General features: G+C 37.1%; 1 protein-coding gene and 2 non-coding genes across 3 annotated transcripts; 2 read left to right on the plus strand and 1 right to left on the minus strand.

Moving 5' to 3' along the window:
* The first annotated feature begins 20,183 nt into the window (after positions 1 to 20,183).
* On the plus strand, positions 20,184 to 20,290 carry LOC112711366 (small nucleolar RNA R71). The gene has a single exon (XR_003157451.1). It is a non-coding gene; the product is annotated as a small nucleolar RNA R71 (small nucleolar RNA).
* Positions 20,291 to 33,600: 13,310 nt separating this feature from the next.
* LOC112713182 (small nucleolar RNA R71) lies at positions 33,601 to 33,708 on the minus strand. Its single transcript, XR_003158161.1, has one exon. It is a non-coding gene; the product is annotated as a small nucleolar RNA R71 (small nucleolar RNA).
* Positions 33,709 to 54,762: 21,054 nt separating this feature from the next.
* On the plus strand, positions 54,763 to 57,195 carry LOC114924760 (uncharacterized). The gene is made up of 2 exons (XM_029290084.1): positions 54,763 to 54,895; positions 56,768 to 57,195. The coding sequence occupies exons 1-2, from the start codon at positions 54,763 to 54,765 to the stop codon at positions 57,193 to 57,195; spliced, it is 561 nt and encodes a 186-aa protein (XP_029145917.1).
* Positions 57,196 to 72,089: the final 14,894 nt, after the last annotated feature.

Raw genomic sequence — 72,089 nt, forward strand, 5'->3', positions numbered from 1 at the left:
TTATTCTTGTTCTAAGATACCACTTGTTCCTTAATTTGATGAATGTGATGATCCGTGACACTCATCATCATTCTCACCTATGAACGTGTGCCTCACAACCACCTCTGTTCTACCTTAGATTGAGTGGATATCTCTTGGATTCCTTAATCAGAAACTTCGTGGTATAAGCTAGAATCCATTGGCGGCATTTCTTGAGAATCCGGAAGGTCTAAACCTTGTCTGTGGTATTCTGAGTAGGATTCAGGGATTGAATGACTGTGATGAGCATCAAACTCGCGATTGTGGGGCGTTAGTGACTGACGCAAAAGAATCACTGGATTCTATTCCGGCATGATCGAGAACCGACAGATGAATAGCCGTGCTGTGACAGAGCGGGTTGAACATTTTCACTGAGAGGACGGGACTGTAGCCATTGACAACGGTGATGCCCAACATACAGCTTGTCATGGAAAGGAGTAAGAAGGATTGGATGAAGACAGTAGGAAAGCAGAGAGACGGAAGGGATAAAGCATCTCCATACGCTTATCTGAAATTCTCACCAATGAATTACATAAGTATCTCTATCTTTATTTTATGTTTTATTTATCTTTTAATCATTAATCCTCCATAACCATTTGAATCCGCCTGACTGAGATTCACAAGATGACCATAGCTTGCTTCATACCAACAATCTCCGTGGGATCGACCCTTACTCGCGTAAGGTTTATTACTTGGACAACCGAGTGCACTTGCTGGTTAGTTATGCGAAGTTGTGATAAAGAGTTGAGATTGCAATTGAGCGTACCATGTTGATGGCGCCATTGATGATCACAATTTCGTGCACCACTGGCCATCTGTCTTAAGCAAACCATATTCAAGTGGAAAATTGAAGATAAAGGTCAAGGATTTTACCCACTTGAAGTTTGTGTTGGGTGGTAGTGGCCTTGGGATCAGTGTTTTCAATGGTTCTACAAGCTCTACTCCCTTGTGGTCTTTTATGAATTCCTCCACTTCTTGGCAATTTTCTTCCAATTCAACCTTGTCTTGATCAAAGTCACTGATATCTTCCTCATCACTTGAGTCATAATTGGGAGGTTGAGAAATGTCGACCTCTGCATCATCCTTGTATTCACTTGGGGAAGATTCTTCTGTCTCCAAGAATTCACTTACGGATGCAAGTTCAATACCAAGAAAACTTGACTTGTGATCATCATCATCAAGGAAACATGTGTCTCGGGTAGTTCCATCTAGTTCTCCATAAGATACCTGCTTTGGGGGTTGTGCACTATCCTCTTTAGCATCAATTGTAGTGTCCTTGACGGAATTCTCCACAACTCTAGATTTAGGTGGCGGTTTGGCATCTCCTAAATCTTCAACCAACTCTTCTTCTTCTACAATGACAGCGTCCTCTACTTGTTCTAGTACGAAGTTATGCTCTATGTTGTCCACTGGAGTTACTAGTGTCTTCTTCATGCTACGTTTTTCATTAGATTCTCCACATGAAGCCATGGGAGTCTGTTGAGTGTCCGAACGTCTGGAAGATAATTGATTTATTGCTTGCTCCAGTTGATGAAGGTTGCATTAAATTGGTCTACTAATTTTTCGATGCGAACCTGTGATTTTTGGCTTGATGGATATGGACATGACGCATAGTGGAGTGGTGGTTCTTGGGAGTAATTGGATTGGCGTTGGGGCGGATAAGGATCATGTGGTAGTGAATGGTGAAAAGAAGCGTGTGAGTGTGGTGGTTCGAAGTTATGTTGAGAGGATGGTCTCTAAGCACAGGGTGGGGCTTGTTGGTAGCTACGAGGTGGTCCACCAAATCCATCAGTTGGGCATGCATTGTAGAATGGTCTTTGTCCATGATATCTAAGAGGATGTTGTTGCCTAAATGGGTGATTAGATCCTCGTGGCTCATCCATCTTTGATTGCTTAGACCTTGATGCATAGTCCTGTTATAGCTTCCATTCCTTGCAACAAAATTAGAACTAAACTCAAAGCGAGAGGGGTGAGAATTCATAGTAGTTATCAGAAATAAGGAGGGAGGAGAAGAAACAAATAATCAAGTAAAAGAAAAATATTTACAATAACCAATAATAAGGCACACGTTTGCAATTCCCCGGCAACGGCGTCATTTTGACGTTAGGATCTTTGCCAGTAAAGAATTTTATAAAAATATAGTAGCATTGTAAGTATAGATTCTAAACCAATAGAAAATCCCTTCGTACAAACATTTGGTTGTCACAAGTAACAAACCCCTGATAAAATTGATAACCGAAGTATTTAAACCTCAGGTCGTCTTCTCAAGGAATTGCAGGGAGGTGTTCTTATTATTAGTTATGCAAAGGTATATTTTGGGATTTTAAAAAGGGTTGAACAAGTAATTTAATTGACAAGAAAAATAAATAAATAACTATAAAATAAACTCTTGGCAAGATATGAGAAATTAGAAGTCCTATCCTAGTTATCCTTATCAAGTGTGATGAGAATTGGGTTTTAATCCCACTTAGTTAGCCTTTACTAAAGCAAAGGAAAGTCAAGTGGACTAACTAGTTTGATCCTCAAGTCCTAGTCAATCCCTGTGGGAGGACAAGCTTTAGAGCGATTTAGATCAATTAGAATATGCCAATTTCAACCACTGCTGAGTTTGACAACTCAAGAGTTACCAATTAATCAACCAAGCCAAAAGGGAATAAAATCTACTTGAATGAAAATAATTTGGATAGATCCCAAGCATCAATAACATAAATTAGAGAAAACAATCATAAGTATGAAATACCTCAGATTATATTAATTAAGAAAATCATAACATGAATGTCATTAAGCCAAATTGGCAACATATATAATTAAAAATAAGAGAAGTCAAAATAAAGGAATATTGAACCTAATATGAAGATGAGATAAATCCTAATCCTAATATAAATCCTAATCTTAATCCTAAGAGAGAGGAGAGAGCCTCTCTCTCTCTAAAAACTACATCTAAACTATGAAAAATGTGAATTACTCGCTATCTGATTGTTATCCTCCGTCTGAATGCATTCCCCCACTTCATAACTTCTAATTTGTGCCTCTTGGATTTGGATCTGGGCCAAAAGGGCCCAAAAATTGCTGGAAACGAGATCTGCAAATTCTGCAAATCGCGCACGTCACGCGTCTGCGTAGGTCACGCGGTCGCGTCATCTGGAGTGTCGCTCTTCCATGCGGTCGCGTCAGTCATGCGCCCGTGTCAGTTGTATTTCGCAAGTCACGTGTTCGCCTCATCCATGCGCTCGCGTCGAATCTCTTTCGTGCGAACCACGCGTTCGCGTCGTCCATGCGGACGCGTCACTGCCGGTTGCTCTAAAACTCCAATTTGTGCTTTCTTTCCATTTTTGTATGTTTCCTTTCCATCCTTTAAATCATTCCTGCCTTATAAAACCTAAAAGTACTCAACACACAAATCACGGCATCGAATGGTATTAAAGGATAATTAAAATAATTACTTTTAATGCATAGAAAACATGTGTTTCATATATATCATATAATAGGGAAGGGAAAGCAAAACTTATGCAATTTCTATGAATAAGTATGTGAAGGGTTGAATAAATCACTTAGATTGAGCACAATATACAGCATAAAATATGGCTTTATCAGAAAGCGAACTAAAGAATCGCAAAGAGGAATCGCAGTATGGCAGAACCTGGTGCGTAAAGAACAATGATATGGAACAGAGATGAGGGCAGAGAAGTGGTGGTGGAGATGCAGCGGCAATGGGGAAATGGCGATGGTGCGGTGGTGGAGCAGGGGCGGTGGCAGGGGTGCAGGAAGGGGTTGAATGGTGGAGGGTTGGGTGTTTATGGTTGAGAAGAGGGGGTGAGGGTTGGGGTGGTGGCTGGCGGAAGTGGGCTGCGGCGGTCTGAGGCTGGCTGCGGTGGTTGCAGTAGCGGAGGGGGGAGAAAAGAAGAAGGGAAGAAGGAGGAGAGGGGCAGCGTCGCGGCAGCCGGAGCAAGGTGGTTGGGTGCATTGAGGTTTGGAGTTGTAGAGAAGAGAGGAAGAGAGAGGTTGGGGTTTGGGGGCGCGATGGGTAGGGTTTCGCGTGACTTGGGGTTAGTGAATATAGATCCACGCGAACGCGTGGGGCGCGCGATCGCGTGACTAGGGTGAAATAGGGTTGACGGAGATGCGTGGTCGACGCAATCGCGTGGGTTGGGGTAAAGATGGGTGACGCAGACGCGTGAAGCACGCGAACGCGTCGCTGGAATTTGTGCTAAATGCACAGTTCCAGCGTCGTTCTCGTGCAACTCTCTGTTTAATATAAGGGGCCATAATGTCTGTGTTACGCGATCGCATCGGTCACGCTTTCGCGTGGGATGGGTGTTGTGCAAGTGACGCATTCGCATCATGGACGCGCACGCGTGGGTTGTTTTGTGCTAAACGCACACCAGCCGCACGAATCTAGCCCAAATTTCTGGGCGTTGGATCTTTACGCCGATATCCATATCATGTGTTCGCATGAGTGACGCGGACGCGTGGGAGGCATTTTTCGCAACTGACGTGAGTGCGTAGGGCACGCGGTCGCGTGGAACAATTTTTGTCAAAGGCACGCCTCCAGCCATGCTTTCGCGTGACTTTCTGTTCACTTTCCTTTTCTTCCTAATGCACTTGTAATGCGGACGCGTCAGCGAGGCTGTCGCGTCGTGTGCTCTCTTTTTTTTATGCAGTATGCAGAATACGAAATGCAATGAATGTCATGCAAAAATTCTAGGTTCAAACAAAATTCAAAAACAGAGTAGAATGGAGAAGGAACGATCATACCATGTTGGGTTGTCTCCCACCTAGCACTTTTAGTTAAAATCCTTAAGTTGGACATTTGATGAGCTTCCTGTTATGGTGGCTTGTGCTTGAATTCGTCCGGAAATCTCCACCAGTGTTTGGAATGCCAGCATCCTCCGGGGTCCCAAACAAGGTACGTAAAACCCTGAGCAGTTTCAAATAGGTTTGCAGGCTCCCGGAGTGTTGAATGTCGGAATATATTCCAGGATCCCAAACTCTACTTTTACACCTATCTTTGTCTTGATCTGCATTTTTCTAGTCGGGTGGTGAGTAATCTGAATTCTCACTGCAGTGACCAAACAGCTTCCGAGATCCCTACAATTGAGCTTGACACTAATTCTTGCACCTCAAATTGAAGTGTGAAACCTCATTGAATCTTGCATACCTGCGTTGAGTGCAAGTCAATCCCTTTTTTCTCTTAAAGCCGCAAAGAGCTCTAAGCTGGCCATCTATTTCAAGCAAACCATATTCAAGTGGAAAAGTGAAGATAAATGTCAAGGATTTTACCCACTTGAAGTTTGTGTTGGGTGGTAATGGCCTTGGGATAGGTGTTTCTAGTGGTTCTGCAAGCGCTACTCCCTTGTGGTCTTCTGTGAGTTCCTCCACTTCTTTGCAAATTTCTTCCATTTCAACCATGTCTTGATCAAAGTCATCGATATATTCCTCATCACTTGAGTCATAATTGGGAGGTTGAGAAAAGTCTACCTCTGCATCATCTTCGTATTCACTTGGAGAAGATTCTTCTATCTCAAAGACTTCACTTGCAGATGCAAGTTCATTAATAAGAGGACTTGACTTATGATTATCATCATCAAGGAGACATGCGTCTTGGGTTACTCCGTCCAATTCCTTAAAGGATACCTTCTTTGGGGGTTGTGCACTATCCTCCTTAGCATCAATTGTAACATCTTTGACGGAATTCTTCACAACTCTGGATTCTGGCGGAGGTTCGGCATCTCCTAAATCTTCAACCAACTCTTCTTTTTCTATAGTGACAGCTTCCCCTACTTGTTCTAGTATAGGGTTATGCTCTATACTGTCCACTGGAGTTTCTAGTATCTCCTTCGTGCTACGTTCTTCATTAGATTCTCCATATGAAGCAATGGGGGTCTGTTGACTGTCCAAACGTCTGGAAGATAAGTGATTTATTGCCTGCTCCAGTTGATGAAGGGTTATATAAAATTGATCTACTGATTCTTCAAAGCGAACCTATGATTCTTGGCTTGATGGATATGGACATGGTGCATAGGAGAGTGGTGGTTCTTGGGAGTAATTGGATTGGCGTTGGGGCGGATAAGGATCATACGGTGGCGAATGGTGAAAAGAAGCTTGTGAGTATGGTGGTTCAAAGCTATGTTGAGAGGATGGTCTCTGAGCATAGGGTGGGGCTTGTTGGTGATTACGAGGGGGTCCACCATATCTATCAGCTTGGTATGCATTGTTGAATGGTCCTTGTCCATGATATCTTAGAAGGTGTTGTTGCCTTAAGGGTTGATCATACGCTCTTGGCTCTATCCATCTTTGATTACTTAGACCGTGATGCATATTCCTGTTATAGCTTCCATTCCTTTCAACAAAATTAGAACCAAACTCAAAGCGAGAGGGGTGAGAACTCATAGTAACTATCAGGAATAAGAAGGGAAAACAAAAACAAATAAACAAGTAAAAGAAAAATATTTACAATAACCAATAATAAGGCAACGGTGCCATTTTGATGAATCAGATTTCCTACCGGTAAAAAAATATAAAAATAAATCGCGTTGTAAGTATAGCTTCTAAACCAACAGAAAATCCTTTCGTACAAACGTTGGTTGTCACAAGTAACAAACCCAATAAAAATAATTAACCGAGGTATTCAAACCTCGGGTCGTCTTCTCGAGGAATTGCAGGGAAGTGTGATTTATTATTGGTAATGGAAAACAATATTTTTGGGTTTTGAAAAATGTTTGAATGAGAAAAATAGATTTCAGGAATTGATAAATCAATAGCAAGAAAAACTCTTAGCAAGGTATGAAAACTAGAAGTCCTATCCTAGTTATCCTTATCAATGGTGATGAGAATTATATTTTTGCTACCACTAAGTCAACCTCTAACTATGAAGGTAAGTTAAGTGGACAAATCAATTTAACACCTAAAGTCCTAGTCAACTCCAGAGGAAAGACTAGAGTTATAGGAATCTAAATCAATTAGCAAAGATATCAATTATCAATCACGATGAGTTTGAAAACTCAAGAGTTACCAATTAATCAACCAAAGCCAATAGTAATTATTTATATAAAGAAAGGGAAGCAATCATAAGTCTGAAATATCTCAATGTGTATTAATTAAGAAAATCAATCCAAACATAAAGAGTTTATAAATTAAATTGAGAAAATAAATAAAAAGAACATTAAACCTGGAAATTGAGAAGAAACAATCCTAAATCCTTTAAGAGGAATCCTAATCCTAATCCTAAGAGAGAGGAGAGAACCTCTCTCTCTAAAAACTACATCTAAATCCTAAAACTATGTATGAATGTATGTTGTATGATGTATCCAGTATATCCTCATGAATGGATGGATTTCTCCATTTATAACTCTTTAATACGTGTTCTCTGGGCTTGGATCTGGGCCAAAAGTTGCTGGGGCCGACTTTTGCAAGTTCTGCAGATCGCGCACGTCACGCGTCTGCGTGGGTCACGCGGTCGCGTCATCTGGAGTTTTACTCTTCCACGCGGTTGGGTCAGTCATGCATCCGCGTTAGTTGCGTTTTGCGGGTCATGCGTTCGCGTCATCCAGGCGCTCGCGTCGATTCTCTTTTGTGCTAAGCACGCGTTCGTGTCATCCATGCGGACGCGTCGCTGCCAGTTTCTCCAAAACTCCAATTTGTGCTTTTCTTCCATTTTTGTATGTTTTCTTTTCATCCTTTAAGTCATTCCTGCCCTATAAAACCTGAAAGTACTCAACACACAAATCACGGCATCGAACGGTAATAAAGGATAATTAAATTTGATTATTTTAAAGCATAAGAAACATGTTTTCTCATATGTCATATCCTAAGGAAGGAATTGTAAAACCATGCAAATTCATATGAATAAATAGGCGAAAAGTTGATAAAATCATTCAATTTAAGCACAAGATTTATCATGAAATAGTGGTTTATCAAGCTAATCAAAGATCCAATCTAATAGCCCACTTAACCATATTAATCTTACCCTTACCCTAGCCCCATTAAAACTCTCAAAAGTCCTCATGATATTTGCATTCATGCATCAAGTATTAGTTGATTGTTGAATGACTTGCAAATCTTTGAGAAATACGATTAAAGGAGGATTGAGTGATTAAGCCCTAAACACTGAGCGACTTGAGTGTAAACACATCCGGTGAGGGGTTCAATCGCTCAATTCTATGTTTCCACCGCTTATCTTGTATCTTCATGCAAGTTATTGAAATAAATTTTGAAAATTTCAAATCAAATCTTTGGACGTTGATCATATTGCTATATTTTCTTTATCATGGCCCTAAGTTTTTACTTTGGATTGATTGAGATTCTTTTGTTTGGTTTTTCCAAACTCAATAGGAACTATATTGTAGATATAGGTAGATAGCATTTAGTATAGTTGCATGCATATAAATAGTTGCATTAAATAAAATGTTTACCCTTTCATTCATCTCCTTTGGTTGTGTTTAGCATGAGGACATACTAGTGTTTAAGTGTGGGAGAATTGATGAGTCCATATTTTATGATATATTTTGGTTTGATATGAGTGGATTTCATCATATAAACCCACACTTATTCATGTAAATAGCATGCTTTTGTGATTTCTTCCTAAATTGTTCTTAAAATTGAAAACATGCTCTTTTGTGCTTAATTTAGTCTATTTTATTCACTTTAATCCCATTTGGTGCCTTGATGTATTTGTTAAGTGATTTCAGGTTTCCAAGGCAAGCATGGGTTAAGGAAGTGAGGGAAAGAGCATGCCAAAGTGGAGAAATCATGAAGAAATGAAGTTTGGGGTTTTTCTGCAATGTGCGCACACACAAGTATACGTGCGTACGCACAAGAAAGATTTGTGAGAGACACATACGCGCGATCCACGCGTACATGTGGAAGGGAATTTCATCAGCGACGCGTGCGTGTCGCCCACGCGTACGCGTCACCCTGCGTGTCGCCCACGCGTACGCGTCACCCTCAGCACGTGAGCTCATTAATGCAAATCGCTGGGGTGGAATTCTGGGCCTCAAGAACCCAGTCCAACTCATTTCTGAAGCTATTTGAGGCCAAAGTGAAGAGGAATGAAGAGCGGGACAATTAGGTTTAGCTTTTACATGCTTTTCTCTTAGTTTTCTAGAGAGAGAAGCTCCCCCTCTCTCTAGAATTAGGTTAGATTTAGTTAATTTCTCTTTAATTTCCATCTTTAATTCTTGTCTTAATATAGTTTCTTTTATGTTTTTATGCTTTCTTGTCTTTATCTTCTTTAGTTCTTCTTCTTAATTTCCCATTTTTGTCATTTTTATGTTCATGAATACTCTTGTTAATTTTAATTTTAATTAATGCAAATTTATGTTCCCGTGTCATTATTGCTCTCTTTAGTTGTTATTGTTATTTTCTTGATTTTGGTAGTTAGATTTTATTTTTAATGCAATTTAACATTATTTTATTTTCATGCACACCAAGTGTTTGATAAAATACTTAACTTAGTTTTTACTTAGTTTTTCTTCACTCTTGGCTTAGCTTTAATAGCTCGGTTGGAAGTGTCCAACCTTTTTCCCCGGAGGCATACCGACTCTGCTTCCCAGTTTTGGTAGTTGGCGTAGAATTTCTGCACCATGGTTTCATTGAATTTAATTGGGTCTTGCTCAAGAAACTCCCAATCAAGTGAGGCGATCCGCTCATGGATGACCATTTTGTACTTTATCGGAACCTTAAGCGTCTGTTCCCAATGGATTGGCCTTTTCAAAAATTTGCCATATTGGAACTCGGCTCTTTGGTTGATCAAGATGTCCAGGTTGTCGCTCGGGCGATCCATAAAATGTGGTCTTGATGCGCGGGTTGTAGGTTGTATGACCGGTAAAGCGACCGGTTTCTTACCCTTCTTTCGCATCCTAAAAAAAAGAAAACAGAAAATATCAAGGTCATAGGACAATAACAAACTTAGAATAATGAGGAACCACTTAATAAAGTCAAGAAAACTGAATCCTTAGTTGGAAGGTTGAAGATAGTGTGATTCAGAAGAATCACGGTGTGTATATTCCAATAGTGCACGCGGTTGGAACACACACACCTGCCGCACACAACGGCAATCACACTCTTAAAGCAATTCAAATTTCAAGGCTTCACAACTAAGTGCCCAAGTTGCAAATATAAAACATAGAAATGCAAGCAACTTCAAGCAAGCACAAAAAAGGAATTGTCAATTGTTCATCCTCAACAAGTGGTAATCACATATACAATGCTTTTAATTGGAAGCCAAAAGATGTGTAATCAAGACATCACCAAAGGTTGAGCATTTGTAAAGTGAATACTCAATTTAAATTCCAAGATGAACAATGAAACTCAGATTCTACCAACACAATTCATTTGCAACTAAAGTTACCCATTAACAAGGTACACAAATCTTTGAAAATATGGCTGGTTGAACTCAAAGAAAACGAGCAAAGAAACGCATTGATAAAACAATTTGATCAACATCAAAATTCACAATTGAAGTTGCACAATTCATACAGTATGCCTAACCAAAGATAAATTGAAAGCATATGATGGCCAAGTCATATGAATCAAATAAGATGTTCATTGAGGCATTTTATCAAACATGTGGTATGCAATGTACAAGTTCATCACAATTAAACTCAAAGTGAGAATTCATAATGGAAAGAGAAAACAAAAATCAAAAGATAATAGAAAACAAAAGAAACAAAATTCTACAACTAGCAAATAAAGCAAAAAGCAAGATATTCACACTATTCACATATGTACAATAACCAATAACATAACACCATTGCAATCCCCAGCAACGGCGCCATTTTGATGATTAAATTTTTGACGGTTTAGAATTTTACAAATGAAATCTCGTTGCAAGTATAGTTTCTAAACCAACATTAATCCTTTCATACAAAAATTTGTTTGTCACAAGTAACAAACCACTAAAATCTATAAACCGAAGTATTAAACCTCGGGTCGTTCTCCCTAGGAATTACAATAAAGTGTCTTTTTATTGGTTATGAGTTATTTTGGGGTTTTTGAGATTTTAGACAAGAAATATAAATGGCAAAGAAAATAAAGGAACAACTAACAAAGCTCTTGGCAAGATATGAGAACTAGAAGTCCTATCCTAGTTATTCTCCTCAATTGTGACAACAAATTGTCCATTGCTCCCACTTAGTTAACCTCTAATCATGGAGGAAAGTCAAGTGGATGAATCAATTTTATTCCTCAAGTCCTAATCAACTCCTAAAGGAAGGACTAGCTTTAGAGGCATTCAAATCAATTAGCAACTTCTAATTATCAATCAACAAAGGAATTAGATAACTCAAGAGACACTAATTACTCTACCTAGGCCAAGAGGGACAAAATCTACACTAAAACCAAAAGAAGCATTTTATCAAATACATAAGAGGCATAGAAGGAAAGCACATGAAATCTACAACAAGAATGAAATCTAACAACAATTATTGAAAGGAATTAACAACAACAATCAAAAGAAACATAATTATTATGAATTACCTTGAATTGAATTGAAGAAAATGGAAGGAACAATAGTAGATCTACAACAAAGTATAGAAGCAACATAAAGGAGATTACAACAAAAGAATAGAACAATGATGAATGTAACAACAAAGAATTGAAAGGTAGAAGTAGATGAGAGCAAAGATTAAAATCTAGATCTAAGAAATTCTAACCTAATCCTAATCCTAATTCTAGAGAGAAGAGAGAGCTTCTCTTTCTAGAAACTAACTAAAACTAATCCTAATAAGTGTGAATGATCAAAAGTCTAGAATCTCCTTTGCTCTTCAATCCTTGGCTTTAAATAGCAGTTTAGGCGCCAAAGTTGGTTGGGATTGGGCCCCATAACTCTTGAGAATTCGTTGGGTGCGAATTCACTTAAAAATCAAGTATCAGAATCGATGCGTACGCGCACAGCACGCGTACGCCTCCATGGGCCATTTCGCAACGTGCGCGTAAGCACCTAGTGCGCGCGCGCGTCCATGGGCGAGTCCAAATCTTTGGCTTTTCCCATGATTTCTCCTCTTTGCATGCTTTCCTCTTCACTCCTTTGATCCATTCCTAGCCTTTTAAATTTGAAATCACTAATAAACACATCAAGGCATCTAGTGGAATCAAAGGGAGATTAAAATCATCAAGTTAAAGGCCTAAAAAGCATGTTTTCACATCTAAGCACAACTAAGGAGACAATCACAAAATCATGCTAATTCATTGAATAAATGTGGGTAAAAGGTGTTAAAATATCCTAAAATCAATACAAGATAAACCCTACAAATGGGGTTTATCAAACTCACCGGTGGTGAATAAAGAAATGGGAAGAGAAAGAAAGAAAGAAAGAAAAGGGAAGAGAAGTAAGAGAAAGAGAGAGTGAGATGGTAGTTGCCGGCGGTGGGTTGACGGTGGCAGTGGCCGACGGCAGGCTGACCAGTGGAGCTGGGTAGAGAAGAGAGGGAGGGGGCAGTTATGAAGAAGAGGAGAAAAGAGAGGGCTGCCTCTCAACAAAGCAGGTTGCCCTGTTACTGTCTAGAACGCAACCTATGCAGACGCACAGGGGGCCGTGCGGACACACAAAGACAAAAATTTAAGAAGAGTGCGAACGCACACATCGTGCAAATGCTGCAACCAGGGAGGTTGCATATAGATGTGCGGGCGCACACAAGAGTGCACGCGCACAAAGGGACCTCTTTTTTTAAAAAAAAAGATGTAGACAAAAGCAGGTGTGCGTGCGCACACAGGTCCGTGCGCATGCATAGAGGATAAGAATGGGGGAGGTTGTTCACACGCACAAGCTGTTCCCTCGCTCCCACCAGAAGGGCTTGCAATTGATGTGCGGACGCACACGTTTGTGCGGCCGCACAGATGAAGCACGAAAGGGAACGCATGCGTACGCACGCAACTATGTGCACGCACAGATCAGAGAAAAGGGGGCAGCACGCACGCACAGGCTGTGCTGGCGCTGTGACCAGAGGGCATGTCAAGGCATGTGCGGAGGCACAGGCTTGTGTGCCCGCACAGATGGCAAAAAACACAGTTTTGTGCGCACGCACAGCTTGGTGCGTACGCACAGATGCCCTATTTCAGAATTTTTTTTTCTTCAAAACTAAGGTTCCTAACCTCAGCATAACAACATACCAGCCCCAAATCATTCAAACAAGCACAAAATCATAGTCCACAAGTAATTTATCATATACAACTCAAAATTATCCAACCAAATCTAAACTAATCATTATATCACAAGAAAACAAATAGTTCAAAAAACTATAAACAAGAGATAGAGTTAGAAAAATTCACCATGGTGGGGTGTCTCCCACCAAGCACTTTGGTTTAGAGTCCTAAGTTGGACTTGCATGGCTTCATTGGTCACTTAGAAACTTCCCCAAGGAGGAAAATCTCCAACTCCTTGGCTTGCTTGGGTTGAGTATGATCCTTTGAAGCAAGCTATGGTCATCTTGTAAATCTCAGTCAGGCAGATAATAATTGATTATGGAATTTCAAAAATCAAATAATAGTAAATAAACAGAAAATAAAGATAAAGTTACTCATGTAATCCAACGGTGGGAATTTCGGATAGGTGTATGGAGGTGCTGTGTTCCTTCTGAATTTCTGCTTTCCTACTTCTTCCTTCTAGTTTTTCATCACTCCTTTCTATGGCAAGCTGTATGTAGGGCATCACCGTTGTCAATGGCTACATCCCCGGCAACGGTGCAAAAACTTGGTAGACGAAATTGTGATCATCAACAATGGCTCCAAAGACTTGGTGCTCTTAAACATGAATTACACTTTGTCACAACTCCGCACAACTAACCAGTAAGTGTATTGGGTCATCCAAGTAATACCTTACGTGAGTAAGGGTCGATCCCACAGAGATTGTTGGTATGAAGCAAGCTATGGTCATCTTGTAAATCTCAGTCAGGCGAATAATAATTGATTATGGAATTTTGAAAATCAAATAATAGTAAATAAACAGAAAATAAAGATAAAGTTACTCATGTAATCCAATGGTGGGAATTTCGGATAGGTGTATGGAGGTGCTGTGTTCCTTCTGAATTTCTGCTTTCCTACTTCTTCCTTCTAGTTTTTCATCACTCCTTTCTATGGCAAGCTGTATGTAGGGCATCACCATTGTCAATGGCTACATCCCATCCTCTCAGTGAAAAAGGTCCAAATGCTCTGTCACAGCACGGCTAATCATCTGTCGGTTCTCAATCAGGTTGGAATAGAATCCAGTGATTCTATTGCATCTATCACTAACGCCCAGCCTTCAGAAGTTTGAAGCTCGTCACAGTCATTCAATCCCGGAATCCTACTCGGAATACCACAGACAAGGTTAGACTTTCCGGATTCCCATGAAGGCCGCCATCAATTCTAGCTTATACCACGAAGATTCTGATCAAGGAATCCAAGAGATATGCGCCCGGTCTAAAGTAGAACGGAAGTGGTTGTCAGTCACGCGCGTTCATAGGTGAGAATGATGATGAGTGTCACGGATCATCACATTCATCAAGTTGAAGTGCAACAAATATCTTAGAACAGGAATAAATCAAATTGGATAGAAAATAGTAGTAATTGCATTAAAACTTGAGGTACAGCAGAGCTCCACACCCTTAATCTATGGTGTGTAGAAACTCCACCGTTGAAAATACATAAGTGAAAGGTCCAGGCATGGCCGAATGGCCAACCCCCAGATCTAAGAACTAAACGTCCCAAGATTTATAATACACTAGTAAAAAGTTCTATTTATACTAAACTAGCTACTAGGGTTTACAGGAGTAAGTAATTGATGTATAAATCCACTTCTGGGGCCCACTTGGTGTATGTTTGGGCTGAGCTTGATCTATTCACGAGCTGAGGCTTCTCTTGGGGTTGAACGCCAAGTTGTAACGTGTTTTGGGCGTTTAACTCTGGTTCGTGACGTGTTTCTGGCGTTTGACTCCAGAATGCAGCATGGAACTGGCGTTGAGCGCCAGTTTACGTCGTCAAATCTCGAATAAAGTATGGACTATTATATATTGCTGGAAAGCTCTAGATGTATACTTTCAAACACCGTTGAGAGCGCGCCATTTAGAGTTCTGTTGCTCCAGAAAATCCATTTCGAGTGCAGGGAGGTCAGATTCCAACAGCATCAGCAGTCCTTTGTCAGCCTCTTATCAGAGTTTTGCTCAGGTCCCTCAATTTCAGCCAGAAAATACCTGAAATCACAGAAAACACACAAACTCATGGTAAAGTCCAGAAATGTGAATTTATCATAAAAACTAATGAAAACATCCCTAAAAGTAACTAGATGATACTAAAAACTACCTAAAAATAATGCAAAAAAACGTATAAATTATCCGCTCATCACAACACCAAACTTAAATTGTTGCTTGTCCCCAAGCAATTGAAGATCAATCAGGATAAAAAGAAGAGAATATACTATAAATTCTAAAATATCAATGAATATTAATTCTAATTAGATGAGCGGGACTTGTAGCTTTTTGCTTCTGAAAAGTTTTGGCATCTCACTTTCTCCTTTGAAGTTTAGAATGATTGGCATCTATAGGAACTTAGAATTTCAGATAGTGTTATTGATTCTCCTAGTTAAGTTTGTTGATTCTTGAACACAGCTACTATTATGAGTCTTGGCCGTGGCCCTAAGCATTTTGTTTTCCAGTATTACCACCGGATACATAAATGCCACAGACACATGACTGGGTGAACCTTTTCAGATTGTGACTCAGCTTTGCTAAAGTCCCCAGTTAGAGGTGTCCAGAGCTCTTAAGCACAATCTTTTTGCTTTGGATCACGACTTTAACCCCTCAGTCTCAAGCTTTTCTCTTGGACCTGCATGCCACAAGCACATGGTTAGGAACAGCTTGATTTAGCCGCTTAGGCCTAGATTTTATTTTCTTGGGCCCTCCTATCCATTGATGCTCAAAGCCTTGGATCTTTTTTACCGTTGCCTTTTAGTTTTAAGGGCTATTGGCTTTTTCTACTTGCTTTTTCTTTTTCTTTCTTTTTTTTTGCCAATATTTTTTTTTCTCAAGCTTTTGTTTTTCACTGCTTTTTCTTGCTTCAAGAATCAATTTCATGATTTTTCAGATCATCAATAACATTTCTCTTTGTTCATCATCCTTTCAAGAGCCAACAACTTTAACATTCATAAACAACAAGATCAAAATTATGCACTGTTTAAGGATTCATAGAGAAAACAAAAAGTATTGTCACCACATCAATATAATTAAGCTAATTTCAAGGACAATTTTCGAAATTCATGTACTTCTTGTTCTTTTGAGTTAAAAACATTTTTCATTTAAGAGAGGTGAAGGATTTATGGAATTTATTCATAGCTTTAAGACATAGTTACTACATACTAATGATCATGAAGTAGAGACACAAAACATAGATAAAAACAAAAAACAGAAAAATTAAGAACAAGGAATGAATCCACCTTAGTGGCGTCTTCTTCTTGAAGGACCAATGATGTCCTTAAGCTCTTCTATGTCCCTTCCTTGCCTTTGTTGCTCCTCCCTCATTGCTCTTTGATCTTCTCTAATTTCATGGAGAATGATGGAGTGCTCTTGATGTTCCACCCTTAATTGATCCACATTGTAACTCAAATCTTCTAAGGAAGTGTTGAGTTGTTCCCAATAGTTGTTGGGAGGAAAGTGCATCCCTTGAGGCATCTCTGAGATTTCTTGGTGATGAGCTTCCTCATGCGTCTCTTGGGTTCCATGAGTGGGCTCTTTTGTTTGCTCCATCCTTTTCTTAGTAATGGGCTTGTCCTCCTCAATGAGGATGTCTCCTTCTATGATAACTCCAGCTGAGTAACATAGATGGCAAATAAGATGAGGAAAAGCTAGCCTTGCCAAAGTATAGGGCTTATCGGCTATTTTGTAGAATTCATGGGAGATGACTTCATGAACTTCTACTTCCTCTCCATTCATGATGCTATGAATCATGATGGCCCGATCCACAGTAACTTCAGATCGGTTGCTAGTGGGGATGAGGGAGCGTTGGATGAACTCCAACCATCCTCTAGCCACAGGCTTGAGGTCCAGCCTTCTTAGTTGAACCGGCTTGCCTTTGGAATCTCTTTTCCATTGAGCTCCTTCCACACATATGTCCATAAGGACTTGGTCCAACCTTTGATTAAAGTTGACCCTTCTAGTGTAGGGGCGTGCATCTCCTTGCATCATGGGCAAGTTGAACGCCAACCTCACATTTTTCGGACTAAAATCTAAGTATTTCCCCCGAACCATTGTAAGATAATTCTTTGGGTTCGGGTTCTTACTTTGATCATGGTTCCTAGTGATCCATGCATTGGCATAGAACTCTTGAACCATTAAGATTCCGACTTGTTGGATGGGGTTGGTTAGAACTTCCCAACCTCTTCTTTGGACCTTATGTCGGATCTCTGGATACTCATTTTTCTTGAGTTTGAAAGGGACCTCGGGAATCACCTTCTTCTTGGCCACAACATTATAGAAGTGGTCTTGATGGGCTTTGGAGATGAATCTTTCCATCTCCCATGACTCGAAGGTGGAAGCTTTTGTCTTCCCTTTCCCTTTTCTAGAGGTTTCTCCAGCCTTAGGTGCCATCAATGGTAATGGAAAAACAAAAAGCTTATGCTTTTACCACACCAAACTCAAAATATTGCTTGCCCTTAAGCAAAAGAAGAAAGAAAAGAAGAAGAAGAAGAGAAAATATAGAGGAGAGTGAGGGGGAGGTGTATTCGGCCAAGGTATAGAAGAGGGGGTTGTGTTGTGTGAAAATGAAGTAGAATGGAGGGGTTTATATAGGGAAGGGAGAGAGGGTAGGTTCAGCCATTTAGGGTGGGTTTGGGTGGGAAAGATTTTTGAATTTTGAAGGTAGGTGGGGTTTATGGGGAAGAGTGGATGGATGTGAGTGGTGAAGGGGGTAATTGGGAAGAGAGATTGAGGTGATTGGTGAAGGGTTTTTGGGAAAGTGTGTTATATGATTATTAGGAGGTAAGGTGGGAATATGTTAGGTGGGGATCCTATGGGGTCCACAGATCCTGAGGTGTCAAGGATTTACACCCCTGCACCAATTAGGCATGTAAAATGCCTTTGCATGCAATTCTGGCGTTTAAACGCCGAAGTGATGCATGTTATGGGCGTTCAACGCCCATGTGCAGCATATTTCTGGTGTTGAACGCCAATTACATGCTTGTTACTGGCGTTCAGCGCCAGCTTTTCTCAGGGCATATTCCTGGCATTCAAACGCCAGGATGTTGCTTGTTTCTGGCGTTTAGTGCCAGATCCATGCTCTGTTTTGGCGTTGAACGCCAGCCAGATGCTCCTTACTAGCGTTTAAACGCCAGTATGTCCTTCATCCAGGATGTGATTTTTCTTCTGCTGTTTTTGATTCTATTTTTAAATTTTAATATTTTTTTCGTGACTCCACATGATCATGAACCTACTAAAACACAAAATAACAATTAAATAAAAATAAAATTAGATAAATAAAAGTTGGGTTGCCTCCCAACAAGCGCTTCTTTAATGTCAATAGCTTGACAGTGGGCTCTCATGGAGCCACACAGGTGATCAGGTCAATGTTGTATAGTCCCAACACCAAACTTAGAGTTTGGTTGTGGCCACCCAACACCAAACTTAGAGTTTGACTGTGGGGGCTCTGTTTGACTCTGTACTGAGAGAACCTCTGCATGCTTACTCTCCCTTGTTACAGAAGGATAGCCGTGTGCCTTAAACACAAGGTAGTCCCCATTCAATTGAAGGACTAATTCTCCTCTGTTAACATCTATCACAGCTTCTGCTGTGGCTAGAAAAGGTCTTCCAAGGATGATGCATTCATCCTCTTCCTTCCTAGTGTCTAAGATTATGAAATCAGCAGGGATGTAAAGGCCTTCAACCTTTACTAACATGTCCTCTACTAATCTATAAGCTTGTCTTACTGACTTGTCTGCCAATTGTAATGAGAATAAGGCAGGCTATACCTCAATGATCCCTAGTTTCTCCATTACAGAGAGTGGCATAAGATTTATGCCTGACCCCAGGTCACACAGAGCCTTGTTAAAGGTCATGGTGCCTATGGTACAGGGTATTAAGAATTTACCAGGATCTTGTCTCTTTTGAGGTAAAGTTTTCTGAACACATGTATCTAGTTCACTAATGAGCAAGGGAGGTTCACCTTCCCAAGTTTCATTACCAAACAACATGGCATTCAGCTTCATGATGGCTCCTAGATATTGAGCAACTTGCTCTCCAGTCACATCTTCATCCTCTTCTGAGGAAGAATAGTCTTCAGAGCTCATGAATGGCAGAAGGAGATTTAGTGGAATCTCTATGGTCTCTATATGAGCCTCAGATTCCTTTAGGTCCTCAATAGGGAACTCCTTCTTGTTTGAGAGACATCCCAGGAGGTCTTCCTCACTAGGATTTTCATTCTTCTCCTCCCTTGTGCATTCGGCCATATTGATTACATCAATGGCCTTGCACTCTCCTTTTGGATTTTCTTCTGTATTTCTTGGGAGAATACTGGGAGGAGTTTCAGTGACTTTCTTACTCAGCTGGCCCACTTGTGCCTCCAAATTTCTGATGGAGGACCTTGTTTCACTCATAAAACTTAAAGTGTCCTTAGACAGATCAGAGACTAAATTTGCTAAATTAGAGGCACTCTGCTCAGAATTCTCTGTCTGTTACTGAGAAGATGATGGAAAAGGCTTGTTATTGCTTAGCCTGTTTCTTCCACCATTATTAAAGCCTTGTTGAGGCTTTTGTTGATCCTTCCATGAGAAATTTGGATGATTTCTCCATGATGAATTATAGGTGTTTCCATAAGGTTCACCCATGTAATTTACCTCTGCTATTGCAGGGTTCTCAGGATCATAAGCTTCTTCAGAAGCTGCCTCTTTAGTACTGTTGGATGCATTTTGCCATCCATTCAGACTTTGAGAAATCATGTTGACTTGCTGAGTCAACACTTTGTACTGAGCCAATATCGTATTCAGAGCATCAATTTCAAGAACTCCCTTCCTCTGAGGCGTCCCATTATTCACAGAATTCCTCTCAAAAGTGTACATGAATTGGTTATTTGCAACCATGTCAATAAGTTCTTGAGCTTCTGCAGGCGTTTTCTGTAAGTGAATGGATCCACCTGCAGAATGGTCCAATGACATTTTGGAAAACTCAGATAGACCATAATAGAATATATCTAATATGGTCCATTCTGAAAATATATCAGAAGGACACTTTTTGGTCATCTGCTTGTATCTTTCCCAAGCTTCATAGAGGGATTCACCATCTTTTTGCTTGAAGGTCTGAACATCCACTCTAAGCTTACTCAACTTTTAAGGAGGAAAAAATTTATCCAAGAAGGCCGTGACCAGCTTATCCCAGGAGTCCAGGCTATCTTTAGGTTGTGAGTCCAACAATGTTCTAGCTCTGTCTCTTACAGTAAAAGGGAAAAGCATGAGCCTGTAGCTTCAGGATCTACTCCATTTGTCTTGACAGTCTCACAAATATACAAGAACTCAGTTAAAAACTGATAAGGATCTTCAGATGGAAGTCCATGAAACTTGCAGTTCTATTGCATCAAAGCAACTAATTAAGGTTTCAACTCAAAATTGTTTGCTCCAATGGCAGGAATTGAGATGCTTCTTCCATCAAACATGGATGTTGGTTTAGTAAAATCACCAAGCATCCTCCTTGCATTATTGTTGTTGGGTTCGGCTGCCATATCCTTCTCTTGTTTGAAAATTTAAGAAAGGTTGCCTCTGGATTGTTGTAATTTAGCTTCTCTTAGTTTTCTCTTCAGAGTCCTTTCAGGTTCTGGATCAGCTTCAACAAAGATGCCTTTTTCCTTATTCCTGCTCATATGAAAGAGAAGAGAAAAAGAAAAAGGAAGAGGAATCCTCTATATCTAATCTGAGCAACAAAATAAACCGTTAGTTGTCCATACTCGAACAATCCCCGGCAACGGCGCCAAAAACTTGGTGGACGAAATTGTGATCATCAACAATGGCTCCAAAGACTTGGTGCTCTTAAACATGAATTACACTTTGTCACAACTCCGCACAACTAACCAGCAAGTCTACTGGGTCGTCCAAGTAATACCTTACGTGAGTAAGGGTCGATCCCACAAAGATTGTTGGTATGAAGCAAGCTATGGTCATCGTGTAAATCTCAGTCAGGCGGATAATAATTGATTATGGAATTTCAAAAGTCAAATAATAGTAAATAAACAGAAAATAAAGATAAAGTTACTCATGTAATCCAATGGTGGGAATTTCGGATAGGTGTATGGAGGTGCTGTGTTCCCTCTGAATTTCTGCTTTCCTACTTCTTCCTTCTAGTTTTTCATCACTCCTTTCTATGGCAAGCTGTATGTAGGGCATCACTGTTGTCAATGGCTACATCCATCCTCTCAGTGAAAAAGGTCCAAATGCTCTGTCACAGCACGGCTAATCATCTGTCGGTTCTCAATCAGGTTGGAATAGAATCCAGTGATTCTTTTGCGTCTGTCACTAACGCCCAGCCTTCAGGAGTTTGAAGTGCAACAAATATCTTAGAACAGGAATAAATCGAATTGGATAGAAAATAGTAGTAATTGCATTAAAACTTGAGGTACAGCAGAGCTCCACACCCTTAATCTATGGTGTGTAGAAACTCCACCGTTGAAAATACATAAGTGAAAGGTCCAGGCATGGCCGAATGGCCAGCCCCCAGATCTAAGAACTAAACGTCCCAAGATTTATAATACACTAGTAAAAAGTTCTATTTATACTAAACTAGCTACTAGGGTGTACAGGAGTAAGTAATTGATGTATAAATCCACTTTCGGGGCCCACTTGGTGTATGTTTGGGCTGAGCATGATCTATTCACGAGATGAGGCTTCTCTTGGGGTTGAACGCCAAGTTGTAACATGTTTTGGGCGTTTAACTCTGGTTCGTGACGTGTTTCTGGCGTTTGACTCCAGTATGTAGCATGGAACTGGCGTTGAGCGCCAGTTTACGTCCTCAAATCTCGAATAAAGTATGGACTATTATATATTTCCGGAAAGCTCTGGATGTCTACTTTCCAACACCATTGAGAGCGCGCCATTTGGAGTTCTGTAGCTCCAGAAAATCTATTTCGAGTGCAGGGAGGTCAGATTCCAACAACATCAGCAGTCCTTTGTCAGCCTCTTATCAGAGTTTTGCTCAGGTCCCTCAATTTCAGCCAGAAAATACCTGAAATCATAGAAAAACACACAAACTCATAGTAAAGTCCAGAAATGTGAATTTAGCATAAAAACTAATGAAAACATCCCTAAAAGCAACTAGATCATACTAAAAACTACATAAAAACATTGCCAAAAAGCGTATAAATTATCCGCTCATCAACGCGCGACGCGCTTGCAATGATCCATGCGCCCTGCTTGGGCTTCTGTGCATACGCACAAGAGGCTATGCGCACGCACACGTCTCTGAACTCATCTCCTTTGATTTTTCATGTTTCCTCCACTTTGAATGCTCTTCTTCCATTTTCTCTAACCCATTCCTACCTTATACACCTGGAATCACTCACAAACACATCAAGGCATCGAATGGAAGGAAATGGAATAAAATAGATCAAACTAAGCACAAAAGAGCATATTTTTATGATCAAGCACATTTTGGGAGGAAAGTTCAAAAGCATGTTATTCAAGGGAATAAGTGCAAGTTTATGTGATGAAATCCATTCAATTCTAACCAGAAATCATCATCAAATATGGATTCATCGTACCTATGCGTACATGAACTCTCGTATGCATATGCAAAATGGGAAAAATTCTATATATGTGTACGCATACATGGTGCATGCGTACGCATAGGCCTTGCAAAATTTTAAGTATGCGTATGCATACATGGTGCATGCGTATGCATACACCCTGTTTTTGCTGAAAAATGAATTTTCTTCATTTTTCAAGGGTTATCTAGCTTTCCAAACTTCTTTGTCTACTGTTTAAGATTGCTAACTAGTAATTAGACCTTAAAACTAATAGAGATGGGTTAGTGAGCTAAATTGGTAATTTTCTGTATGAGTTTAGAAGACGGAGACTTAGGTTTCTGAAGTTGTGAGTGAACTAGCGAAGTGTTTCATTGGCAATGGCTTGAGAACTTGTGAGTGGAAGGTACCTTGTGGAATTAAGAACTGATGATGCTTATGATGACCTTGATGGATATGGCAAGATAGTGTGCCAGGCACTATATCCTTGGAACAACAATGTGCCGGGCACTATATCCCTGGAATATTGAGACTTGCGAGTTAAGAATGGATTGAGAGGAGAAAATGGTGGTGAGTGGCGATGATTTGAGATTGATGGACTGATGACAAGTCGTCTTATGCTAGCATTTCAAGCATTTTTCACTTGTTCTATTAGGTTTTATGCACTTTCTTGCATTATAAGTAAGTGATTTGGAGTGGATTTGCATGGTTTTGTTGAATCAACCAATCATGCTTTATTTGACATTAAATCATAAGGTTTAAGCTATAATTAATTGATTTTGATTGATTATTAAACCTTTTTAATTTGGTGATACTTTGATTAGTTGTTTTAATTACTTGTAGGTGAAGAAAAGAAAAAACAAAGAAAAACGTGGCCAAAGGAAACAAAAGCGTAGCCTAAGGAAACAAAAGTGTTGCATTCAAGCATGACAAGGAGTATAGTGCTCTCTTATTGAGTGCAGTGCTCTCTATTTAAGCGCTAGAGACTAAGAAATCAAAGCCAAGTGCACAAAGACAAGAAAGCTACGTTGAAACAAGTAACTGAGCGCCCAAGGAAACCAGGAAAATCAATAGCGCTCAGTTAACTAAGTTAACTTTATCGGGGCTTGGCAAAAGAAAATGCAAGGATAAATATTTTCTAGTGAAGCCACCAAGTTTCGAACTAGAGACATAAGGAAAACAAGGAGTGCTACAAGGCTTGGCAAGGAAAATGGCCAAAATGGCTTCAACAAGATTCGAAGGGGGAGACATAAGGAAAGCAAGTAGTGCTACGTTCAAAGCACTCACTGAGCGATATTGTTGAGTGAAAATTGGCCCAAAATGAATTAAGCAAGGTTCGAAGAGGGGTCCAAGGGAATCAGAGTGACGCTACGTTAAATTCCATTCACTGAGCGCTATTACTTGGCCCAAGGAAATTGGCCACAATTGAAGCTAGTGAGGATCGAAATTGGAGCCTCACTCTAAAACAAAGGGATGATGTGCTCCTTTACTTAACTGAGCGCTACCCTTTTGTTTTGCCAAGGAAATGAGCACCAATTTGGCAAGGCCAAGGCTCGAAGGGAAGCCTCATTCCTTCACAATGGAGCGCTGTGCTCTCTCTTTCAACCGAGCGCTATGAGGGCTGCCCAAGGGAAGGTTTGCCACACTACAAAGGAAGCCTGGGCCAAGGAAACAAGCATGGAGCGCTCGGTTGCCTTAGTTAACCGAGCACTCTACTGGGAGTAGGACCCATGGACCAAAATTTAATTAAAAACCATTTTGGATCCAATTCTTCACCAATTTGACAAGCCCACTTCAAATTCTAAAAATCAAAAATAGGAAGTGTATAAATAGGAGTTAGTTTGATTTAGAGAGGACCTTCTTTTCACTTTTTAGTTTACTCTTAGCTCATTTTTCATTAATTTTAGTTTCATTGAGAGCTCTGAGACTTGAGATTGGATCTGAGTCTTGCTCTCTAGTTTTCATTTCACTATCTTCTACAACCTCTACTTTTTTGCTTTGAAATTTTGGATTGAGATTAAAGGAATTCTGTTTCAATACTTGATCTGAAATTCATTTTGTTCTTCTTCTGTATAATTGAGAATTGCATTTACATTCCACTTGCTGTTTGATTTACTTCTCTTCTGCAATTTGTTTTCTATTTTGACCAAGGAAGGAATTGGGATCTAGACTTGTTTTCTAGTTTCTTTGATCCCCTGAGATCTTTAAACTAAGCTGAGTTTTATTTCTGAATTGCTTCTTCAAGCAATTTTTCTTTTCTGTTTAAGATCTGCTGCATCCCATTCCATATTTTAGTTCTCTATTTGATTGCCATTTACATTTTGTTGTTAAATTTGGAATCCCAGCTCCCCAAATCCCTTTAATCTTTCAGCAATTTAAGTTTTACAGCAATTTAGATTCAATAGTTTACATTTCTTGCACTTTAATTTTTAGCCATTTACATTTCTTGCAATCTAAGTTTCAGTCATTTACATTACTTGTTCTTTAAGATTCAGCTCTTTTACTTCTTCTACTCTTTAATTTACTATTAATCTTCCCTCTCCCTTTTAGTTTCATGAAATTTAGCTTCTATTGATCACAATTCTTTCAAATCAACACTTGTTTGCCTGACTAAATCACCCACCTAACTAAAGTTGCTTGATCCATCAATCCCTGTGGGGTCGACCTCACTCTTGTGAGTAATTACTACTTCATGTGACCCGGTATACTTGCCGGTGAGTTTTGCGTTGGATCATTTTCCACACATCATGGACTTGTTGGATCTTGAAGGTGTACCAGATACTATATCAATGGAATGATAGTGTGCCAAGCACTATATCCTTGGAATGATAGTGTGCCGAGCACTCTATCCCTGGAATGATTTATGATGAAACAGATGTTGTTGTTGTTTTCCTTCTCTGTCGCAAGAGTGTGCCAGGCACTATATCCTTGGAGCCTGCAAGTGTTCTAGGCATTATATCCCCAGAATGTTACAAAAGCGTGCCAGGGGCTATATCCTCGGATGTGGCAGAAAGGCGACATCCGAACGGATGTGTCGGGTTGGCATTCATGGAACGACAAGTGATATCGCGAGCCAATAGGACAAGCATTCATCATATGCATCTCTTATGTGCTTGTTTGCTTTGATTACTTGCAGTTTGTCTAAATGTATAATATGCCTTTTGGCATTGTTTTTAGGTAGTTTTTAGTAGGATCTAGCTACTTTTAGGGATGTTTTCATTAGTTTTTATGCTAAATTCACATTTCTAGAATTTACTATGAGTTTGTGTGTTTTTCTATGATTTCAGATATTTTCTGGCTGAAATTGCGGGACCTGAGCAAAACTCTGATAGAAGGCTGACAAAGGACTGCTGATGCTGTTGGATTCTGACCTTCCTACACTCGAAATGGATTTTCTGGAGCTACAGAACTCCAAATGGCGTGATCTCAATGGTGTTGGAAATTCGACATCTAGAGCTTTCCAGCAATATATAATAGTTTATACTTTATTCAAGATTAGACGACGCAAACTGGCGCTCAACGCCAGTTCCATGCTGCATTCTGGAGTCAAACGCCAGAAACACGTCACAACCCAGAGTTAAACACCAAAAACACGTTACAACTTGGCGTTTAACTCCAAAAGAAGCCTCTGCACGTGTAAAGATCAAAAGAACAAGAAGTACATGAGTTTCGAAATTATCCTTGAAATTAGTTTAATTATATTGATATGGTGACAATACTTTTTGTTTTCTGAATGAATACTTGAACAGTGCATATTTTTTATCTTGCTGTTTATGAATGTTAAAATTGTTGGCTCGTGAAAGAATGATGAACAAGAAAATGTTATTGATAATCTGAAAAAATCATGAAATTGATTCTTGAAGCAAGAAAAAGCAGTGAAAAAGCAAAAGCTTGCGAAAAAAATTTAGAAAGAAAAAAAAAAGAAAAAGCAAGTAGAAAAATCCAATAGCCCTTAAAACCAAAAGGCAAGGGTAAAAAGGATCCAAGGCTTTGAGAATCAATGGATAGGAGGGCCCAAGGAAATAAAATCCAGGCCTAAGCGGCTAAATCAAGCTGTCCCTAACCATGTGCTTGTGGCATGCAGGTCTAAGTGAAAAGCTTGACACTGAGTGGTTAAAGTCGTGATTCCTAGTAAAAAGAGTGTGCTTAAGAGATCTGGACACCTCTAACTGGGGACTTTACCAAAGCTGAGTCACAATCTGAAAAGGTTCACCCAGTTATGTGTCTGTGGCATTTATGTATCCGGTAGTAATACTGGAAAATAAAGTGCTTAGGGCCACGGCCAAGACTCATAAAAATAGCTGTGTTCAAGAATCAACATTAACTAAGAGAATCAATAATACTATCTGAAATTCTAAGTTCTTATAAATGCCAATCATTCTAAACTACAAAGGAAAAAGTGAGACGCCAAAACTGTTCAGAAGCAAAAAGCTACAAGTCCCGCTCATCTAATTAAAACTAATATTCATTGATGTTTTGGGATTTATAGTATATTCTCTTCTTTTATCCTATTTGATTTTCAGTTGCTTGGGGACAAGCAACAATTTAAGTTTGGTGTTGTGATGAGCGGATAATTTATACGCTTTTTGGCATTGTTTTTAGGTAGTTTTTAGTAGGATCTAGCTACTTTTAGGGATGTTTTCATTAATTTTTATGCTAAATTCACATTTCTGGACATTACTATGAGTTTGTTGTTTTTCTGTGATTTCAGGTATTTTCTGGCTGAAATTGAGGGACCTAAGCAAATATCTGATAGAAGGCTCACAAAGGACTGCTGATGTTGTTGGATTCTGATCTTCCTGCACTCGAAATGAATTTTCTGGAGCTAACGAACTCCAAATGGCACGCTCTCAATGTCGTTAAAAGGTAGACATCCAGAGCTTTCCAGCAATATATAATAGTTTATACTTTATTCAAGATTAGACGACGCAAACTGGCGCTCAACGCTAGTTCCATGCTGCATTCTGGAGTCAAACGCCAGAAACACGTCACAACCCAGAGTTAAACACCAAAAACACGTTACAACTTGGCGTTTAACTCCAAAAGAAGCATCTGCACGTGTAAAGATCAAGCTCAACCCAAGCACACACCAAGTGGGCCCTGGAAGTGGATTTCTGCATCAATTACTTATTTCTGTAAACCCTAGTAGCTAGTCTAGTATAAATAGGACATTTTACTATTGTTTTAGACATCTTTGGTCTCAGTTTTATTCCATTGTTCATCTTAGGAGACAATTGATCATGTTTTGGAGGCTGGCCATTCGGCCATGCCTGGACCATCACTTATGTATTTTCAGCGGTGGAGTTTCTACACACCATAGATTAAGGGTGTGGAGCTATGTTGTACCTCGAGTTTTAATGCAATTACTACTATCATCTATTCAATTCAGCTTATTCTTGTTCAAAGATATCCGTTGCACTTCAACCTGATGGATGTGATGATCCATGACACTCATCATCATCCATCCTTATGAACACGTGATTGACAACCACTTCCGTTCTACCCTAGAACGAGCGCATATCTCTTGGATTCCTTGATCAGAATCTTCATGGTATAAGCTAGAATTATTGGCGGCCATTCCTGAGAATCCAGAAAGTCTAAACCTTATCTATGGTATTTCAAATAGGATTCAGGGATTGAATGACTGTGACGAGCTTCAAACTCACGATTTTTGAGCGTGATGGCAAACGCAAAAGAATCAATGGATTCTATTCTGACATGATCGAGAACCGACAGATGATTAGCCGTGCTGTGACAAGAGCATTTGGACCTTTTTCACTAAGAGGATGGGAAGTAGCCATTGACAATGGTGATGCCCTACATACAGCTTGCCATGGAAAGGAGTATGAAGGATTGAAAGTGAGAAAGCAGTACGTTGTAGAGAGTCAACAGGGATAAAGCATCTCCATACACTTATCTGAAATTCCTGCCAATGATTTACATAAGTATCTCTATCTTATTTTATGCTTTATTTATTACTAATTTTTGAAAACCTTTATAACCATTTGAATCCGCCTGACTGAGATTTACAAGATGACCATAGCTTGCTTCATACCAACAATCTCCGTGGGATCGACCCTTACTCACGTAAGGTTTATTACTTGGACGACCCAGTGCACTTGCTGGTTAGTTGTGCGAAGTTGTGACAAAGTGTGATTCACATTTGAGACCACTACCAAGTCTTTGGCACCATTGTTGATGATCACAATCTCGTGCACCAAGTTTTTGGCGCCGTTACCGGAGATTGTTCGAGTTTAGACAACTGACGGTTCATCTTGTTGCTCAGATTAGGTAATTTTCTTTTTGTTTTATTTTCAAAAATATTTCAAAAATCTTTCAAAAAAAATTTTACTTCTGTTTTCAAAAAATTATTCTAAATTTTTAAGAATGAATTCTAGTATTTCATGAAGCATGTTGAAGCTTGGCTGGCTGTAAAGCCTTGTCCAAATTCTTTTGGATTGAGGCTTCCACTTGTCAGCATAAAAGGCATGTATATGGAGTTGGATGATGTATCAACTGTTGCATGCCTAATTTATATCCTAAAGTTGGCTGGCTATTAAGCCATGTCCAACTCCTGGATCGGAGCTTTAGGCTAACATTGAAAGATTCCTGGAATTCTTATTAAAAATTTTGAATTTCTTATTTTAATTTTCCTATATGTTTTCGAAAAAGAAAAAAATTAAAATAAAATACAAAAAAATTTCATAAAATCATAAAAATAAAAAATATTTTGTGTTTCTTGTTTGAGTCTTGAATCAAGTTTTAAGTTTGGTGTCAATTGCATGTTTCCCTTTTTCTTGCAATTTTCGAAAATTCATGCATGTTTTCTTCATGATCTTCAAGTTGTTCTTGGTAAGTCTTCTTGTTTGATCTTGATATTTTCATGTTTTGTGCTTTTGTTGTTTCTCATATGCATTTTTTAATCCATAGTATCTAAACATTAAAAATTTCTAAGTTTGGTGTCTTGCATGTTTTCTTTTCATGAAAATCTTTCAAAAATAAGTCTTGATGTTCATCTTGACATTCAAAGTGTTCTTGGTGTTCATCTTGACATTCATAGTATTCTTGCATGCATTAAGTGTTTTGAACTAAAATTTTTATGCTTTGGATCACATTTGTGTTTTTCTCTCTCCTCATTAAAAAAAATTCAAAAATAAAAAAATATCTTTTCCTTTTTTCTCTCATAAATTTCGAAAATTTGAGTTGACTTAGTCAAAAATTTTTAAAACTTAGCTATTTCTTATAAGTCAAGTCAAATTTTTAATTTTAAAAATCTTATTGATGAGCGGATAATTTATACGCTTTTTGGCATTGTTTTTAGTATGTTTTAGTTAGTTTTTATTATATTTTTATTAGTTTTTAGTTAAAATTAACTTTTCTGGACTTTACTATGAATTTGTGTATTTTTCTGTGATTTCAGGTATTTTCTGGCTGAAATTGAGGGACCTGAGCAAAAATCTGATTCAGAGGCTAAAAAGGACAGTAGATGCTGTTGGATTCTGACCTCCCTGCACTCAAAGTAGATTTTCTGGAGCTACAGAAGCCTAATTAGCACACTCTCAACTGCATTGGAAAGTAGACATCCTAGGCTTTCCAGCAATGTATAATAGTCCATACTTTGACCGAGATTTGATGGCCCAAATAGGCGTTCCAAGTCAGCTCAAGAATTCTGGCGTAAAACGCCGGAACTGGCACAAGAATGGGAGTTAAACGCCCAAACTGGCACAAAAGCTGGCGTTTAACTCCAAGAAGAGTCTCTACACAAAAATGCTTCAATGCTCAGCCCAAGCACACACCAAGTGGGAACGGAAGTGGATTTTTATGTCATTTACTCATCTTTGTAAACCCTAAGCTACTAGTTCTCTGCAAATAGGACCTTTTGCTATTGTATTAGACATCTTGGTAGCTATCTTTGAGTAGTCTTATGCTATCTTAGATCATGGGGGCTGGCCTCTCGGCCATGCCTAGACCTTGTTCTTATGTATTTTCAACGGTGGAGTTTCTACACACCATAGATTAAGGTGTGGAGCTCTGCTGTACCTCGGGTATTAATGCAATTACTATTGTTCTTCTATTCAATTCAGCTTATTCTTGTTCTAAGATATCACTTGTTCCTCAACTTGATGAATGTGATGATCCGTGACACTCATCATTATTCTCACCTATGAACGTGTGCCTGACAACCACCTCTATTCTACCTTAGATTAAGTGGATATCTCTTGGGTTCCTTAATCAGAATCTTCGTGGTATAAGCTAGAATTGATGGCGGCATTCAAGAGAATCCGGAAGGTCTAAACCTTGTCTGTGGTATTCTGAGCAGGATTCAAGGATTGAATGACTGTGACGAGCATCAAACTCGTGAATGTGGGGCGTTAGTGACAGATGCAAAAGAATCACTGGATTCTATTCTGACATGATCGAGAACCGACAGATGAATAGCCGTGCTGTGACAGAGCGCGTTGAACATTTTCACTGAGAGGACGGGACTGTTGCCATTGACAACGGTGATGCCCAACATACAGCTTGCCATGGAAAGGAGTAAGAAGGATTGTATGTAGACAATAGGAAAGCAGAGAGACAGAAGGGACAAAGCATCTCCATACGCTTATCTGAAATTCTCACCAATGAATTACATAAGTATCTCTATCTTTATTTTATGCTTAATTCATAAATCATCCATAACCATTTGAATCTGCCTGACTGAGATTTACAAGATGACCATAGCTTGCTTCATACCAACAATCTCCGTGGGATCAACCCTTACTCGCGTAAGGTTTATTACTTGGACGACCCAGTGCACTTGCTGGTTAGTTGTGCGAAGTTGTGATAAAGAGTTGAGATTGCAATTGAGCGTACCATGTTGATGGCGCTATTGATGATCACAATTTCGTGCACCAAGTTTTTGGCGCCGTTGCCAGGGATTGTTTGAGTTTGGACAACTGACGGTTCATCTTGTTGCTTAGATTAGGTATTTTTCAGAATTTTTAAGAATGAATTCTAGTGTTTCAAGGTGATGTTCTTATCATCACCAAAGCTGATTGATCTTCATCAATTTAGCTCTTGAATGTAATGTCCTGCTGAAGCTTGGCTAGCCATGTCTAATTCCTTTAGACTAAAGCTTTAGACTAACATTGCATGATTCTTGGAATTCTTATTAAAAATTTTGAATTTCTTTATTTTCTTCTCCATATAATTTTCGAAAAAAACCAAAAAAATTACAAAATCATAAAAACCAAAAATATTTCTTGTTTGAGTCTAGTGTCTCATTTTAAGTTTGGTGTCAATTGCATGTTTCTGTTCTTCTTTGATCTTCAAGTTGTTCTTGATGATTTACTTGCTCTGATATTTAAATTCTCTTGTCCTGAGTGTTTTGTTGTTTCTCATATGCATTCTCAGTTTGTTAGTGTCAGTAGTATACAAACTTCTAAGTTTGGTGTCTTGCATGCATTGTTTATTTGATTTTAGTTACATTTTGATTATTCCTCATCATTAAAAATTCAAAAAAATTTTATTTTGTGTCTTTTCAAGTCAATAATATAGAGAATTGAAGATTCAGAACATACAGCAGAGGAATTACACAGAAAAAGCTGGGCGTTCAAAACGCCCAGTAGGGAAGGAAAACTGGCGTTTAAACGCCAGCCAGGGTGCCTGGCTGGGCGTTTAACGCTCAAAAGGGTAGCATTTTGGGCGTTAAACGCCCAGAATGGTGCAAATTTTTTTCAAGTTTTCATAATTTTTCAAAATCAAATCTTTTTCAAATCATATCTTTTCAATCATATATTTTCAAAATCAATTTCTTTCCAATTTCAAAAATACTTGCTAACAATTAATGATTTGATTCAACATTTCAAGTATGGTGCCTTTTCTGTTGAGAAAGGTTTAATGTTTGAATCATATCTTTTCTTGTTAGCCAAGTCATTGATTTTAAAAATCAAATCTTTTTAAATTGTTTTTCCAAATCATATCTTCTCAATCATATCTTTTTAAAACTATATCTTTTCAATCATATCTTTTTAATCACATCTTTTTCAAAATAAGTTTTCAATCATATCTTTTTTATTTCTAATTTCAAAATCTTTTTCAAAAATCACTTAATTTCTTTCCCACTCCTAGTTTTCGAAAATCATCAATCAATTTTTCAAAATGTTTTTAAAATCTTTTTAAATTTATTTTCGAAAATTTCTTCCCCTCTTCTCACATCCTTCTATTTATGGACTAACATGTACAATTTGAACTCTATCTTTCTAAGTTCGAATTCTTCTACCTCTTCCTTCTATTTTTCTTTTCCTCTGACACCTTAAGGAATCTCTATACTGTGACATAGAGGATTCCATATTTTCTTATTCTCTTATCTTTCATATGAGCAGGAGCAAAGACAAAAGAATTCTTGTTGAGGCTGACCCTGAACCTGAAAGGACCTTGAAGCGAAAGCTAAGAGAAGCTAAAACACAACTCTCTGTAGAGGACCTAACAGAAATCTTCAAACAAGAAGAAGACATGGCAGCCGAAAACAATAACAATGCCAACAATGTAAGGAAGGTGCTGGGTGACTTTACTGCACCTACTCCCAACTTCTATGGGAGAAAAATCTCTATCCCTGCCATTGTAGCAAACAACTTTGAGCTTAAGCCTCAATTAGTTTCTCTAATGCAACAGAATTGCAAGTTCCATGGACTTCCATTGGAAGATCCTCATCAGTTTTTAGCTGAATTCTTGCAAATCTGTGACACTGTCAAGACCAATGGGGTTGACCCTGAGGTCTATAGACTTATGCTATTCCCTTTTGTTGTAAGAGACAGAGCTAGGATATGGTTGGACTCACAACCTAAAGAAAGCCTAAACTCTTGGGAAAAGCTAGTCAATGCCTTCTGGGCAAAGTTCTTTCCTCCTCAAAAATTGAGTAAGCTTAGAGTGGAAGTCCAAACCTTCAGACAGAAGAAAGGTGAATCCCTCTATGAAGCTTGGGAAAGATACAAACAATTGATCAGAAAGTGTCCTTCTGACATGCTTTCTGAATGGAGCATCATAGGTATCTTCTATGATGGTCTGTCTGAACTGTCCAAGATGTCATTAGACAGCTCTGCTAGAGGATCTCTTTATCTGAAGAAGACGCCTGCAGAAGCTCAAGAACTCATTGAAATGGTTGCAAATAACCAATTCATGTACACTTCTGAAAGGAATCCTGTGAACAATGGGACGAATCAGAAGAAATGAGTTCTTGAGATTGATACTCTGAATGCTATATTGGCTTAGAACAAAATATTGACTCAGCAAGTCAATATGATTTCTCAAAGTCTGTTTGGAATGCAAGCTGCACCAAGCAGTACTAAGGACGCTTCATTTGAAGAAGAAGCCTATGATCCTGAGAACCCATCAATGGAAGAGGTGAATTACATGGGAGAACCCTATGGAAACACCTATAATCCTTCATGGAGAAATCATCCAAATCTCTCATGGAAGGATCAACAGAGACCTCAACAAAGTTTCAACAATAATAATGGTGGAAGAAACAGGTTTAGCAATGGCAAGCCTTTTCCATCATCTTCTCAGCAACAGATAGAGAATTCTAAGTAGAGCAACTCTGACTTAGCAACCATGGTCTCTGATCTAATCAAAACCACTCAAAGTTTCATGACTGAAACAAGGTCCTCCATTAGAAACTTGGAGGCACAAGTGGGTCAGCTGAGTAAGAAAGTTACTGAACTCCCTCCTAGTACTCTTCCAAGTAATATAGAAGAGAATCCAAAAGGAGAGTGTAAGGCCATCAACATGCCCGAATTTGGAGAGGAGAAAGAGGCAGTGAGCGCCACCGAGGAAGACCTCAATGGACATCCACTGGCCTCCAATGAGTTCCCTAATGAAGAACCATGGGAATCTGAGGCTCACACTGAGACCATAGAGATTCCACTGGATTTACTTCTGCTATTCATGAGCTCTGATGAGTATTCTTCCTCCGAAGAGGACGAAGATGTCACTGAAGAGCAAGTTGCTAAGTACCTTGGAGCAATCATGAAGCTAAATGACAAGTTCTTTGGTAATGAGACTTGGGAGGATGAACCCCCTTTGCTCACCAAAGAACTGGATGACTTGACTAGGCAGAGATTACCTCAAAAGAGACAGGACCCTGGGAAGTTCTCAATACCTTGTACAGTAGGCACCATGACCTTCAAGAAGGCTCTGTGTGACCTAGGGTCAAGCATAAACCTCATGCCTGTCTCTGTAATGGAGAAGCAAGGGATCTTTGAGGTACAAGCTGCAAGAATCTCACTAGAGATGGCAGACAATTCAAGAAAACAAGCTTATGGACTTGTAGAGGATGTTCTGGTAAAGATTGAAGACCATTACATCCCTGCTAATTTTATAGTCCTAGAGACTGGGAAGTGCATGGATGAATCCATCATCCTTGGCAGATCCTTCCTAGCCACAGCAAGGCTGTGATTGATGTTGACAGAGGAGAATTGATCATTCAGGTGAATGAAAAATCCTTTATGTTTAAAGCTCAAGGATATCCCTCTGTAACCATGGAGAGGAAGCATGAAGAGCTTCTCTCAAAACAGAGTCAAACAGAGCCCCCACAGTCAAACTCTAAGTTTGGTGTTGGGAGGCCACAACCAAATTCTAAGTTTGGTGTTGAACCCCCACATTCAAACTCTAAGTTTGGTGTTGGGAGGTTCTAACATTGCTCTGAACATCTGTGAGGCTCCATGAGAGCCCACTGTCAAGCTACTGACATTAAAGAAGCGCTTGTTGGGAGGCAACCCAATGTTAAATTTACCTATTTTCCATTGTTATTTTATGTTTTCTATAGGTTGATGATCATGGAAAGTCACAAAATCAATTGAAAAAGCAAAAACAGAATGAAAAATAGAAAGAAAAATAGCACACCCTGGAGAAAAATTTGCTGGCGTTTAAACGTCAGTGAAGATATCAAAATGGGCGTTTAACGCCCAGTCTAGCACCATTCTGGGCGTTTAACGCCAGAAAGGGGCACCAGACTGGCGTTTAACGCCAAGAATGGGCAAGAAGCTGGCGTTAAACGCCAGAAATGGGCACCAGCCCGGCATTTAACGCCAGGATTGGCATGGTGCAGGGATGAATTATCCTTGACACCTCAGGATCTGTGGACCCCACAGGATCCCCACCTACCCCACCACTCTCTCTCTTCTTCACCCATTCACCAATCACCTCAACACCTCTTCCCCAAAAACCCCTCACCTATCAAATCTCACTATTCTCTTCACCACTCACATCCATCCTTCATAAAACCCCACCTACCTCACCATTCAAATTCAAACCACTTTCCCTCCCAAACCCACCCATAATGGCCGAACCATACACCCCCTCTCCACTCCTATATAAACCCATCTTCACTCCTTCATTTTCACACAACCTAAACACTACTTCTCCTCCTTGGCCGAACCACAAAGCCACCTCCATCTCCTCTATTTCTTCTTCTTCTACTCTCTTCTTTCTTCTTTTGCTCGAGGACGAGCAAACCTTTTACGTTTGGTGTGGTAAAAGCATTGCTTTTTGTTTTTCCATAACCATTTATGGCATCTAAGGCCGGAGAAACCTCTAGAAAGAGGAAAGGGAAGGCAAAAGCTTCCACCTCCGAGTCATGGGAGATGGAGAGATTCATCTCAAGGGTGCATCAAGACCACTTCTATGAAGTTGTGGCCATGAAGAAGGTGATCCCCGAGGTCCCTTTCAAACTCAAAAAGAGTGAATATCCGGAGATCCGACATGAGATCCGAAGAAGAGGTTGGGAAGTTCTTACCAACCCCATTCAACAAGTCAGAATCTTAATGGTTCAAGAGTTCTATGCCAATGCATGGATCACCAAGAACCATGATCAAAGTGTGAACCCGGACCCAAAGAATTGGCTTACAATGGTTCGGGGAAAATGCTTAGATTTTAGTCCGGAAAATGTAAGGTTGGCATTCAACTTGCCCATGATGCAAGGAGATGAACACCCTTACACTAGAAGGGTCAACTTTGATCAAAGGTTGGACTAAGTCCTCATAGACATTTGTGAAGAGGGCGCTCAATGGAAGAGAGATTCAAGAGGGACGCCGGTTCAACTGAGAAGGCATGACCTCAAGCCCGTGGCTAGGGGATGGTTGGAGTTTATCCAATGCTCAATCATTCCCACTAGCAACCGGTCCGAAGTTACTATAGACCGGGCCATCACGATTCATAGCATCATGATTGGAGAGGAAATAGAAGTTCATGAGGTTATATCCCAAGAACTTTATAAGGTGGCTGACAAGTCCTCTACCTAGGAAAGGTTAGCCTTTCCTCATCTCATTTGTCACCTCTGTTATTCAGTCAGAATTGACATAGAGGGAGACACCCTCATGGATGAGGACAAGCCCATCACTAAGAAAAGGATGGAGCAAACAAGAGATCCCACTCATCATGAAATCCCTGAGATGCCTCAAGGGATGCACTTTCCTCCACAAAACTATTGGGAGCAAATCAACACCTCCCTAGGAGAATTGAGTTCCAACATGGGACAACTAAGGGTGGAGCACCAAGAACATTTAATCCTCCTCCATGAAATTAGAGAAGATCAAAGAGTCATGAGAGAGGAGCAACAAAGGCAAGGAAGAGACATTGAGGAGCTCAAGCACTCCATAAGATCTTCAAGAGGAAGAACAAGCCGCCATCACTAAGGTGGACCCGTTCTTTAACTTCCTTGTTCTTTATTTTTCTGTTTTTCAAATTTTTATGCTTATGTTTATCTATGTTTGTGTCTTATGATCAATAGTGTCTTAGTGTCTATGCCTTAAAGTTATGAATGTCCTATGAATCCATCACCTTTCTTAAATAAAAAATGTTCTTAATTGAAAAAGAGAAGAATTGCATGAATCTTGAATTTTATAACAGATTAATTATTTTGATGTGGTGGCAATACTTTGACTTCTGAATGTATGCTTGAACAATGCATATGTCTTTTGAATTTGTTGTTCATGAATGTTGGCTCTTGAAGGAATGATGAAAAAGGAGACATGTTACTGAGGATCTGAAAAATCATAAAAATGATTCTTGAAGCAAGAAAAAGCAGTGAATTAAAAAAAAAAAAAAAAAAGGGGAAAAGAAAAAGAAAAAAATAAAGTTGTGATCCAAGGCAAAAAGAGTGTGCTTAAGAACCCTGGACACCTCTAATTGGGGACTCTAGCAAAGCTGAGTCACAATCTGAAAAGGTTCACCCAGTTATGTGTCTGTGGCATGTATGTATCTGGTGGTAATACTGGAAGACAGAGTGCTTTGGGACACGGCCAAGACTCATAAAGTAGCTATGTTCAAGAATCATCATACCTAACTAGGAGAATCAATAACACTATCTGGATTTCTGAGTTCCTATAGAAGCCCATCATTCTGAATTTCAAAGGATGAAGTGAGATGCCAAAACTGTTCAGAGGCAAAAAGCTAAAAGCCCCGCTCATCTAATTAATACTGCTCTTCATAGATGTTTTTGGAATTCATTGCATATTCTCTTCTTTTTATCTTATTTGATCTTCAGTTGCTTGGGGACAAGCAACAGTTTAAGTTTGGTGTTGTGATGAGCGGATAATTTATACGCTTTTTGGCATTGTTTTTAGTATGTTTTTAGTATGTTTTAGTTAGTTTTTATTATATTTTTATTAGTTTTTAGTTAAAATTCACTTTTCTGGACTTTACTATGAGTTTGTGTGTTTTTCTGTGATTTCAGGTATTTTCTGGCTGAAATTGAGGGACCTGAGCAAAAATCTGATTCAGAGGCTGAAAAGGACTGCAAATACTGTTGGATTCTGATCTCCCTGCACTCGAAGTGGACTTTCTGGAGCTGCAGAAGCCCAACTGGCGCACTCTCAACTGCGTTGGAAAGTAAACATCCTGGGCTTTTCAGCAATGTATAATAGTCCAAACTTTGCCCGAGATTTGATGGCCCAAATAGGCGTTCCAATTCAGCTCAAGAATTCTGGCGTAAAACGCTGGAACTGGCACAAGAATGGGAGTTAAACGCCCAAACTGGCACAAAAGCTGGCGTTTAACTCCAAGAAGAGTCTCTACACGAAAATGCTTCAATGCTCAGCCCAAGCACACACCAAGTGGGCCCGGAAGTGGATTTTTATGTCATTTACTCATCTTTGTAAATCCTAAGCTACTAGTTCTCTACAAATAGGACCATTTGCAATTGTATTAGACATCTTGGTAGCTATCTTTGAGTAGTCTTATGCTATCTTAGATCATGGGGGCTGGCCTCTCGGCCATGCCTAGACCTTGTTCTTATGTATTTTCAACGGTGGAGTTTCTACACACCATAGATTAAGGTGTGGAGCTCTATTGTACCTCGAGTATTAATGCAATTACTATTGTTCTTCTATTCAATTCAGCTTATTCTTGTTCTAAGATATCACTTGTTCCTCAACTTGATGAATGTGATGATCCGTGACACTCATCATCATTCTCACCTATGAACGTGTGCCTGACAACCACCTCCGTTCTACCTTAGATTGAGTGGATATCTCTTGGGTTCCTTAATCAGAATCTTCGTGGTATAAGCTAGAATTGATGGCGGCATTCAAGAGACTCCTGAAGGTCTAAACCTTGTCTGTGGTATTCTGAGTAGGATTCAAGGATTGAATGACTGTGACGAGCTTCAAACTCGCGATTCTGGGGCGTTAGTGACAGACGCAAAAGAATCACTAGATTCTATTCCGACATGATCGAGAACCGACAGCTGAATAGCCGTGCTGTGACAGAGCGCGTTGAACATTTTCACTGAGAGGACGGGACTGTAGCCATTGACAACGGTGATGCCCAACATACAGCTTGCCATGGAAAGGAGTAAGAAGGATTGGATGAAGACAATAGGAAAGCAGAGAGACGGAAGGGACAAAGCATCTCCATACGCTTATCTGAAATTCTCACCAATGAATTACATAAGTATCTCTATCTTTATTTTATGCTTAATTCATAAATCATCCATAACCATTTGAATCTGCCTGACTGAGATTTACAAGATGACCATAGCTTGCTTCATACCAACAATCTCCGTGGGATCGACCCTTACTCGCGTAAGGTTTATTACTTGGACGACCCAGTGCACTTGCTGGTTAGTTGTGCGAAGTTGTGATAAAGAGTTGAGATTGCAATTGAGCGTACCATGTTGATGGCGCCATTGATGATCACAATTTCGTGCACCACTTATCTTTTCAAAATCTTTTTCAAAAATCAAATCCTTTTCATTTTTTTATTTTCGAAAATTTTTAAAATTTATTTTCAAAATCTTTTTCTTATCCTTTTTTCAAAATTTCAAAAACTTTACTAACAATTAATGTGATTGATTCAAAAATTCGAAGTTTGTTACTTTCTTGTTAAGAAAGGTTCAATCTTTAAATTCTAGAGTCATATCTTTTAGTTTCTTGTTAATCAAGTAATCAATTTTAATTTTAAAAATCAAATCTTTTTCAAAATATATTTTCAATCATATCTTTTCAATCATATCTTTTTCAAATCATATCTTTTTCAAAATTGATTTCAAAAATCTTTTCTAATTTCTTATCTCTTCAAAATTGATTTTCAAATCTTTTTCAACTAACTAATTGACTTTTTGTTTGTTTCTTAACTTTTTCAAAACCACCTAACTACTTTTCTCTCTCTAATTTTCGAAAATTACCTCCCATCTTTTTCAAAATTCTTTTAATTAACTAATTGTTTCAAATTTTAAATTTTAATTTTATTTCTTATCTTAATTTTCAAAAATCACTAACCCTTTTTCAAAATTTATTTTGAAATTTCTCCCTCTCTCATCTCCTTCTATTTATTTATCTACTAACACTCTCTTCCACTCAAGAATTCGAACCCACTCTCTTCCCCCTTGTGTTTCGATTCTTACCTTTTCACTTCTTCTATTCTTTTCTTCTTCTACTAATATAAAGGAATATTTTTACTGTGGTAAAGAGGATTCCTATTATTATTTTCTGTTTCCTTCTTTTTCATATGAGCAAGAGCAAGGACAAGAATACTCTTGTTAAAGCAGATCCTGAACCTGAAAGGACTCTGAAGAGGAAACTAAGAGAAGCTAAATTACAACAATCCAGAGACAACCTTACAGAAAATTTCGAAAAGGAATAGGAGATGGCAGCCAAAAATAATAATGCAAGGAGGATGCTTGGTGACTATACTACACCTACTTCCAAATTTGATGGAAGAAGCATCTCAATCCCTGCCATTGGAGCAAACAATTTTGAGCTGAAACCTCAACTAGTTGCTCTAATGCAACAGAACTGCAAGTTCCATGGACTTCCATCAGAAGATCCCTATCAGTTTTTAACTGAATTCTTGTAGATCTGTGAGACTGTTAAGACTAATGGAGTAGATCCTGAAGTCTACAGGCTCATGCTATTCCCTTTTACTGTAAGAGACAGAGCTAGAACATGGTTAGACTCACAACCTAAAGATAGCCTGGACTCCTGGGATAAGCTGGTCATGGCCTTCTTGGCTAAGTTCTTTCCTCTTCAAAAGCTGAGCAAGCTTAGAGTGGATGTTCAGACCTTCAAACAAAAAGATGGTGAATCCCTCTATGAAGTTTGGGAAAGATACAAACAGATGACCAAAAGATGTCCTTCTGACATGCTTTCAGAGTGGACCATTTTAGATATATTCTATTATGGTCTATCTGAGTTCTCTAAGATTTCACTGGACGATTCTACAGGTGGATCCATTCACCTAAAGAAAACGTCTGCAGAAGCTCAAGAACTCATTGACATAGTTGCAAATAACCAGTTCATGTACACTTCTGAGACAAATTCTGTGAGTAATGGGACGCCTCAGAGGAAGGGAGTTCTTGAAATAGATGCTATGAATGCCATATTGGCTCAGAACAAAATGTTGACTCAGCAAGTCAACATGATTTCTCAAAGTCTGAATGGATGGCAAAATGCATCCAACAGTACTAAGAAGGCACCTTCTGAAGAAAAGCCTATGATCCTGAGAACCCTGCAATGGCAGAGGTAAATTACATGGGTGAACCTTATGGAAACACCTATAATTCCTCATGGAGAAATCATCCGAATTTCTCATGGAAGGATCAACAAAAGCCTCAACAAGGCTTTAATAATGGTGGAAGAAATAGGCTCAGCAATAGCAAGCCTTTTCCATCATCTTCTCAGCAACAGACAGAGAATTATGAGCAGAGCACCTCTAACTTAGCAAACATAGTCTCTGATCTGTCTAAGGCAACTTTAAGTTTCATGAGTGAAACAAGGTCCTCTATCAGAAATTTGGAGGTACAAGTAGGCCAGCTGAGTAAGAAAATCACTGAAACTCTTCCTAGTACTCTTCCAAGCAATACTGAAGAGAATCCAAAAAGAGAGTGTAAGGCCATTGACATAATCAACATGGCCGAACCTAGAGAGGAAGGGGAGGATGTGAATCCTAATGAGGAAGACCTTATGGGACGTCTCCCAGACAAGAAAGAGTTCCCTATTGAGGACCTAAAGGAATCTGAGGCTCATATAGAGACCATAGAGATTCCTTTAAACCTCCTTCTGCCATTCATGAGCTCTGAAAACTATTCTTTCTCTGAAGAAGATGAAGATGTAACTGGAGAGCAAGTTGCTCAATATCTAGGAGCCATCATGAAGTTGAATGCCAAGTTGTTTGGTAATGAAACTTGGGAAGGTGAACCCCCCTTGCTCATTAGTGAACTAGATACATGGGCTCAGCAAACTTTACCTCAAAAGAGACAAGATCCTAGTAAATTCTTAATACCCTGTACCATAGGCACCATGACCTTTGAGAAGGCTCTGTGTGACCTAGGGTCAGGCATAAATATTATGCCACTCTCTGTAATGGAGAAGCTGGGGATCATTGAGGTACAACTTGCCACATTCTCATTACAGATGGCAGACAAGTTAGTAAGACAAGCTTATGGATTGGTAGAGGACGTGTTAGTGAAGGTTGAAGGCCTTTACATCCCTGCTGATTTCATAATCTTAGACACTAGGAAGGAGGGGGATGAATGCATCATCCTTGGAAGACCCTTCCTAGCCACAGCAGGAGCTGTTTTAGATGTTAATAGAGGAGAATTAATCCTTCAATTGAATGGGGACTACCTTGTGTTTAAGACCCAAGGGTGTTCTTCTGTATACATGGAGAGGAAGCATGAAAAGCTTCTCTCAATACAGCGTCAAACAAAGCCCCCATAATCAAACTCTAAGTTTGGTGTTGGGAGGCCACAGCCAAACTCTAAGTTTGGTGTTAAACCACCACATTCAAACTCTAAGTTTGGTGTTGGGAGTCCACAACATTGACCTGATCACCTGTGAGGCTCCATGAGAGCCCACTATCAAGCTAGTGACATTAAAGAAGTACTTATTGGGAGGCAACCCAATTTTTATTTATCTAATTCTATTTTTATTTTTATTGTTCTTTTATGTTTTATTAGGTTCATGATCATGTGGAGTTACAAAACAAATACTAAAATTAAAAACAGAATCAAAAATATAGCAGAAGAAACAGCACACCCTAGAGGAAGGGCTTACTGGCGTTTAAATGCCAATAAGGAGCATCTGGCTGGCGTTCAACGCCAGAGCAGAGCATGAATCTGGCATTGAACGCTAGAAACAAGCAACATTCTGGTGTTTGAACGACAAGATTACACCCTGAGAAGAGCTGGCGTTAAACGCCAGAAACATGCTGCAGACTGGCGTTGAACGCCCAAAACAAGCATAGATTTGGCGTTTAATGCCAGAAACAAGCATCAATCTGGCGTTAAACGCCAGGATTGCATGCAGAGGGCATTTTACACGCCTAATTGGTGCAGGGATGATAAATCATTGACACCTCAAGATCTGTGGACCCCACAGAATCACCTCAGGATCTGTGGACCCCACAGGATCCCCACCTACCTCAACTCACCTTCTCTCTTCTTCACCAATCACCTCAATCTCTCTTCCCCATCACCTCTTCACCACTCACATCCATCCATCCTTCCCACCCAAACCCACCCTAAATGGCCAAAACACAAACATCTCTCCCTCTCCTCCATATCTTCTTCTTCTTCTTCTATTCTTTCTTCTTTTGCTCGAGGGCGAGCAACATTCTAAGTTTGGTGTGGTAAAAGCATAGCTTTTTGTTTTTTCATAACCATTTATGGCACCTAAGGCCAGAGAAACCTCTAGAAAGAGGAAAGGGAAGACAAACGCTTCCACCTCCGAGTCATGGGAGATGGAGAGATTCATCTCAAGGGTCCATAGCTCAGTAGTAGAGCATTTGACTACACATCAAGAGAGCCCACTCATGGACCTCAACAAGAGCATGAGGAATTCCCTCATCAAGAAATCCCTGAAATACCTCAGGGGATACATTTTCCTCCACACAATTATTGGGAGCAACTAAGGATAGGAGCACCAAAATAACTAGGGATCAAGCAACAGAGGCAAGGAAGAGACAAAGAGGAGCTCAAGGACATCATTGGTCCTTCAAAAAGAAGATGCCACCATCACTAAGGTGGACTCATTCCTTAATTTCCTTGTTCCTATTTCTCTGTTTTTCAATTTTTATGCTCTATGTTTGTCTATGTTTTGAGTCTTTACTACATGATCATTAGTGTCTAGTGTCTATGTCTTAAGGCTATGAATAATTCCATGAATCCTTCACCTCTCTTAAATGAAAAAAGTTTCTAATACAAAAGAACAAGAAGTACATGAGTTTCGAAATTATCCTTGAAATTAGTTTAATTATATTGATATGGTGACAATACTTTTTGTTTTCTGAATGAATACTTGAACAGTGCATATTTTTTATCTTGCTGTTTATGAATGTTAAAATTGTTGGCTCGTGAAAGAATGATGAACAAGAAAATGTTATTGATAATCTGAAAAAATCATGAAATTGATTCTTGAAGCAAGAAAAAGCAGTGAAAAAGCAAAAGCTTGCGAAAAAAATTTAGAAAGAAAAAAAAAGAAAAAGCAAGTAGAAAAATCCAATAGCCCTTAAAACCAAAAGGCAAGGGTAAAAAGGATCCAAGGCTTTGAGAATCAATGGATAGGAGGGCCCAAGGAAATAAAATCCAGGCCTAAGCGGCTAAATCAAGCTGTCCCTAACCATGTGCTTGTGGCATGCAGGTCTAAGTGAAAAGCTTGACACTGAGTGGTTAAAGTCGTGATTCCTAGTAAAAAGAGTGTGCTTAAGAGATCTGGACACCTCTAACTGGGGACTTTACCAAAGCTGAGTCACAATCTGAAAAGGTTCACCCAATTATGTGTCTGTGGCATTTATGTATCCGGTAGTAATACTGGAAAATAAAGTGCTTAGGGCCACGGCCAAGACTCATAAAAATAGCTGTGTTCAAGAATCAACATTAACTAAGAGAATCAATAATACTATCTGAAATTCTAAGTTCTTATAAATGCCAATCATTCTAAACTACAAAGGAAAAAGTGAGACGCCAAAACTGTTCAGAAGCAAAAAGCTACAAGTCCCGCTCATCTAATTAGAACTAATATTCATTGATGTTTTGGGATTTATAGTATATTCTCTTCTTTTATCCTATTTGATTTTCAGTTGCTTGGGGACAAGCAACAATTTAAGTTTGGTGTTGTGATGAGCGGATAATTTATACGCTTTTTGGCATTGTTTTTAGGTAGTTTTTAGTAGGATCTAGCTACTTTTAGGGATGTTTTCATTAATTTTTATGCTAAATTCACATTTCTGGACATTACTATGAGTTTGTTGTTTTTCTGTGATTTCAGGTATTTTCTGGCTGAAATTGAGGGACCTAAGCAAATATCTGATAGAAGGCTCACAAAGGACTGCTGATGTTGTTGGATTCTGATCTTCCTGCACTCGAAATGAATTTTCTGGAGCTAACGAACTCCAAATGGCACGCTCTCAACGCCGTTAAAAGGTAGACATCCAGAGCTTTCCAGCAATATATAATAGTTTATACTTTATTCAAGATTAGACGACGCAAACTGGCGCTCAACGCTAGTTCCATGCTGCATTCTGGAGTCAAACGCCAGAAACACGTCACAACCCAGAGTTAAACACCAAAAACACGTTACAACTTGGCGTTTAACTCCAAAAGAAGCATCTGCACGTGTAAAGATCAAGCTCAACCCAAGAACACACCAAGTGGGCCCTGGAAGTGGATTTCTGCATCAATTACTTATTTCTGTAAACCCTAGTAGCTAGTCTAGTATAAATAGGACATTTTACTATTGTATTAGACATCTTTGGTCTCAATTTTTTCCATTGTTCATCTTAGGAGACTATTGATCACGTTTTAGAGGCGGGCCATTCGGCCATGCCTGGACTATCACTTATGTATTTTCAACGGAGGAGTTTCTACACACCATAAATTAAGGGTGTGGAGTTATGCTGTACCTCGAGTTTTAATGCAATTACTACTATCTTCTATTCAATTCAGCTTATTCTTGTTCTAAGATATCCGTTGCACTTCAACTTGATGGATGTGATGATCCGTGACACTCATCATCATCCATCCTTATGAACACGTGATTGACAACCAATTCCGTTCTACCCTAGAATGAGCGCATATCTCTTGGATTCCTTGATCAGAATCTTCGTGGTATAAGCTAGAATTATTGGCGGCCATTCCTGAGAATCCGGAAAGTCTAAACCTTGTCTGTGATATTCCGAGTAGGATTCAGGGATTGAATGACTGTGATGAGTTTCAAACTCGCGATTGTTGGGCGTGATGACAAACACAAAAGAATCAATGGATTTTATTCCGACATGATCGAGAACCGACAGATGATTAGCTATGCTGTGACAAGAGCATTTGGACCTTTTTCACTGAGAGGATGGAAAGTAGCCATTGATAATAGTGATGCCCTACATACAGCCTACCATGGAAAGGAGTATGAGGATTGAAAGTGAGAAAGAAGTATGTTGCAGAGATTCAACAGGAATAAAGCATCTCCATACACTTATCTGAAATTCCTGCTAATGATTTACATAAGTATCTCTATCTTATTTTATGCTTTATTTATTATTAATTTTTGAAAACCTTTATAACCATTTGAATCCGCCTGACTGAGATTTACAAGATGACCATAGCTTGCTTCATACCAATAATCTCCGTTGGATCGACCCTTACTCACGTAAGGTTTATTACTTGGACGACCCAGTGCACTTGCTGGTTAGTTGTGCGAAGTTGTCACAAAGTGTGATTCACGCTTGAGAGCGCTACCAAGTCTTTGGCGCCATTGTTGATGATCACAATCTCGTGCACCACCTACTTGCTTCTTGAATTACTTGCTATACATGAATATTACCTGTATATTACTTGTTTGTATATACTTGTGATTGTCTAGTGCTGAGGAGGTTAGATAGGCGGTGGCGATGGGATTGCGTGGAGGGTAGGCTGGCGAAGCCTGTGGGATACAGCGGTGTGATTAGCATTAGTCAGAAATTCCCTAAGTTTAGATAACCTTGTTTACTGTTTATGGTTTAAGTTATACATTTTATTAAGCTTGAATATCGGTATCGATGTGAAGTTCTAGGATTGTCTTTGGCATCCATGAACCTTACATCTTATATAGTTCTCATACCATATGTTGTTATTATTTTTTAGATGTAGGTCGTAACCCAACACGGTGAGTTTGTGGATATGGTGACAGAGCAGAGTATGATCTTCCTTATGTTTTATTTCACTTTACTTTTGTTGTAGTTATTCTCTCACCTTTTGTTTATTTAACTTTGTTTCCTTAAAGGCTTTATTTCTGAAAATCTTTGAGAGATAGGTTGTTGCTGTTTTAGAACTTCAAAATTCTGTTGTATTCAATTTTACTAGCTGGCCTAAACTCCGCAGGCCGTGACTAGTCCTCTCTATGGGATATCATACTTATATATACATCTTATTTATTTTAATTATTACTGTGTGTATCCTGGAACTATCTACAAGGTTTTACATATATTATGTCTCGTTCTGTTCGTACCTATGCGTTTAGTTATCATGTGTGAACGCTTCGTGTTTCATAATTCTGCTTTATACAAAGTAAGCTTTTATTCCTTCATTGGGCTTCTATTATTATTATTTCTATATATATATATATATATATATATATATATATATATATATATATATATATATATATATATATATATATATTATATGAGCCTTAGAACTATCGTGACACTTTGTTATCCTTCGCTTTACGGTGCGAGGTAAGGCTTAGTGTAACGGGGTGTTACACTTAGCCATGGAGGAAGACACCGACGCAGTTAGACAAAAGGGAATCATTGCAGCGAGAATGAGGGCTCAATAATGACGGCAAGGGGCTAAGTTGCAACAGCGACCAGAGATGTGATGGTGACCAGAGTTGGGCTAAAGAAGACTTTGGTTCTCTGGGAGACTGGGTATGGACTGAGGGCTGAGGCTGTGAATTTGTAATGAAGACATAAATGACAAATGTTAATCCTTAAAATCTTATATATATATATATATATATATATATATATATATATATATATATATATATATATATATATACTCTAGGGAGGGTAAGGGCGGGTACACCCTAAACACGACCCCACCCTGTCCCACTAGAACACCTTCCCCGAATGTAACCTGCTCCACTCCGGGTCGATTTATTACCTGTCCAGTCCTGGGTAGGGGCGAGGCGGGTACTCGCAGGTTCGGATACTCCTACCAACCTTACTTTAAATCTGGAGTTGTTTTCAGTGTGGACTGCCTTTCCTTTGGCTTTGCTTGTTTCCCATGTGTACTTTCTATTTTCTTCCTTTTGTCCTCTTTGGCTTTTGGACCAGCATCCATTCTCCGTAATTACCTTTTCCTTTTATGATCACTTCTTTACCTTTATCCTTTTTATCATAATTTTCCTTATTGTTGGTTCCTGTTCGTGTTATCTCTTTAGCTTTTTCTTTATTGATATCAGCCATGCTTGTTGGATTTTTTCTTCCCTCTTGGTTTATTGTTTTTTGTTGTATTTTGTTTGTCGGGCAATTTTTCTAATCATGATTAATTCTACCACAACTAAAACATATCTGATGTATACCCTTGTATTTTACCTTAAATTATTTGCCATTGATGAGATATCTACCCATTAGAGGTTTACAAATATCCACTTCAACACACAACCGTGCAAATTTGCCTCTATATAGTCCAGCCATTTTCTTGTCCACTTTTATGGTCCTCCCAATCAAGTTTCCTATTTTCCTTAAAATTGTTCTATTGTATAGCTCTATTGAGAGTCCTAGCAGTCTGATCCATGCGCTGACCTTATCTATAGTTACTGAAATGGGATTGAAATTTGGATCTTATATCTTCACGCGCTGACCTTATCTATAGTTACTGAAATGGGATTGAAATTTGGATCTTATATCCTCACTGTAAGATGGTGATTATATAACTTCCAAGGACCTTCCATAAGGATAAAATCAAAATCCTCTTTAGAGTATAAGTTCACTAAATAGAAATCATGTCCCAAATCTATTACATCAATGCTCCCTTTCTTGTTCCACATTGATTCAAATCTTCTTTTCATAGTCACATAACCCACCTTTCTTACGAGTAGTTTAACTATAAGAGTGTTCAACCAAGGTTTTCACCGCCTCTTTTTCGTGTCTTCATTTATCACTGTGTTGAACACGCCTTCTTCCATTTTCTCCACCCTTATTTCTCGTTCCACGTCGTTCATAAAGCCTTCGTCCTTTTTTGCCTCTCCTAATGCAGAGTTGTCTTTCTCTATATCTTGGTCTTCTAGTTGACTTCCTCTATATCTTGGTCTTCTTCTGTTAAGTACAATATTGGTTTATTTTTAATTATTTGGACAAAGAATATACTCTTCCTTTGTTGACCCTGAGCACTGAGTCCTCCTTCATCCATTCTTCTTTTCTTGGTCTTAAACTTTGTCTTCGTGAGAATCCTTTGTCTTCTTTTCTAACTTTTTTCTTGCTCCTTTGCAACAGGCCTATCTCCTCCATAGTTGGATGATCCTCCCAATGTATTCCTCCTTGGTCTCCATTGCTAGCCATGGCTATAGAGCTTGTTGTTGCAAAAAATTATACGGAGAGAAAACTTCAAAGGGTTCGAACGGCTATATTTTTATCTAATATTTTATAGTTAATATTATAGTTGATGATTCCTCGACTAAATCTCCAAAGTGGTCCCTTAGATTCATAGCTTTTACCATTTCAGTCTCTCCAATTCAAAATTACCTATACTGATCCTCGAGATTCAGTTTTAGGCCCCATATTGGTCCTTGGACTCTTTCTAGTACCGAATCAGCGAATTAAGTGCTGAATTGGCTCTGACTTGCCACGCTGGACATATGGCTAAACAACATTGTTTCGTTTTGGCACTTAAACAAGGTAAAGACGATAAAAAAAAGAGTTTATATAATGTACAAATCATTATATCTCCCTTTATTCTCCAAAACGACCTTTCTTTTTGCCTTATATAAGAGCTAAAACGAAAAGATATTATTTAGTCATGTGTCTAGCGTGGCAAGTCAGAGCTAGCCCAGCATTTCGTTCATTGATTCAACATTAGAAAGTGTCCAAAGATCAATATAGTGCTTAAAATTGGATCTCAATAACCAGTATAGTAAATTTTAAATGTGAGGAACTAAAATAATGAATGTCATGAATCTAAAGAACTACTATTAAAATTTAGTTATGATTCTTCTAAAGCAGCCAATTTTAAGGAATTTGGGACCCTTCGTAAGTGGCCCAATAAAATAATAGTTGTGTTGAATCATTGTTTTTTTTTTTTTTTTGGTCTTCTGTTGAATCATTGTTTAACTCATACTATCTTCCATGTAAAAAAAAAAAAAAAAATTCACTATCTTCCAAGACAAAAAAACTATCATTCCGTCCAAAAAAAAAAAACTCATTATTCATATGTGAATTACTATTTAATATATTTCTTTAGGATCTCAAAATGTTTATAATGAAATGGAATAATGAACTGATTCGAATTTTATTTTAATTGAATGCCCTCCCATCAATGTAATCAATCCCAAGCATATCTAAAACATAATAAAAATACGAATATACATTTAAATAAGTCTTTAAAAATTTTGTGTCAGGTATTTTTGTTCTTAAAAAAATTTTAATACATTAAAATTTTTAATTTTTATAAAAATAAGACATATAAATTTTTATTTTAATTAGATTCATTAATTTTTATTGGGATAAATAAATTATAAAAAATGTGACGAAATGACTTATATATTTATTTTTATAAAGTTCAAAAATTTTAACATAATAAAATTTTTTTAGAAATGAAAACATCTAATTTAAAATTTTTTAAACACTTATTTGAATATATACTCAAAATAAAAACACGCTACCCTTTGTAAAGAACCATATGTTCTTATTCAGTTATTATGCTATCGTCGAATATATCATGAACATCATTAAATAAGCTAATAGATATTCCCAGATGCTCTGTTCACAGCCTTCTTTATTGGAACTTTTCTGATTATTTCGTTCATTTTAAAATAATTATCGCTTTAATTTTTTTACATCAAAATGTCTAATGTATTTTTAAACCTATTTTAATTTGTATCTAATTACATTGGTTTTTAAAAGTTAAAGCGACAATTATTTTAAAAAGGGAAGGAATACTAATTAACAACTTTAGGTTTATCTTACGTTAAATGCAGTGACTAATTTCTTTGTTGTAGGAAAACTAAATATAAAATTTATGAACTTTAACACATAATCAGAATCTTTTTCTTTTTCTAAAACAAAAAAAAAATTAAATTAAATTAAAAACCGCAAGTGGTATGCATAACTCATAAATGCATTATGGTGATTGGCGAGGTCCCGTTTGCAAATTGCAATGGTTGAAGTCTTTGTTTGGTATTATTCAATATTGATGGCATTCAAAACTTTCACATTTGGAGTATAGAAGAGAGGAAGAGTTGTTTTCATATGAAGGAAGACCACAGGACAAAGCTCAAGAGATTACAAAATATCATCATCATAATTATTATTACGTTGATTTGGTAATTTGTATACTATTCGAAGGTATGATGCATGATTTGTTTTCAATGTCGTAGTTGCTAATTTCTATGAAGATTGAAGAAGAATAGGTGAGAATAAGATCTGTCATAAACTGAAGCAAAAACCATAAGACAAGGCGAAAAAGAAGACCAAACACTGGGGAAGTTAATAATCATTAATCTATTATCATAGAAGATGAGAACGTTGGGTAAATTAAAATAAGACGATAAAATTTTATACTTGTTGTGGTTTAAAAGTATGATTAGATTATTTTTTTAGAAAGATATTTGTTTTCACACTTAATTGCTATAAATTTGATAATAATACTTTTTTAGGACAATATAATGAAACTAATAAATTTTTTAATTAACAATAATAAAAAATTTTAAATTTTTTTGAAAAAAAATTTTAATACTCTCAATAATTAAATTACAAAAGTATTATTTGTACATTAAAATCAGTCACTAATATATTTATGTATAAATACATGTGTGATTTAATTTTTAATATATATTTATATTTTAACATATATTTTATATTGGTGGCTGATTTTAATAGTTAATTTTAATATATAGTATTACTCATTAAATAAATTGTACATTAGTACTTATTATTGTGTTTATAAAATAGTGGACAATTACTTCTATATATACATAGCTCGAAGCAATAAAATTAGAAGCACCAAGCAGCCAATGTAACATTAAAAGTCACGTATATTATTTGATGGTTGTGACTTTTCGGCTGCATTATTTCAATATGGAATGGAACGTGGTGTTTTGGTTAGAAATGGAGAAAGATTGTATATTATCTCTAGGTGGATGTGTCAGGTGTAAGGTCAATACGCAGGGATGTGTTGTCTACTACACATGGGGACGTGAAGCTACGTGGCAGCATGTGGTTGGATGGAAGAAGAATCACGTGGGGGGAGTGATGACTCAGCACACCAGGAGTGTGATGACATGGCAGAAGGCGATTGGCTGGCGTGTGTAGCACATAGGAGGCATGCTAAGTCATCACGCGGGGGGCGTGATGACGTGGCAGAACATGGTTGGCTTGCGTGGGTATCACATGGGGGGCGTGCTGAGTCAGCATGCGCCCGCGTGCTGACACGTGGCAAGGCGTGATTGGCTGAGGCAATCAGCACGTGAGGGCGTGGTTGATGCTCCCCTCTATATAAGGCAGTGTTCGGGTCCATTTTCAATATGAGTAAGAGTGTTTGAGTGTTCTTTGAGTATGTTTGTAGTGTAATGGAGGATACCGCAAACTTGGTGGTGTATCGCGACGGTGAGATAATACATAATACTCATGACGGAGTGAGGTTTGTGTGCCAGAATCCGTTTTCGTTTGTGGTTCCATGCACCATGATGTTAATGAAGCTTCAGAACGGTCTCTGTCAAAGCATGAAGAACGGTACGTTAATGAGAGTGAGCAGAATTCTGTACCGGAATTCGGTTGTAGATTTTGGTGGTCTAATACAGTTTGATACCCTGCCAATCACTAACGAAGTAACTATGCAGAATATGTTTAAATTCACCAGCAGACTCAGATGTGACAGCCACAGATTGAGCTGTATGCTGAGTTTGAAACCGTAGAGGCGGAAGGAATTCAAAATGATTTAAAGGTAGAGGATGATAGAGCTGCAGTGTACGAAGGAATGAATAGTGACATCGAAGAGGACTTCGAAGCCACTTATGAAGCTGGCGACGAAGACGAGGATGGTGCTGTGGGAGTTGAGACAGCAGCGGAGAATATAATGGTTCATCCCTCGATCTGTCAACCGTTGAACGTGGCACCTTTTATGCGTGAGTTGGATCTTGAAGCCATGCATGTACTGGAGTTTCCGGAATATTCAAACATAGGTACGTGATAGGTGAATAATACGTTTTTGTTAATTTATACTTTAGATTGATTAATAAATGATGATTTTTACTTTCTGTAGGCGCTGCTGATCCTGAGGGCGGAGAGTTCCGGATTGGAATGGAATACAGTTCTAGAAAGTCGGTCGTGACAGCAATTAAAAGTTACACTATCGCCAGAGGAATTGATTACGATGTGTATGAGTCTGAGCCACAGACGTTCTATGCAAAATGCAAGATGTGTGAGCGTAGGTGCGACTGGCTTATCCGAGCCAGCTTGATACGGAAAAAAGGTTGTTGGGAGATACGCAGATACAATGGTAGGCACACGTGCACAATGGGAGTGATTTCACAGGATCATTCCAAGTTGGACTCGGATACAGTTGCTGAGGCTATAAGGCCATTGGTCAAGACTGACCCGTCCATAAAGGTAAAATCTATAATAGCAGAAGTCCAGTTAAGGTTCAACTATACCATCAGTTACCAAAAGGCTTAGTTGGCAAAGCAGAAGTCCATAGCCAAAGTTTTCGGTGGTTGGGAGGAGAGTTTCCAAGCCTTGCCTTGGTGGCTCTCGGTTATGGTTCAGAAGATGCCTGGGTCAGTTGTCCAAATAGAAACACGCCCACTGTACAACGGGAATGAGGAAGCGCAAGGGGTAAAAATACTTCATCGTGTATTTTGGAGTTTCAATCCATGCATTAGGGCATTTAGGCATTGCAAGCCCCTAGCTCAGGTTGACGGCACACACCTATATGAAAAGTACAAAGGTATACTTCTGGTGGCTGTTGCACAAGATGGGAACCAAAACATTGTGCCTATCGCCTTTGCCTTGGTGGAAGGGGAGACAGCTGATGCGTGGCACTTCTTTCTCAGGAATCTACGAATGCATATTGTTAGAAAAGACGGTGTGGGTATGATCTCAGACCGGCATGAGTCAATTCGGGCAGCAGTAAATCGTTTTGGAGCTGACTGGAAACCTCCAAGAGCATCGTGGATGTTTTGTATAAGGCACATCGGCAGCAACTTTCTACGAGCATTCAAAGTCCTTCACTTGCAAAAGCTTGTGGTCAATATTGGGTATTCAAGAACGGTGAAGGAGTATAACATCAACTATAAGAGGTTAGAAGAGCGAGGTGAGGCATATGCCAGGTAGTGTGACGCCATTGGACTTAGACATTGGATATTGGCATTCGACGAGGGACATCGATGGGGTCATATGACGACGAACCTTATCGAGTGCATTAACTCAGTGTTGAAGGGTGCCCGTAATCTACCTGTGTTGGCACTAGTCCGAGCAACATATTATCAGTTAAATAAACTTTCTACGCAGAAGAGTGTCCAGGCTCATGGTGCACGAAATTGTGATCACACGTTTCACAACTCCGGTACAACTAACCAGCAAGTGCACTGGGTCGTCCAACTAATAAAACCTTATGCGAGTAAGGGTCGATCCCACAGAGATTGTCGGCTTGAAGCAAGCTATGGTCATCCTGTAAATCTTAGTCAGGCGGATTCAATTGGTTATGAGTTTTGATAATTGATTAAATTAAAATAAAGATACTTATGTAATTCATTGGTGGGAATTTCAGATAAGCATTTGGAGATGCTTTGTTGCTTTTGAACCTCTGCTTTCCTATTGTCTTCATCCAATCATGCGTGCTCCCTTCCATGGCAAGCTGTATGTTGGTGGATCACTGTTGTCAATGGCTACCATCCATCCTCTCAGTGAAAATGGTCCAGCTACAATTTCTGTACGGCTAATCAACTATCGGATCTCTCGTCTCGGATGAAAAATACAAGGCACAGCTACCGCACGGCTAATCATCTGTCGGTTTTCACTTTTGTCGGAAAAGGATCTCCCTATCCTTTTGCACACTGTCACTGTGCCCAACATTCTTAAGTTTAAAGGTCATCACAGTCATCCCATCCCAGATCCTACTCGGAATACCACAGACAACGTTTAGACTTTCTGGATCTCAAGAATGCTGCCAATTGGTTCTAGCCTATACCACGAAGGTTCTAATCTCACGGATTCGAAAGCTCTGTTGTCAAGAAAGGCAAGTCAAATCTGTGGATCAGAGATCCAAGAGACTATACTCTGGCTGTCGTCCAATGACTACGTTGAACATCATGTAGACCGCTTGTGGTTGTCAGGCACGCGGATCTTGGCTAAGCGAGTAACGAAGATAGTTAGTGATTGTCACGGGTCACCCCTTCATTTTGACTTAACTAAATTAAGTACGAGAGTATATCTTGGAGAAGAAGTAAGCGTGAATTGAAAGACAAACAATAATACTTGCATTAATTCATGAAGAACAGCAGAGCTCCGCACCTTAATCTATGAGGTGTAGAAACTCCACCGTTGAAAAATACATAAGAGAAAAAGGTCTAGGCATGGCCGAATGGCCAACCTCCCCAAATATGAAAAATGGCATAAAAGTGATCAAAAGATCAATGATGATCCCAAGATGAAATACAATAGTAAAAAGTGCTATTTATACTAAACTAGTTACTAGGGATTACATAAAATAAGTAACTAAGTGCAGATAGTGCAGAAATCTACTTCCAGGGCCCACTTGGTGTGTTCTTGGGCTGAGCTTTGAGCTTTATACATGCATAGGCCTTTGCTGGAGTTAAACGCCAGCTTGGATGCCAGTTTGGGCATTTAACTCCAGTTCTAGTGCCAGTTCCGGTGTTTTACACCAGAAAAGGGTCTCTGGTGGGCATTTTAACGTCGGTTTGGGCCATCAAATTTTGGGAAAAGTATGGACTATTATCCATTTCTGGAAAGCCCAAGTTGTTAGCTTTCCAGCCCAATTGAGAGTGCGCCAATTGGACTTTTGTAGCTCCAGAAAAACTCGTTTGAGTGCAGGGAGGTCAGAATCCAACAGCATCTGCAGTCCTTTCTCAGCCTCTGAATCAGATTTTTGCTCAGATCTCTCAATTTCAGCCAGAAAATACCTGAAATTACAGAAAAACACACAAACTCATAGTAAAGTCCAAAAATGTGATTTTTTTCATAAAAACTAATAAAAATATAATAAAAAGTAACTAAAACATAATAAAAACTATGTAAAAACAATGCCAAAAAGCGTATAAATTATCCGCTCATCAGCTCACGAACGCAAGTGTACTGGATTTACTTATTCCGTATTTGCATAACAGTGGATAGAGACAAATATGCAATAGGCTGGGAATATAGTTGTGAACCATTTTGACAGACGGAACGAGGTTGATTAGCGAAAAGGTGTCAGTCATTGATCTTGCGCGACGGATATGTGACTGTGGGCACTTTCAGGTGGAACGACTACCATGTCGCCATGTTATTGCTTGTTGTGCTAACCAGTGTCTCGATTGGCAGCTGTATGTGCATGACGTGTACAAGATGACAGAGGTTCGTAAGGTATATAGATTTGAGTTCACACCGATAGGTGATCCCAAGACATGGCCTGCATATGAGGGACCCACATTGGTCGGTAATCCCACTTTGAGGCGAATGTCAAAAGGTCACGCGAAGTTGACCAGATACTTGAATGAAATGGACTCACGCGACATGCGTGGTCCTCGACTATGCCGTCTCAGTGGTGCTCAGGGTCATAGTCGTAGTCGATGTCCTCAGCGTGCTAGACCGAGTGGTGCGGGGGAATGACTTTTATTTTCATTGTGTTTGTATTTTTCATGGTGCATTTTATCAGTTGATGTTTTTTTTATGTTAGTCGTGTTTGTATTTTTAAATTTGAGTTTATCCATTGATGTTTAATGTTAGGTCAATATTAACATTTAATGCCTTCGTGAAGCAAATATACAAAAAATTAACTACGAATTACATCGGTCAACATATAGAACATTAAATACAAATTACATTAAACCTTAGGAGTAAATCTAAAAACCCTAAGCCGATGCTCACTTCCTTGGAGCCAACCAGTTCAGTCCCTTACCCATCATGCCCTGACCTGGCCACGACGGAGTGTATCTATCAGGCGGATTTCACTCCGTGCGTAGGTCATATGGGTGACCTGGAACTGAGTCATCCACACCTGGAGTGGCCGACCCACTTCCCTCAGCCGGAGCGGCAGACCCACCTGCCTCTGCTGGAGCGGATACACCCGGGTTGTACTCGTCAACAACTGTGTATATCTGCTGAGGGAATCCACTATCACACGACGCATCCTCTGACGTGTGGCCGGATACAGGACCCCGGAAACCATGGCCCATACCGACTGATGCCCCATGTGGATCAACCGACCCTGACGGTGAATGCATAGCACTAAAATCTGACCAACCACCCAAACTAGTGTTGGCCCAATTCTGTTGTTGCTGATCTCCGTGACCACCACGGAGAAGTCAAACCAATCATGACCAGCTGGAATCGTCAATATGGGCTGATGCAACTGGCTGGACTGATCCAGGTGGTTCTGTTGAGGGTGCTAGTTGTGCTGAGAGTACTGAGAGTGGTGGCTGTGCTGAGAATGCTGAGAGTGGTGGTTGAACACACTGTGGTAACTGTCATGGCTACCATGACTGTGGTCCAGTGGCTGTGGTACATAATAAGAAAACGGCTCAAACACTGCATATTGAGGTGGGCACTGAGGTGTAGGTTGCTGTGCTGCAGGTGGCTGAGGTGCAGGTGACTTAGGTGCAGCTAGGCCCTAAGGAACATACTCGGACAATCTCAGCATATGTCCGAACGAACCCACGTACAAATCCCGATACTCCATGGTCGGTATAAAGCCCCAGGTCGGAAGGGGGTACAGATCCCGTAGCCGAGTGTTTCACCAGGTTCCCCACTCCACTATCCATGGCCCATGCAAAACTGTCCAGTCATGAAGCTGCACTCTGCGAAGAGCGAGGCAATGCTGGTCCAGTGGAATGTCCCTTGCTCCTTGCGGGGGAGGCTGTGCGAACCCAAACTGACGCATCACTCGGTCCGCAGGGTGCCATTCAATACATGAGAACGATAACAACGGAGCAACGGTATCACACACATCAAGATGTCCATGTAACTCACCGGGTATGATCATTCCTTCGTACGGCCGCCACTCAAACTATCACATATAATTCGTATGTCATATTCCTAACATTAATATTTGGAACTAGGAATCACAAGAACCATAAATATTTACCTCCTGCATGTAGTCTATATCATGCCGAAATCTCGCTACGGTCTTCGATAACCACGTTGTGGTCTGTTCCGTATGACTTTACCTAAAACATGATACGTTGCAAAAAATTTACATAAGTAACCGTAAATGAAACATGCAAAGTGAATATAATCTCCGACAAGAACCATAAATATTTACCTCATGGCAACTGGTATCTCTGCAGGTGGAAGGGTATGCCTCGGTACAGGCGCAATACACGGCATTCGCTCCCATGCCCAAACAAACAACAGATTAAGAGGGTCAGCCATCTCCTTCGTATCATATCGTGATGCACGACATAGTATTCTGTAAAGATGTGCGAGACATGCTGACCCCCAACTATAAGTATCGATCCCCTAGAAATCGTGAAGCAACAATAGATACTTCGCGTGGGCGTATGCAGTCAACTTATCTGCGAAAAGGGTCGACCCTAACATACAGAAAATCTGACATCTGACGTATCTCCTTATGGACTCTTCAGTGTCCAACGGCTCCGCGTCCCTGATACGTCGAACCCAACCAAGCTTTATATAGGATTTCGAATTACCACTGAGCACTGATTCACGTCCGAATACTGCCATGCTCTGGTTCTGAACGAAGTCGCTACTACTATCAGTCCATCCACTCACAAGCTCTCCGTCAATGAGTAGGCCAAATATATGAGCGACATCTTCCAATGTCACTGTAACCTCACCCACCGGCAACACAAAAGTGTGAGTCCCCGACCTCTACCTTTCAACCAGAGCAGCTAATAACGGGTGAAATCCTCTTATCATCCCAATCCTAGATACGTGGTAGAATTCCGTGGCGTATAAGTAGTTTTCGACCATCGAATTCCACGTCTGTAGCGGATCTAGTTTACGCTCCAACAAATTCCTATTAGACTGCATCAACAAAAATATATTTGTTAACTTAGTTATAAATATTCATTTATTAATAAACAAATATTAGCATATTTATTTATAAAATATATGTAAACCGTTAATAATATTTACATATTATTTATTTTAATATTTTATTTGTTAAAATAATTAACGTGCATTACCATATTTATTATTTAAAAAGTATACCTAAATATTTATTAGTATACAAACCGTTTTTTCATTAAAATATTTTATTCTAAGAAAAATAATAAAAAAATTATATATTCTTCAAATATTATTATTATTATACACACTTATTTTTAAATAGATATAAATGAATGACCGAGCCGATTTTTTTTCGTGCGTCAAAAATATATATTCTTCTAATATTTAATAACAATGCATATTTTCTAATATTTATTTATTTATTATTTAACACTTATATACTAAAATTTTGAATATGTGCAACATACATATTTATTTATTTACGGAATATATATTTATTTTACTATAGTATTTTTATATTTTATTGCAGAAAAATATATTTTATTATAGAATTTTTATTATATTATATAATATACATTTTATTATAGTATTTTTATAACATAAAATTAATCTAAAATTAACAAAAGAATTATATTCTAATATGTTAAATAACAAAAAATAACAGAAAGTTAAATACACCATAAAAATATAACTTATCAACTTAGATAAATTGGATAATCTAAATAATTTATAATATGTTCCTATAGAGCTCAATAATTACGAACTATTTTTTAAACTAAATATAAAGTAATATTTTTTTTCTCCTATTTCCCAATCTTCCTCTTTGTTTCCTGCAACTCTCCTTTTCCTCTTTGTTGATCAGCAATCTCCTTTATGGTAACACACTACTTTTGCAACTCTTCTATTCTCCCTAATACGGTAACACACTACTTCTACATATCTGAATGAGGGTTGGGAGGCTCTTTATTAGAGCTACTACTCTTCCTAACGCTTGCTGTTTATCGGAGTGGAAGACTGTCTCCTGTATGGAGGCAGCAATCAACACACCCTCCCCTCTTCTGTGGTGCAGGCCACATTGAAATTTTGCGACGCCAACTCCACCATGCCCTCTGCGTGGTGCCAGATTCCTGCATGCGTGTCGCGTGTTGATTGCTACCTCCACTGCTTAGTAAACCACTCCACTCCTCAATAACCTGCCAAAACACCAACCACTTTTTCATAATAAAAATAATTTTTGTGACTTTTCAATAGTTGTGATTTTTCATAATAATATAACCAAAGGATATGATGTTCTGATTGTTATTCAAACCCAAGAGAAGTCATGACTCATGATCATTCATTATTGAATAATGTACAAATCGTTTTGTTCATAATAACTGTATTGAAAAAAATTAATAATATTATTAATATATCAAATTTATAAAAGAAATCTAAAGAATCGACTACAATCTAAGTCAATTCAAAACAATTTTTTTGTATTTTTAGTTTAGAGTAATGAAAAATTAGAGTAGTGAAAAGTTATTTTTTTTTTTTATAAAAGACTTCCTATTTTTTAACTAGTTGTCTCTAGTTAGTTGGCTATTCTCCTAGTTGATTCTCTAGTGGAACCGAATTTGTAAATATCCTTTAATTCTCGCTATTTATAAAATTTTAATATGATATAAGTATATGTGTAAAAAATATTTCACTAAGATTAAATATTCTTTTAATGTAAATTTTAAGGTTCTAACAAAGTAATAGATGTCTAACCGATTAAACTTATGTTCCATATGTTAGTACTAAAAATCACACACATTACTTATATCCTTCAAGTTCAAGAGTATATAATTTTAAGCATTTATATAATCTTATGCTCATCCTGATTTCATAAATATTTATGAGAATAAAATCTCTAAAAATTTTTTATTGGAGTAGCACCATTCTTATATTCATATATGTCGAATCCTTTGATAAATAATATTATCACTCTATTAAGAGTTTTAACTTACCCTCCTTATTTATTATAAATAGCACTAAATCTTATACCTAAATGGTCCAATTGTTATATAACTTGTTATTACCCATTAAACCTTGAAACTAATGGTCTACTAGAAGTTAGGTACTCTTTCATTACACGAATTCCTTCTAAATTTGTTCCAATAATTAATATATCATCAACATATAGACAAATAATTACTCCATAATATTTAGTAAATTTTGAGTAAATACATTTATCCGCACTATTATATGAGAAGCTATTTGATAACACCATTAAATCAAACTTCTGATGCCATTATTTAGACGCTTGTTTAGGTCATACAAAGACTTAATTAATTTACAATCTTTTTTTATTTTCGGATAGTACATAGCCTTTCGATTCCTCTATATAAATTTCTTCATTAAGATCTCCATTTAGAAAAGCTATTTTAACATCAATTTGATGTATATGAAACTTATGAATGGATGTTAATACTATAAGAGTCCTATAGAAATCATTCTTAGCACAGCTGCGTAGGTATCAATATAGTGTATACCTTCTTATTGTCTAAACGCTTTGGTTGCTAACCTTACTTTAAAGGTTTATAATGAACCGTCAATGTGATATTTTCTTCTAAATACCCACTTACATCAGGCTTTGATCCTGGAGGCAAATCAATTAAGACCTAAGTATTGTTTGATAATACTGAATCCATTTCATTATTTATTATTTCTTTTCAAAAGCAAAATTTCTTGAAGTCATAGCCTCTTTGAACGTTTGGGGAGCACCTTCTATGTTCATCATAATAGGAACTTTGTTTGTCACAGAATCTGTAATTCCTTCTACCAAAAAAGTGATAGCTTGAGAAGAAATAAAATTTGGACTCAAATTTTTTTCTTTTCTCATTCTCAAGCTCTTCCTTAGTTCAATCAATTCTTTGTCACTTAGATATTTATTATTTTGATTATTTATTTCTTGTGAAATATTAGTATCATTTTGTGGATATTCTAAATTAGAAGTTGAATCATTGATAAATTTATTTTCAATAAATTCTACCTCTTTTGATTCAACAACTATATTAGACACTAAATCTAATATTCTATATGCTTTAGAATTTTGAGCATATCTTATGAAAGTGTCTTTTATGGTTTTTGACTCTAATTTGGTTCTCTTTTGATTAGAAACTTGATAAAAGGTTAAATACCCCCAAACTTTCAGATAATTCAAATTAGATTTTTTTTTCATTCCAAATTTCATAAGGAAAAATCTTTCTATGTCTTGATGGTATCCTATTATAGATATGACATGATGTCAATAATTTTTTATCCCACAAATTGTAAAGTAATTTTACATTTAGTAACATTGAATTAACCATATCCACTAAGGTACAATTTTTTCTTTCTGTCAAACCATTTTGTTGCGGATATATGGAGTGGAAGATTCATACACAATACCATGTAATTCACTAAGTTATCAAATTCATTAGAAAAATATTCTCTATCTCAATTACTACAAAGAACTTTTATTTTCTTATCATTCATATTTTCTACTTTCATTTTATATTTCTTAAACATTTCAAAAGCTTTATCTTTATTTTGAAGCAAATACATATAAGTAAATCTAGAACAATCATCAATAAAAGTTGTAAAATATTTTTTTCTCCTCTAGTAATATTGTCATTTAATTCACAAATATCACTATGAATCAATTCTAATAAATATCTATTTCTTTCAACTTTAGAAAAAAGTTTCTTAATAATTTTGGATTGTATGCAAATATCATATTTCTTATTAAAATTCTTGTTACTTAGATCAATATAGTTATTTTTATGCATATATTCAATTAATTTGTAATTTAAGTGTGCTAATCTACTATGCCATAAATTACAAGAATCAACAATATACAAAGAAATATTCACTTTATTAATACTAAGTTTAAACATGTCTTTAGTACAATATCCGTTTCCTATGAATACATCGTTCTTAAGTAAGATCACTTTATCAGATTCTATTACAACTTTAAATTCTTTCTTACATGAGAAACTAACAGAAACTAAATTTTTTCTCAAATCCAAAACATGAAGTACATTTATTAAACTTAATTTCTTTTCAGATGTAAAATTCAATTCCACAGTTTCTTTACCACAAACTTTGGTTGTGTTGTCATTACCCATCAAAACTTCTCTATTGTTCACTTCTTCATATGTTTTGAATTGGTTGTGATCATTGCAAACGTAAACAGTAGTCCCAGAATCTAACTATCATTCAAGTGATTTTTCTTGTGTTGCCATGTTGAGATCTGTTACCATGCCAATATGTATATTTTATACTTTTTCTATAACCATAGCAATTAGATCCTTTTCTTCTACTAAGTTAGTCTTTGGTACTTTCTTTTTCAAAAGCCTATATTTTTTATGTAATGTCCTTTTTTGTGACAATGATACCACTCTTTTTGTTTCTTCTTGTCTTGTTTTGAATCTTTTGAGAATTTTTTTTCTTATTGATTTTGTCTTCACCAATATGATTCACTTTATAATTTTGAGAGATATACACATCATCACATTTTCGAGTTTCCTCTTCTATACGTATATACCTTAGTAATTTCTCAATTGTGAAGTCTTCATCAAGATGTAAAAGTTTCTTCTTATAACCATTTCAAGATGAAGGCAATTTTAAAATAATTATTTCAACTTGTAATGATTCAAGGATCATTACTTGTAGATCACAAAGTCTACTTACAAGGAGTTGTTATTCATGAATTTGATCCATAACAGGCACAATATCATTCATCATAAATTTAAAATATTTCATCATAATAAACTTATGTGTTCCTTGTCATTCAGTATTGTACTTTTCTTCTAAAGACTTTCAAATCTTCAACGGTGATGAATTGACATGTAGAGATCATATAGTCGGTCAGATAAAGTGTTAAAAATATGATATCAACATGTAAAAGTATCTTCATCACATTTTTTCTTTTCTTTTGGTGTGGCATTTTCAGCGACATCAGCAATTTGGTGTAATTTTTGGGTCAATCACATATGTAAGATTGAGAACCGAAAGAAGAAACATCATCTTGTCTTTTCAACAGTTGAAATTCATTCCATCAAAGCGATCCAACTTAACAAACTCTTGATTCATGACCTTGAATATGGTGTTTTGATCTTGGGTCATCTTCAAAAATATCTCTTTAAAATTATTGGGTAAATTAAGATGAGAATATGATAAAATCTTATATTTGTTGTGGTTTCAAGGCACCATTAGATCACTTTTTTTAGAGAGATATTTGTCTCTATACTTAGTTGTTATAGGATTAATAACAATACTCTCTCAAAATATAATGAAATCAATAAATTTCTTAATTAACAATAATAAAAAAATTTTAACTCTCTTAAATAAAAAAACTCTCAATAGTTAAATAAATTGTATACTTAGGTAACGTTTGTTTTCGAAGACAGAACACAAAGACATAAACAACAAATATTTTTAAAGTGTTTGGAGTAAGAGACATAGACACTGGACACATTGTCTCCAGAACAATTTTTTATATTTTTGTGTTCACTCTTTTATGAAGGACAATGATAGACACATGATTGGGAAGGTGGACATGAATTTTTTTATAAAATAATTTTTCCTTTTTGTCCATAGATATTTTTTATTATTCTACTATGATCCCTTCTTATTTTTCTTAATTTGAGCATTCTTCTTCTTTTTTGTTTTTTTTTTCAGGTAATCTCTTCTTCTTGTAGAATTTTTTACTTAGCGAGATAATTTCCTTCTTCTTATGTTATCGTTGTTACTTCAATACCATTTTTATATAGATCAATTTTTCTTGTAATCTACTATATTCGTACGTATTCTCATTTTCTATTAAATTAGTTTGTACTTGATGCGAAAAATTTAAAAATACATAACTATTTTAGTCATTTCATATAATATTTTAGTGTTGTTCATGTGTATCCAAATATAATAATAGACATTACATTAATATATTGTATACTATATCCAAATACAATACACAAAAAAATAATTTTTAATATTTTTGTTCAATTGTCTCTCTATCTCAATATCATATTTTTTTGTTATGCCTCCAAAAATAAAGGCAGGCTTAGTAATTGTTATAATCTTTATAAAATAGTGGGCAATTGCTTCTATCTATACATCGCACGAAGTAATAAAATTGGAAGCACGAAGCAGCCAATGTAATACGTATATTACTTGATGATTATGACTTTTCAATAGTTGTGATTTTTCATAATAATGTAACCAAAGGATATGAGGTTCTTATTGTTATTCAAACCCAAGAGAAGGCATGACTCATGACCATTAGTTATTGAATAATGTACAAACCGTTTAGTTTGTAGTAAAGGTATTTAAAAAAAATAATTAATAATATTATTAATATTAATTATTAATATATAAAAATTGTAAGTATCCTTTAGAGGGCTTCATTGAGTGGAAGGGATTCATTTCTTTCTTAATTGATCGTTAACTGTTCAATTTTTGCTTGAACAGAAACAAATTTAAAATTTTGAGTCCACAATAAAAAAAAAATGAATTGTGGACACTAATTGGCTATACTTAAATTTAGCATATGAATGTTGAATGCTGATGATTATCTTACTAGTAATCTAAATAATGTTGGAGTTGAGTGTTTTATAATAACTAAGGATTTAGATAATGTCTTAAGTTTTTAACTCATTAAAATTTTTTATAGAAAATATATAAAACCTCAATTAATAATAAATTAAATAAAATATATTTTTTATTTTTAAAGTTCGTCAAAAATATATATAAATTTTATTTTATTTTAATTTTATTTTAAAATTTTTTTATTTGTATCAAATAATATATCTCTGACCGTTAAATTTTAAAAAATTTAGAAGCAATCCAATGATAATGAATAACAACTAAGAACCAATGATAAATTTTTTTTTAGCTTGTTTGTGTTAAAAGTTATCTTTGTGAAGTTGTTACTGAATTGATCTTAAACGTTTTGAAAATTAGCTATCAGAAGTATATTTGATGTAAATAAAAAAATTTTGGGATAAAATTAAAATATATAAAATAAAACTATTAAAGATATTTTTGAAATTTTAAACAAACTTTAAGAATAAAAAATATACTTTATCCTAATAATTTTAAGAGCTTAGCTAACATGTGTCTTAAAAGATACAAGTTAAAATTACTATTAATTAATATATTTTAAATATTTTATTTTAATAAATTACTATTAATTAATTGGAATTGAATCAACCAACAGAATGCTAAGCTAGTTTTGACTAAATGACATCGTTTCGTTTTGGCACTTAAACAAGATAAAGATAAAATCATTTTGAAAAATGAAAAGATATAAAATAATTTGTATAATTGCACATCATATAAACTCTTTTTCGTCTTTTCATTTTTGTCTTGTTAAAAAGTCAAAACGAAACAATGCCATTGTGACAAGTCAGTTTAACACTTCGTTTGTTGACTTAATGCTAGAAAGAGTTTAGAGACTACAAATATAATATTTAGAGTTGAATCTTAAAGATCAGTATAATAAATTTTAGATTTAAAAGACTAAAATGATAAAAGTTATGAATTTAAAGAAACACTTTTAAAATTTAGTCTAACAATGACATGAATTTTTTTTAAAAAAATTGTCCTTTATATTTTTTGTTTATAGAGCAAAATTATTGTGTGGGAGATAAAATTGCATATATCTTTAATTATTAACAAATTTAGTTATTAAATTAAATTTTAATATTGTTTTGTTTTTTAAATGAGTCTTTAAGTCAAATTTTTTTGTTAGAATTTAGAAATTGACTCAGCTTGCTTATATGAAGGGAATGGTTTAAAAATTTTAAAATTTTTAGAGACTTGTATTTCTCTTTTAAATAACAATGAGACTAGTTTAGCTAAAATTACATTGTTAGCCTCTAATGAAACAATTCGACATAAAAATTTATTTGTTTAATAGGAGAAAAAATTGAGATATGATTATTAACAAAAATATATTGAAATACAAAATTTTTTTGAAAATGGATATAAATTCTTATTCTAAATATGAGATTCTTATTAACGCATGAAAAAATAATTTTTTTTGCAGTTGTTTATTAGATGAGTGTTTATATTTTTAAAAAGCCAAAAAAAGTTTTAAAATTTAAAGTAACAAAAATAGCATAACCATATACATTTTCATCAATGCAAACAAATCAATTTTGTTGAGACATTGACGGCGAATGCGGATGAAAATAGGTGGACTCGAGTCGAACTTTGATTTTAATGAGTCTAACTTATGTTATAAATAGACTGTTCAAGTTTAGGTTTATTATTTTTTATAGGCTTTTTTAACAAACTCAAATCTGACTTGTTTAAAGTCTGATAAGCCTATAAACATATTTGAAAATGTTGTTTTGTAAATTAGAATTCAAAAGATAATAAATTAAAAAAAATCTAAATTGAGATTAAATAGATTCTAAATTTTATAATTCATAATTCGTCAAAAAATTTCATTTATATATAGTTTAATTATTTTATTGGTTCCTATAGTTTCATCAAATTTTCAATTAGGTTCCTATACATTTTTTTCTTTTTAATTGGGTCCTTACACTACCTTTAATTTTGTAATTAGATCATTTTCATATAAAAAAACGTTAAAATTAATAAAATATTTCTCCCAAAATACATGTAGTCAAAGTTCTATTTAGGTTTTTAATTATGAATACCTTCAATTTGTAAATAAATATTCAGTTAACTATATCATTTTTTACACTATGGAGGACCTAATTATAAAATTAATAACAGTGTGGGACCCAATTGAAAGGAAAAAAAGTACAGGGACCTAGTTGAAAATTTGGTGAAACTATAGAGACCAACAGAGTAATTAAACCTTTATATATCAATTCTTAGTCACATATCATAACTATATTACAAGAAAAAAATAACTATTTGTACATGAATTTACAATGTTGACAAAAGTACCCATCAAACAAAAAATTAACGTTGTACCCATGAAAGATGAGTTCCATATGACAGAAGTACCCAAACCTTCATTTTTTGTTAACTTTTTAACAAAATCTCCAAATTACCCCACCCTTTATGACTTTATCTTTAACTTCAACCCCATCTCTACCTCTTCTTTTTCTTATCCTAAATTTTCACAATTTTTCGCTTCCATTGAACTTTCCAAATTCTGTTTGCTTTCTTATCGACGTTATTTCTGCCTTCCACCACCGCGTGGACCTTTTTTCGGCGTCAGAATTTTTTCCAGAAGTTCTTTCTGGTCGCCAACATATGAAATCGGTGTTGCGAACCCACATTTCTTTCGATACCTCCATTAAAAGCTTTATCTCACACATTATCAGAAACAAGCATTCCGGTAATAGTGGTGTTTCTGCGATTGCGTTCTATTTTTGCTGTTCCTCTTCTGTTAAAGCTTTTTCATCTGTTAATAGTTCAGATATCATTGTCATTTTTGGTTCTGCTTCGTGATTCTGTTATGAAATTTTTAGAATTTCTACAATAGAATAAAGTTCTGAACTTTCGTTTTTTCTTTTTTCTTTTTTCTTTTTGTTTCTCTTTCTCTTTCTCTTGAAGACTAATTTCTTTCAGTTTGTCGAGTTCTGGATAGGATTTTAGGATTGAAAAGCATAAATTTTTTTATCTTAATTGTGATTTTTTTTCTTCTTCTTCTTCCATGTGCTAATTATTACTTTTAAAAGATTCTTCACTAAATAATTTTACGTTTGTTCTGCTTTTAATTTTTGCGACTTTTCTATACCACTAGTTCTTCATCTGGTTTCTCCATGAGTGATGATACTTTGTTGTGTTTTTCAATGTTCACAAAACCAGCTTTTGTTTCTCTTTCTAAAATTATAATCCTTTCTTCTTCGGTTTTTATTAGCACTTCCTCACCTTCTTGTACTTGTTCTTACCTATCTACATCATCATCAATAATAGGGATCGAAGATTATAAAAACTTAGGATAAGAGAAAGAAGGGACATAGATGGAGTTGAAGATAAAGGATATGAGTAATTTAGAAATTTTATTAAAAAGTCAACAAAAAAATTAGAATTTGAATACTTTTGTCATATAGAACTTATTTTTCATGGATATATTAGTTTTCTTGTTTGATGAATACTTTTGTCAGCGTTCATAAAGTTCATGAGTACAAATAGTTATTTTTTCTATTTACAATGCAAAAAATTTTTCTTTAAAAAAAATTACGATCTTATTTGATATTGACTATTGATTCTTTTTAGTTTTATTTTGTATTTAATATAAGTGAATAGTTAAAAGTCTAAACTAAAAATAATTTATTTTAAAAAAATATGACCAACCGATTCAACGAGCTTTGTAGACCTATTTTTAAGTCTACAACCTAACTTTTTTAGCTAATAGGTTTTACAAAAAGTCTAAGTATAACAGAATTAATAAAATGAACCGAGTCGAGTTGAGGCTAAAATGAGCCGAACCATGAATCCCGTCGAATAGTCGACCCACTTCTACCTCTAATGACGATGAAAATTTGTTGTTTCTTATAAGCAATTTAAATGTTTTAATTTTTTAAATCAATTGTTTTACCTATTATTTGTGTTTATTTATTTATTTTTTTTTACTTATTCTTTTCCCAAACTCTCTTCTCTTCATTTTCGCGCAGCCGGATGAAATTCACAACAATCACATTTTGATCTGGAAAATAGTATGATCAAAAGAAAGCAAAATCCATGGTTAGTTATTAAACCTTTCTTAACATGTTATTATGAGTGGCCTAACACAAATTTTAAGTTTAAATTTCATTATCATTAATGTTTAATGAAAAAATAAAAAGAAAATGTAAGAACAAGAAATAACAATGAGAATAGGGCTTTTTTAAAATAAAATAAAAAAATAATTATTTTTAAACCCATTTTTCAACTTTAATTTTTCAGATACAAATTTTTTTTTGGGCATTTAAGACAAGTTTTCCGTACCCCTGGCGAACTCTATAATTTATAGAGTTCACTGCACCTCCGACAAACTTCATATTTTATATGAAGTTCGCCGCACCCCGGCAAACTTCAAGTCGAGTTTCCAAAATAAAAGTATGGCTACTGGAAAATGAAACTCAAAACCACAATTTCATTCTCCACTCTCATTCTCATTCTTGGCATTTTTTCTTTACAATGTCAATGAATCACTTGTTATCTATTCATTATAATGGTAAAATAGTGTATGATGAAGAAGGTTCTATCGTTTTTAAGTTTGGATAACTAATAAATACGTATATGATGCCGGAAATCAACAGTCTAACAGCGTTGAAGAATTTGATATTGCAGTCCGTCGGACAGTAATAGACGAAAAGAGTAAAAAAAATTTACTACATATATCCGACTGAAGTAGATGACAATTTGTTTTATAAAATGTATGTCATAGTTGTCTTGGCTCTGTTGGTATTATGTTTATTAGACGATGTTTTTGAGAAATATTTCTGTTGTTTTGAATTAGGTATCGGTTACGTGACGATGAGGACATTCGTCTTATAAGGTCGTGGCACAACTGATGGACAAATGTTCATCTGTTGGAATTATTCGTGTTCCTCGTTGAGTTGGGTGGATGAGAATGATCTGTAGATACTGTTGATGATAGTCCGTTAAGTGGAGCTGTTAGACGAAATATTAGAAAAATGATGGTCGATCTAAATATGCCACCTGATGGTCGATCTAAATATGCTGGCAGAAGTCCTCAATGGACCGGCCATAATGGTGCTACTCCCACCCACCGATGCAGCCACTAACAAGATCACCATCGATCCTGAGTCTCAACTGGTTGGCCACGTCCTACAGGGTGATAGACATCTCCCCGCATGGAAGATGAAATGTGTGGGACTCAAGTCTCCACCTCTCTATCAACATCGACGCCAATGGCCAATCATGCTCGAACTCTACCATATACACCACATGCTCAAACCCGATTCGCCTGAGATATGGTCTACTCTGCTCAGGCGGGCGTCTCATCGAATTCCGTCTGGTGTACAAGATCCGAGGCGCCTACCAAACGAAAAAAAATTATAAAAAACGAGGGTCAACACATAAACTTACAAATTCACTATTTATTGCAACATAATAAACAAGAGTGATAAAAATGTACTGCTTGATCAAGTTTGCTAGCAATGTGCTTAGCCTGATCTAATCTGTAAAGCGTATGCTCGTAGCCTAATAACAGTTGCTCGATCTAACCAAACTCTAGTAAAATAAAATAACATATACTGAACTCAGTTCCTTTCACATTAACTAAATTTTTAAAAGACATATTTAAACCAATTAATTGTCTACCTTACATCTTAATCTGTTTATAAACTTACTAATTAAAATGTAAACCAACAATATGAAGCCGTTAACTAACTCTATAAACATACTAATCAATAACTAACTGAAATCTAAATTTAAATAATCATGTTTCTTTAATCTAATCTAACTAATTATTTCACTAATTACCATCTAATTCACAACTTAGACTAACTATTCTGACTAAACTAATTAATAATTAACTAATAACTTATACTAATTACATGTTATAAACAGTAAACAGCAACTGCTCTTGAATACAA

Source organism: Arachis hypogaea, chromosome 1 (assembly GCF_003086295.3).
Source record: "Arachis hypogaea cultivar Tifrunner chromosome 1, arahy.Tifrunner.gnm2.J5K5, whole genome shotgun sequence".
Lineage (NCBI taxonomy): Eukaryota > Viridiplantae > Streptophyta > Magnoliopsida > Fabales > Fabaceae > Arachis > Arachis hypogaea.

What these genes read in the sequence shown, in the direction of transcription:
- LOC114924760 (XM_029290084.1), top strand. Translation starts at nt 54,763, where the DNA reads ATGACGACGAACCTTATCGAGTGCATTAACTCAGTGTTGAAGGGTGCC. An exon ending in GAAGAGTGTCCAGGCTCATG is followed by an intron (nt 54,896 to 56,767) that starts GTGCACGAAATT and finishes CCATTTTGACAG; the next exon opens with ACGGAACGAGGTTGATTAGC.